Source organism: Zingiber officinale, chromosome 2B (assembly GCF_018446385.1).
Source record: "Zingiber officinale cultivar Zhangliang chromosome 2B, Zo_v1.1, whole genome shotgun sequence".
Classification (NCBI taxonomy): domain Eukaryota; kingdom Viridiplantae; phylum Streptophyta; class Magnoliopsida; order Zingiberales; family Zingiberaceae; genus Zingiber; species Zingiber officinale.
The window spans coordinates 1317877-1389965 of record NC_055989.1 but is presented as its reverse complement, the minus strand read 5'-3'; the positions used below and the strand labels follow the sequence as shown (position 1 = coordinate 1389965).

The 72089-nt window shown below is 37.2% G+C and overlaps 4 protein-coding genes across 4 annotated transcripts; 1 reads left to right on the top strand and 3 right to left on the bottom strand.

Moving 5' to 3' along the window:
- Nucleotides 1-41269: 41269 nt before the first annotated feature.
- LOC122048923 (protein argonaute 4B-like) lies at nucleotides 41270-59359 on the bottom strand. Its single transcript, XM_042610435.1, has 4 exons — nucleotides 59214-59359; nucleotides 41755-41809; nucleotides 41623-41654; nucleotides 41270-41537 (listed from the first exon to the last, which is right to left on the bottom strand). Exons 1-4 carry the CDS (start codon nucleotides 59230-59232, stop codon nucleotides 41386-41388), a joined length of 258 nt encoding a protein of 85 aa, XP_042466369.1. The 5' UTR covers nucleotides 59233-59359; the 3' UTR covers nucleotides 41270-41385.
- Nucleotides 50811-53239, bottom strand: LOC122048922 (subtilisin-like protease 4). Its single transcript, XM_042610434.1, has one exon. It carries the CDS (start codon nucleotides 53216-53218, stop codon nucleotides 51626-51628), a length of 1593 nt encoding a protein of 530 aa, XP_042466368.1. The 5' UTR covers nucleotides 53219-53239; the 3' UTR covers nucleotides 50811-51625.
- Nucleotides 59360-67665: 8306 nt separating the features above from the next.
- On the top strand, nucleotides 67666-68487 carry LOC122044987 (chaperone protein dnaJ 20, chloroplastic-like). The gene has a single exon (XM_042605027.1). It carries the CDS (start codon nucleotides 67679-67681, stop codon nucleotides 68225-68227), a length of 549 nt encoding a protein of 182 aa, XP_042460961.1. The 5' UTR covers nucleotides 67666-67678; the 3' UTR covers nucleotides 68228-68487.
- On the bottom strand, nucleotides 68324-71830 carry LOC122044988. Its single transcript, XM_042605028.1, has 2 exons — nucleotides 71176-71830; nucleotides 68324-68450 (listed from the first exon to the last, which is right to left on the bottom strand). Exons 1-2 carry the CDS (start codon nucleotides 71568-71570, stop codon nucleotides 68423-68425), a joined length of 423 nt encoding a protein of 140 aa, XP_042460962.1. The 5' UTR covers nucleotides 71571-71830; the 3' UTR covers nucleotides 68324-68422.
- Between the last annotated feature and the right edge of the window lie 259 nt (nucleotides 71831-72089).

Sequence of the window (72089 nt, the reverse complement as noted above, 5' to 3'; positions counted from 1 at the left end):
TGCTGATACAATTTGATAGTCGTCTCTGGTATATTTTGGGTGATTTTTTTTTACTTTTGGAATGGTTTCATCCTGCTATAAATTAAAAAGCATTTTATTTTGTGTTTGTTATAAGGAAATTTTCTTGGATAAGAAATAATACTTCTTTTTGTAATCAATACTTTAATTATTGTTAATGATAGATCGTATTTTTAAAATATTATTGTTTGTTGTCAATTTATTAATGCTTTGTATTATGAACGGGAGTATTGTGAGACTTATGAATTGATTATATTTCTTAGTGTCAAAGTGATTTCGGTATGTCAAAATTTTCGGTATAACAAAATCTTCGATACGTTCAGTATGCAATTTATAATATACCGAAAATTCAGTATATTGAAGTTTCCGCATACCAAATTTTTGATACGGTATTAAATTTTTTTATACTAAAATTTTCAGTACGGTATACTATATCATATACAAAATTTGGTTTATTGTACCGAAGCAACTCTACATAACTCTAACTACACTAGGTGAAATTGCCCCCTCCCCCTCTCCGCTTCCCCTCCTTAACTCTTTTCAACTACACTGTTCCCCTCCTCTTTTAAAACTCAGCTAGCCTCAACTCTTTTTCGAACTACACGATCAATCAAGATGAAGCTTATCTTCTTCTTCTTCCTCCTCTTCTTTTTGGTGTTAGTTTCTGTGACACTGCCTCCTCTTGTAGCCGCTGAAGCCGCGGGTCAATTTGCTGCTGCAAGAGACGCCACGACTCCTCCGCCTCCTGAGAAACATCCGCGGGTTTGTTGTAGCGGCTCACTCCACTTAGGGTGCTACGATTGCTCGGCGTCACCCAGACGCTGGGTGCCAGCACCACTGCCGCCAGTGAAGAAGTGAACAATTGTTTCAAGTTCCAAGTTCTCTTGCTGATGCAATTTGACAGTCGTCTCTGGTATATTTTGGGTTATTTTTTTTACTTTTGGAATGGTTTCAACCTGTTATAAATTAAAAAGCATTTTATTTTGTGTTTTTTATAAGGAAATTTTCTTGGATAAGAAATAATACTTCTTTTTGTAATCAATACTTTAATTATTGTTAATGATAGATCGTATTTTTCAAATATTATTGTTTGTTGTCAATTTATTAATGCTTTGTATTATGAACGGGAATATTGTGAGACTTATGAATTGATTATATTTCTTAGTGTCAAAGTGATTTCGGTATGTCAAAATTTTCGGTATAACAAAATCTTCGATACGTTCAGTATGCAATTTATAATATACCGAAAATTCAGTATATTGAAGTTTCAGCATACCAAATTTTTGATACGGTATTAAATTATTTTATACTAAAATTTTCGGTACAGTATACGATATCATATACAAAATTTGGTTTACTATACCGAAGCAACCCTACTTAACTCTAACTACACCATGTGAAATTGCTCCCCCCCCCCCCCCCCCCCCCCCTTTAATTCTTTTCAACCAAAGTGTTCCCCTCCTCTTTTAAAACTCAGCTAGCATCAACTCTTCTTCGAACTACACGATCAATCTAGATGAAACTTATCTTCTTCTTCTTCTTCCTCTTATTTTTGGTGTTAGCTTCTGTGACACTGCCTCCTTTTGTAGCCGCTGAAGCCGCAGGTCAATCTGCTACTGCAAGAGACGCCACAACTCCTCCGCCTCCTGAGAAACATCTGCAAGTTTGTTGTAGCGCTCACTCCACTTCGGGTGCTACGATTGCTCGGCGTCACCCAGACGCTGGGTGCTAACACCACCGCCACCAGTGAAGAAGTGAACAATTGTTTCAAGTTCCAAGTTCTCCTGCTGATGCAATCTGATAGTCGTCTTTGGTATATTTTGAGTGATTTTTTTCTCTTATGGAATAGTTTCATCCTACTATAAATTAAAAAATATTTTATTTTGTGTTTTTTATAAGAATATTTTCTTGGATAAGAAATAATATTTCTTTTGTAATCAATATATATACTTTAATTGTAATCAATACTTTAATTATTGTTAACGATAGATCGTATTTTTTAAATTTTATTATATGTTGTCAATTTATTAATGCTTTGTATTATGAACGAGAGTATTGTGAGATTTATGAATTGATTATATTTCTTAGTGTCAAAGTGATTTCGGTATATCAAAATTTTCGGTATAACAAAATTTTCGGTACGATCAGTATGCAATTTATACTATACCCAATATTCAGTATATTGAATTTCAATATACCGAATTTTTGATACGGTATCAGTAGAAATTTTTTTATACTAAAATTTTTGGTACGATATACGATATTATATACAAAATTTGGTTTACTTTTACTGAAGCAACCCTACTTAACTCTGATTACACCACGTGAAATTGCCCCCCCCCCCCCCCCCCTCTTACCCTCCTTAACTCTTTTCAACCACACTGTCCCCCTCCTCTTTTAAAACTCAGTTAGCATCAACTCTTCTTCGAACTACACGATCAATTTAGATGAAGCTTATCTTCTTCTTCTTCCTCTTCTTTTTGGTGTTAGCTTCTGTGACACTGCCTCCTCTTGCAGCCGCTGAAGTCGCGGATCAATCTGCTGTTGCAAGAGACGCCACGACTCCTCCGCCTCCTGAGAAACATCCGCAGGTTTGTTGTAGCGGCTCACTCCACTTCGGGTGCTACGATTGCTCGGCGTCACCCAGACGCTGGGTGCCAGCACTACCGTCGCCAGTGAAGAAGTGAACAATTGTTTCGAGTTTCAAGTTCTCCTGCTGATGCAATCTGATAGTCGTCTCTGGTATATTTTGAGTGATTTTTTTGTCTTATGGAATAGTTTCATCCTACTATAAATTAAAAAACATTTTATTTTGTGTTTTTTATAAGGAAATTTTCTTGGATAAGAAATAATACTTCTTTTGTAATCAATATATACTTTAATTGTAGTCAATACTTTAATTATTGTTAATGATAGATCGTATTTTTCAAATTTTATTATTTGTTGTCAATTTATTAATGCTTTGTATTATGAACGAGAGTATTGTGAGACTTATGAATTGATTATATTTCTTAGTGTCAAAGTGATTTCAGTATATCAAAATTTTTGGTATAACAAAATCTTCGGAACGATCTGTATGCAATTTATACTATACCGAAAATTCAGTATATTGAAGTTTCAGCATATCGAATTTTTGATACGGTATCAGTATAAATTTTTTTATACTAAACTTTTCAATACGGTATAAGATATTATATATAAAATTTGGTTTACTATACCGAAGCAACCCTACTTAACTCTGACTACACCACGTGAAATTGCCCCCCCCCCTTCACCTGCCCCTCCTTAACTCTTTTCAACCACACTGTTCCCCTCCTCTTTTAAAACTCAGCTAGCATCAACTCTTATTCGAACTACACGATCAATCAAGATGAAGCTTATCTTCTTCTTCTGATTTCTCTTCTTTTTGGTGTTAGCTTCTGTGACACTGCCTCCTCTTGCAGCCGCAGAAGCCACGGGTCAATCTGCTGCTGCAAGAGACGTCACTACTCCTCCGCCTCTTGAGAAACATATGTAGGTTTGTTGTAGCGGCTCACTCCACTTCGGGTGCTACGATTGCTCGGCGTCACCCAGACGCTGGGTGCCAGCACCACCGCCGCCAATGAAGAAGTGAACAATTGTTTTGAGTTCCAAGTTCTCCTGCTGATGCAATCTGATAGTCGTCTCTGGTATATTTTGGGTGATTTTTTTTATCTTATGGAATGGTTTCATCCTACTATAAATTAAAAAGCATTTTATTTTGTGTTTTTAATAAGGAATTTTTCTTGGATAAGAAATAATACTTCTTTTTGTAATCAATACTTTAATTATTTTTAATGATAGATCATATTTTTCAAATTTTATTGTTTGTTGTCAATTTATTAATGCTTTGTATTATGAACGGGAGTATTGTGATGTAACGACCCGCCTTCTACTAACTAAGCTATAAGGTCGATCGTCACATTATGCTGTGCTAACTATTCCAAGACCATCCTTATATCTAAGTGCGGAAGTTGTACTAATTAAAATTTTGCTAAGCTGTTAACATTTCTTGGTTCTACATGTACTAAGGGGTGTAATCTAAAGTATACCTAACATATACTACATCCCCTATGGCCAAGGAACTGAAATAAATGTTTTTCCACTATTGTCAGACCTCCCAATCGATCCACAGATCGATTGGAATGGCCGAATCGATCCAGTGATCGATTCAGCACGCTACTGAGTTCGGCCAATATTCTGGATCGATCAGCTGATCGATCCAGACTGGCCAATCGATCCAGTGATCGATCCCAGAGCCTTCTGTTCGCGACAGAATCTGCTGGATCGATCGGATGATCGATCCAGAGGCCTACTGTTCGCGGGGCGAATTGCCCAGTCGATCCTTCGATCGATTGGAAACCCTTGAATCGATCGGCTGATCGATTGGGGTTTCTGATTTCGTGCCAATGGTCTGATTTCAGCACTGTCTCGTGCCAAATCACATACAACAAGCTCTAAAACAATTGGAAAACATTCTAACATCACAAAATGGTGTTCTAAACATGATAGGGTGCATAATTAACTAATTCATAGCAGTTAACATACTAAAGTGCGAAATAATAAAGTACTAAAAGGTTCTAATGCTTAAACAACTTGCTGAAATTCCCTAAGATCCTTATTCCAAGTTCCATCCACACACATCTTCATCATTGCATTGACCTCCAGCCTCCGTTAGTCCATTTTTCCTTTACCTTTATCTGCAGTATAAGGAAAAAGTATCTGTAAGCTTGAGAGCTTAGTAAGAAACCATCTACCTCACTAAAACATGCATATGATGAGTTCATGCTTTTGAAAGATGCTGATTGAAAACATGATGGAGAATGCTAGGCATGGCATACTATCTTACAAAACATAGAAACCAAGAGCTAATCATGGCAATAACTGAAGTATCAACAAGAAAGGACTAAACTGAAACATAACTGAGTTAAACTAAAGCTGAACTAGAACTGATTTTAAAATATAATCACATGACTGATTGTGAGTTTAGAAAGCTATTATCATAATAGATTAAAATACATAATCATGCTGCTAATGGGCCCGGCAACTGTACATGCTATGCGCGCATTCTTAACTAGACCCGGGGTTGTAAATCCCGAATTTAGTAAGGTTTACTAGGTTATCTAAACCTAGGGACCGACTATGGGAGCCCAGCCCAAGGACATCTAGTCCCGTACAGTGCCCCTACTGAAAGTAAAATACTGGATCATAGCTGATTAATTTATCTTGCATTTACTAAGTTATCTGAACCTAGAGGCGACTTTGGGTGCCCACCCATTGGACCGTAGTCCCATGTATGCTGTACCAAGACTAACTAAGCTATCTTAAATATTTCTATTGCATTTACTGCTATTAAAAATGCCTACTGTAGCATTTTACTGAGCTGAGCATTTTTATCAAACACTTAGTGTAATCCAACTCTCCTCTCTATTAGGGAGACCACCTCTAGGCACCGACAACGTCTAGAATCTCCAACTGAAAGGGGAAAACGTGTCTGGCCCATCTAGAGGTGCTCAACTAAATCCCTAAACCTGCGAAGAGGGTTAAATACACCCTATGCGTCGAAAAATCTACATATAGCCAATTTAAAAGCACACTATCGTACGAAAAGCTACTTATACTGCAGGTAAAGGTTTTCTTACCTACTGTTCGGATTTTCTTACGATTCTAATCGCTAGATTTCCGGAGGAGACGATCCTTTCGACGATCTTCTCGCGTCTAAGCGTTCCTCTCGCGGAGGGGAGCGTCCTTGTGTCGAAGTCGTCGCCGGAAAGTGCTCCTACGGCCCTTGGCTTGGTGCGCCGAGAGAGAGAGAAAGAAGAGGTGGGCGGCGGTGAGGGTTTGAGGAGAAGAAAATCCCGATCAAAAACATAAACCTCACTTAATAATTTCCTATTTATATTAAGTGGTAATTTCGGCCCCACTTGAATATAAATTTAATTGTTTCCCTTTCCTTTTAGCACGGCCCTGCTGGGTTCACCTGGTTACCATAATTCACCATAAGTTATAGGACCCCATAGATCTCAGGTTCAATTCCCGCGTAGGTTATTTTACGGTCCTATTTATTTTTGTTACTTCCGCTACTCTAAAAATCCCATAAAAATATTCTAAAATTCTAGAAAAATCATAGAATATTTCTAAAATTATTTTGAGAATTTTCGAGCGTTACATGTGAGACTTATGAATTTATTATATTTCTTAGTATCAAAGTGATTTCAGTATACCAAAATTTTCGGTATAACAAAATCTTCGGTACGATCAGTATGCAATTTATACTATATCGAAAATTTAGTATATTGAAGTTTCAGCATATCGAATTTTTGATACGGTATCAGTACAAATTTTTTTATACTAAAATTTTTAGCATGGTATATGATATCATATACAAAATTGGTTTATTGTATCGAAGCAACCCTACTTTGGAGTCCGACAGCCTGCCGATGGAACTTCCTAAATAATAATTATTATTATTATAATTATTTTTCTAAATTATTAATATAGCTGAGTAGTAGTATTGTTTATCTTATAAATTAGGTAATATTAATATAGTTGGACACCTCCTGAGAGATATCTGCAGGTTTATTGTTGCGGTGCACTTTACTTCGGATGCTAGATTGCTTGGCGTCATCCAAACGTTGGGTGCCAGCTCCACCGCCATCCGAGCCGTTAGTCATCAAGTTTGGAGGAGTAACCGTGAGTCGTGATCCCTAAATAAAAATCAGTAGTAGGATGCTTTGAAGTATCAATGTAATGGGGGCAATATGTATTAAGGATTATCTATTTAATGCTTCGTTAATATCTATCTCATAAAAATTAGCTACATGCAAGAAAATGAAAACGGAAAAAACACCAAGGTTTATATTTGAGAGAAATGATACCCATATAATCAAAAATAATTTCCATATATTTTTGATGAAGTATCTATAAGCCTAACAGGCGGGGCCTATATTTCAGATGAAGTATTTCTAAGACTTTTATATATATATATATATATATATATATATATATATATAGTAAACAGAAGAGAAATATAAATAAGTGCCCTAATAAGACCTGTGTCTTGAGCTCATTATATTTCAATCCTTGTCGATTTTTTCTAGCAATCAGTGTGCATGTAGCACTGCCCTATAACATATTGACATATACACTAAAAAAATTGAAACCGAATTTCAGCCACGCAGCTTGTTGAAGTATAACCGATCTATCGGAAAAGGAATTACCGACAGAATTATCGAATTCCGTCGAAAATATTATACCGACGGATCATAATTCTGTCGGTGGCAACGCCGGAACAGCATTTTTTGGCAGTCGATAGGGTATCGACTGAAACCCCTTTTCTGTCGGTAATTACTTATGGAAAATCCCTTTCTGTCTGTGGTTACCGACAGAATCATTGATTTCCGTCGGTACCCTATCGACATACCGATGAAAATCAATGATTCAATCGGTAGCTTTTTCGATATTTACCGACAAAACGTGATTTCCGTCGGTATTCCGTCGGTAAACCAAAAAAAAATCCACAGGTTCAGCCTGCTTTCGCGCTTTCCATATGTACAATTTTCAAATATCCAAACTATCACAGACGATGACATTATAATCCATTACATACTTTCCACGCATACATCATATATATAACAATCACATATAAACAATCACATTTACACAATCCACACTTAAACAATCATAACATCCTAACAATTCATTTATACTTCTTCATACAAACATATAATCCACACATACATCATATATATAACAATCACATATAAATAATCACATTTACACAATCCACACTTAAACAATCACAACATCCTAACAATTCATTCATACTTCTTGATACAAACATATAATAAACTAACATTTATACTATTAGAAACAATCAAAATCATCTAAAATAAACTAAACAAAACAATTCTGCAGAATATAAATATAAATAGTCATATATAAATCCAAGTTTGCAAAATACATATCATAGTGCAACGTACTCTAAATAATACAAGAATACAAGAAAATGCTGGAAATCCTGTCAAAAGACAAATATCAAATGATCATCTTGACGCATAAATAAACATTTTTGTATATATGTATTAAGAATTTTTTTATAATAAACTGATACCTAAACAAAAAATAAGCATATGATGATACGAAGAGCCAATATTTAAATAGAACCGAACGTGACTCCTGAAACATATATTAATAAAACATTTAGAAATTAAATGAGCATACTATAATATCAAAATAGAATAAATATATTAACACGGTCTATATATGATAAATAAAAAACTAAAGTGTAATTAAACATACCTCAGAAAATGCTAATCATCACCATCTGATGGATTTTGAGTCTCATGTGACTCAAAACCATGTGATGCCTGACTGAAATTAGCCACGATCTCTTGCATCTGGGCCATTAGAGCTTCAATACTCAATCTCCTCTTCAATAGAATCGTCATTCGGCACATTAGGATAGACCTCCATCAGTACAAATTTATAGCATTCAGCAGTTAGGATAATATCCAGGTTTCATTTCCAATCTCTGTAATTGAGACCACTAAGTTTGTTCTCTTTCAGTATAATAGCCAGTAGGTTGAAAGTCATCTTAAGAATCACAAAATAAGTTTTGGTCAAGACTCTAAATTTAGAATAATACTGATTTCTCAAACAATACTATTTAAATTTACCAACACCTAAAAACACCGTGAATTTTGCATGCCACGTTAGTGTGGACGTATACAAATTCAAATATTTGTAAGAGGAGATTTTACCCATTAATTTTATTATCTTATCATCCTAACTTTATGACAAATAAAATTAATAGTTGGTTTTCCTTTGGTTACGCAAAAAATAGCAGTGACTCCGTTGGGGAGGATATTATTGAATGTGTCTAAGTGTATACCATTACTTGATATTTAGTCCATTAAAAAGGATTTTGCACCTTCAGTTGGAGAAGATCACACGATTCTAAATAATTTCCTATAATCATCAATAAAAGGAAGTTTGATCTAGTGACCCGCAAACAAATTCATCCATTGTGGAGGAAGACACTCAGAGCCAACACGCAAGTTTGTTTGCATCACTTTCAAACCAGTAATGGAGACCGTGAAATTTATTTAAAATCCCTCTCCCACTTAGTTATTTAAGGTGAGGAATTTTATCATGCAAGCACACATCGCATGCACACACACACATCACAGTAAATAAAAGCAATAAATATGGAAATTAATTTTCCAACTATTATGACTTCTTCCATCACTGTCCTCCGTGTATTGCCAGCCCTAGGGTTCATGTCGTCGGGTCCATCGAGCTTCCTTTTCTACTGCGCCTCTGGTCCTCCAATAGTACCACACCTTACAAGGATACGATCCGCGATAAAAATAGAATTTTACATATATCGATCCTATATTCCACAAGGGAATGTACATGATGTCTAGATCGAACAAAAATGTAAAATTGTAGGGTTAATACAACTCCTGCTGTATTTAATAAATACAATCATGCACACACATAAAATGCCCTTGACATGTCCAAGGGTCCAATCACACACAATCATAATAAGTCATAATAGTTGGAGCCTGCAACCACAGAGTTAGCATATCCTATTATTATTCTGCCTAAATTATGTATGACATGTGCATAATTAAACTGAAAAACCAAACACACAGAGACAAACCCTAGCTCTGATATTAATTGTTGGTTGCTACTCGGAATATCGTATTGGTTTCCCTGTATAAAAATTTTGTACAAGTCCCAAACCTTTCCTAACAACCTATTGTGTTCTTTAGAAATTAAATTTGGAATCGCAAATAGAACTTAACATTATTGATTCCAAATTCAACTTATCTGTTCTTAGAGGTTTAGACTTGGATCGCAAATGATGCTTAACATTATTAATCCAAATCCACCCATGTTACAAATTTGATTAAATATTTATTTCAGAGATCGACTTCCAAGTTAAACATAATGAGGCACTAGGCCTTCTGGGGTATGGGATCATGCACCACTTCCTAGATAAAGCCTTTCAACAAAATTCAATATTTAATCCCCTTATAGTAACCCTAGGTTTAACCACTAAGAACAATCGAATCACAAGATCGTAAAACAAAAGAAACACAAAATCGAAACATAAATTCGATAGCCTAGAATCGTTAGCCTCTTGTGTTTGGTATTTCAAGATCTAAACAAAAGAATGAACTAGTTATGATGCGGAAACTAATAACTAGTTATACCTTTTGTTGCTTATATACCTCACGATCTTCTATCGTATTCCTCTTCTTATCTCGGACGTCGTGTGGGCGACGATCTATTGAGATGAGAATCCACCCAAGCCTCCTTCTTCTCCTTGCAAGTTTCGGCCACCAACTATTCTTCAAAGGAAGCATTCTTTCCATTCTTCTTCTCCACAAGCAACCGGCCACCAAGATGAAATAAGATCTCCAAGTGTTGTCGGCCTCAACAAAAGGAGAACAGAGAAAGAAGAGAGGAGAGGGCTGACCACCACCAGGGAAAAGAGAGGAGAGAAATAATAGATATCTTGTTTCATGGGCAACCCCTCCCTCTCTTTTATAATCCTTGGTCATGACAAATAAGGAAAGTTTTAGACATAAATAAAACTTCCTTATTTTCCTTGCCAATGAATTAAAAGGAAAATTTAATTAAAATTTTCTTTTATTGTTTCTATGGCCGACCACCTCATTGAGCTCCAAATAAGGAAAGTTTTAAACATAAAATTAAAACTTCCTTATTTGTTTCCGAAAATTTTTAAAATAAAAATTTCTCTTTTAAAATTCCCTTTATAGTTGGTTATAAAAGAAAACTTTTATAAATTAAAATTCCTCTTTTAAAACATGTGAATGGTTACAAAAAAGGAAATTTTTTTTCAAAATTAAAATCTTCCTTTTCAACTACAAATAAAGAAAGATATCAAAATTTTCTTTTAATCTTTTGTAGAAAGCTATAAAAAGAAAGATTAAATTTTAAACTGTATTTTAAAACCATTGCTTCCACATAAGGATTGATTTTAAAATTAAAATCCCCTTTTAATTTATTGTGGCCGACCACCTACTTGGACTCCACGTTAGAGTCGACCACCACTTGAACCCATCTAGCCTTGGTTTGGCCGGCCCTAGTTTGGGTTCCAAGCTTGGCTTGGCAGGCCACCTTAAGGTGGGTAAGAAGTTGAGTTTAGGTGGATATAAGACTTTATTAATAAGAGGCTACAACAGAGACCGAGAGGAGGAATTGATTTTGGTCTTTTGATGAACTTGAGCTTCCCGTGTTTGCCCCGAACACCCAACTCGAGTTCATTAATAATAACTCATATCACTAAAGAGTTATTATTGAACTACCGCACCAATCCTATATTACTATATGGGCTCATTCTTATCATGAGCGTGTTAATCTCCTTGTGTTTAAGATACCGAATGTTCACTAATTAAATGATTTACTGACAACTCACTTAATTAATATCTAGCTCCAAGAGTAGTACCACTCAACCTTATTGTCATGTCCGACTAAGTCTACCTGCAGCGTTTACATGACAATCCTTATGAGCTCCTCAAGAGGACATCATCAACCTAGATTACTAGGACACAGTTTTATTCTATATAATCAACAACACACCATATAAATAATATCATTTTCCAACTTATCGGGCCTATTGATTTATCAAACTAAATCACACTCTTTGATAAATTAAAGAAATAAATATTAAGTATACGTGCTTATTATTATATCATGATTAAAAATACATACTTTCATAATAATAGAGATCTTGTTCTTTTAAAGAGTTAGTATAAAAAGAAACTATCTCAAATGGTCCTACTCATTACACTCAGAGTGTACTAGTGTAATTTTATAGTTAAGATAAATTAATACCAAATTACACTACGACTATTTCAATGGTTTGTTCCTATCCATCTTAGTCGTGAGCTACTATTTATAACTTATAAAGAACTGATAACATGATCTTCTGTATATGACACCACACACCATGTTATCTACAATATAAATTAATTGAACAACTACACTTAGCATATAAATGTAGACATTTGACCAATGTAATTCTTTTTTTCAAAATAATATTTACAAAAAGCTAGACTTTTAGTATACACTCTAATAATTTTTAGACGTCAAATTTTCTACCAAATAGAATTATATTTTTCACGACACACATCTCACGCTGTCACTATGCTTAATCTATTACTAATTAGTTGACGGATTTAATATAAAAAGTCTTGTCTATTTTTTGCATTTAATTCCTTGGTTGAATCTGGAAGTTTTATGAACAAACCAAATAGAAAAATTGTACACAAGCTCTGGATGTATCATTTTAGACATTAGAAGGTAATTGTTATTGATTGAAGAACTCTAGAACAGCGATTCCAAAAAAATCTGCACTTATAACAGATTAAGCATCTTCTTGTGCAATCTTTGAGAAGCAATTGTTCAAGATCTATAAGGAGTGAAACTCAAGAGGAGAAAATAGGTTGCAACAGGGAACAAAATTTCAAATGCTATAAAGTCGGAAACTCCCTCTTTTAATATTACATATAGGATTTAATTATGAAGTTAGCATTTCATAATTCATCAACGGATCAAAAGATCGAGTTGTCCTTTAGATCTATTTACTATTTCCTTTAGATCGAATATCCATTTTGTTGCATGTAGATAATTTTTGTGAAATAGATATTAACGAAGCATGAAATAGATAATCCTTAATACATACTGCCCCCGTTACATTGATACTTCAAAGCATGAAATAGATCCTACTACTATTTTTTATTTAGGGATGACGACTCACGTTTACTCGTCCAAACTTGACGACTCACGGCTCCTTCACTTTATTGGTGGCGGTGGAGTTGGCACCCAACGGTTGGGTGACGCCCAGCAATCGTAGCAGGCAAAGCGAAGTGCGTCGCCACAACAAACCTGCGGATGTATCTCACGAGACGGAGGAGCCCTCTTGTAGTAGCAAACTGACCCGCGGTTTCAACGGCTACAAGAGGAGGCAGTGTCACGGCAACCAAAAGAACCAATTGAGGTAATTGTTTATGATTATTTTGTGAGACATCATAGAATGCAATTGAGTTACTCTGCTGCTTTTCCTTGCTTAAATGTTGGAAAACCAAAAAGACCAACATATTGTTGGGCGTTATACTTGGCAGACGAAAGGGTTCGTCCCTTTCGCTGCTGCAAATGGAAGTTTGCTGGAAACGCCAAGGAGACGAAGGGGCGTCCTTTCCCCTTCGTCTTTCTCAGCCTTCTTATAAAAGGCGTCCAAGGCAATCAGAGGAGAGGTAGAGGTTGATGCAAAGGTGTTCAGAGAAGAGAGCTGTGAGGTGATTTGGTCGAGCAAAGGAAGAACATCCAGAGCGGGATTTGGTTTGTGGAAGAGTCCGAGAAGGTTCTGTGTGGTGATCTTCTCGGCGACAGCAGCAGCGACGTCTCCGGCGGTTCATCGACGACTTCATCAACCGGCGTCTTTGATTGCGGTTCTTCGGGAGATCAATGTGAGTGTTTATGATTTCCGCATTATTATTTTAATTACTTCGTTTAAGTTTTCATGCTTTCAAAACTACTGACAATGGTATCAGAGCGTGCTTAGATTTAAAAGCATGAAAATCGACGCGGAAAAAACTCGCGTTTTTCTTCTTCTGTCGCGAAGAAAATAATGAACAGTGTGTATTTTGTTTGTTTTAATCGATTGTTCAATCGATTCAAATATTTGAATCGATTGATAAAGAATTGAATCGATTCAATTGATGACACAGTGCCTTGCTGAATTGATTCATGAATCGATTGAAAAAAAATTGCTCACAGAATCGATTATACAATCGATTGAAGAGAAATTAAAATCACGAACAGTGTTTTTTGACAAAGAGAAAAATATGTACTGAATCGATTAAAGGTACAGTTTGTTTTTCTCTCGAAGCACAGCAAAGCATGAAGGAAAAAAAAAAACATGAACAGTGTTTTTAATGAAACACTGTAGAAAAAAAACAAAAAACGTGAAGAAAAAAACATGCATAAATTTTAAAAAAAAATTCTTTCTTCTTCACGACATGAACAGTAGGTAAATTTAATTAAATATTTTTATTAATTAATTAAATACATATAGGAATGTATTATTAATTAATAAATAAATATTTAATTAAATTATGGTTCAATTTACCGAAAATAGAACCCTACCAACTTGATCGATCAAACCCCGGTCTGGTTTAAATTATTAGTTAATTTAAGCAGACCAATTTGATTCAATAATATCTAAAGCTGGTTCAAATTATTTGTTGGTTTAACCAGCCCAGTTTATTATTGAATTAATAAGGGTGATCTTAACTAAAGAAGTTGGGTATTCTTGATTACAGAAGTTGGACTGATTAAATGCGACCGGATTAGTTCCGTTGTGTCAGATTTGATCAAAAACATTAGATTTGTTCTAATGACTTAGACTTAATCCAATGGGCATTGGATAAATCAAACAGATCTGAGTTTGATTAATAAGTCTGTGATTGACTCAAATGGGCTTAAACGAAAACAGAACATAGGTCCAATTAGATTAGTTCTAATGAGGATAGTAGATTAAGATTAAGATTCGGATTCATGATCGACCAATCCAATGTGTCAGTCACATGAGACTCCCAAAAAAAAAATAAGGAAATTTGTTTTTCTTAATTGCTTGTGTATACTGTATATTTTGTTCTATATGTGGGAATTGAATTTGACCGGTTTTGTACTGGTCAGTCGGTTTTGTACTGACATCATGTTTTTCAATTCCAGATACAAAGAACGATATACACGATGACTGGTCGCTATGAACGACAACATGAGCTGTGGGAGGAGATCAAGAAGCTGGAATATGACCCGGATCACGGAGTCGGTAGGCTTATTGGTCGGCTCGATTGGTTGTTCTGGAATCTTGAGCAAGAAGGGTATCCCGTTCAGGAAACAGAAAGAAGATTTTCTCTGGTTTATTCATTATCGGAACATCTGAGGCAGATAGCATTCCAACTTTGGGATGATTCTGATGGGCACATCTCATACTCAGAGATGTGCAGACAGCTACTTCATCTGCAATGGGGTCCTGATGAATCTGAAGAGGATCCAGAAATGGAGTCTGAAGATTTAGAGGAGGATCCAAATCCTGTAGAATCTGAAGATGATCCTGAAATGAACCTTGAAGAATTTGAAGAGGATCCAGAAATGGATCCTGAAGATTTTGAGGAAGATCCAGAGCTGGATTCCAAGGACGATCCAGAGATGGATCCTGAGGAGGATCTAGAGATGGATCCCGAAGGATCAGAGGAGGATCCTCAGGAGTGTGTAGAAGATCCAGAGATGGATCTAATGGATACATCTGAGGCTGATCCACCTATCATAGAATCTGGGATAAACGGGATGCAATTACCCACTGCTCTAGCATTTATCCTAGTGGGAGTAGTGCTAGCTTATCTAGTTTATTACTGTTCTGTTACTGTCGTTATGTACGAACAGTGTTAGCTCATCTAGTTTTTGAGTCATGTAATAATTTCTGTTGTTTTGTACGAACATAATTATGTAATAAAAGTTATGTTATATGTTAACTAACTTGGAAATGATTAGTTCATTTCATGATATGATTAGTTCATATAAATATGATTTGTTCATATAAAATGATTTGTTCATTAGTTGGGATATGTGTAATATAATTGAGTAGTGTTGATTAGATTAGAACATACAAATGATGAGTGGAAACAATGTTATCACTTGATTTTGTAAACTAACTCTAATTTACACTGAGTCAATAAATAGTTGCACATATATGAATTACACTGAAATAATAAATAATTTATTTATTTATGTAGATCATGGCAACTAAAAACATCATAGCTGAACTCAATAAGGGTGAGAAATTATATGGGGATAACTACAAAATCTGGCACCTCAAGATACAATATGTCCTTGAGGAACAAGAAGTTCTGGAGGCTGTAAACCAAATTATAGAGGAACCGGTTGATGGTTCTTCAGCACAGCACAGACGTGACCTTGATGCCTATAAGGCATGGAAAAGGAAGGACTCCATTGCTAAGGGCATATTGATTAGTTCAATGGTAGATGACCTAGTATTTGAGTATGAGCCATTACTGGGTAGCCCTTAGAGAGAAATACAGTGGAGTCGAGCCGAGTAAGCTCACGACTAACTATCAAGTTTGATAGTTGTAAGAAGCGCTCGAATGTTACCATGGCCCAACATCTCAGGGAGATGGGTAACATGATTCGAGAGCTGAAGACTGCAAGTTATACGTTGATCGATGAACAACAGGTTCAGGCAGTTATCCGTTCCCTTCCTGATTCTTGGGAAACGATGAAACAGAACCTGACCCATAGTGAGAGTATCAAGACTTTCACTGATGTCTCACGCCATGTGGAACTTGAGGCGGAGAGGATTGAATCCGCAAGGATTTCGGGTCAAGCTTTTGTAGCTGAAGGTTCTGGTTCTAAGAATAAGAACAAGTGGTTCAAGAAAGGAAAGGGGAAAGGAAAGGAGGTTCATGCTGTTGCTGCGAAAAACCAAATCAAGAAGAAAGGAAAGAAAAATGGACAAAAACCTAGGAGCAAGTTGACCTGCTTCAACTGTGGCAAGAAGGGCCATTTTGCTCGGGATTGTACTGAGCCTGAAAAGGTAAAAACAATTTTTTCTTCTTTCCACGAGCAATATGTTGCAAGTACAGTGTTGTTAGCTGATTCGTATCCTTTGTGGATTGTAAATTTAGGAGCAACGAACCACGTAGCTCGTGATCGAGCTACATATGTGGATTACCGTCGGGTACCAGCTGACAACAAATGGATATATGTAGGAAATAATGCAAGAATAGAAGTCAAAGGAATTGGCACTTGCAAGCTCAACCTACGTGGTGGAGGCACCTTGTTTCTACATGATGTCTTGTACGCTCCTGAGATTCGACGGAATCTGGTTTCCGTTATTTGTTTTCTTGATTTAGGTTACAATGTAAATTTTTATAGCCATTGTGTGGAACTTCAAATTAACTCTGTGTTAATTGGATATGGTTATGTAACAAATGGTTTTATGGTTCTTGATGTAGAACCAAATAATAATAGTTATTTTTCAAACATTGCTCTTACTAGGTAATGCTGATGTTAATGATGAAATTTGGCATGCTAGATTGGGACATATAGGACAAGAACGAATGAATAGACTAGCTAAGGAGGGCCTATTAGGCACTCATGCTAAGATTAACTTGTCTGTATGTGAGCATTGTCTTGCTGGAAAGACGACTAGGAAACCGTTTGGTAAGGCTATTAGGGCTGAATCACCATTGCAATTAATTCATTCGGATATTTGTGGTCCAATGAATGTGAAGGCTAGAAATGGGAGTTCTTATTTCATTACATTTATTGATGACTTCACACGTTTTGGTCATGTGTATTTGATTTCTCACAAATCTGAAGCATGGGATTGCTTTATTCGTTACTTGAATGAAGTTGAGAATCAATTGGAACGTAAGGTTAAAACCTTGCGCACTGACCGTGGAGGAGAATATTTGTCTGATCAGTTCAAGACAATGTGTAATGAGAAAGGGATTATTAGACAGCTTACTATCCCTGGAACTCCACAGCAAAATGGGGTTGCTGAAAGAAGAAATAGGACTCTTCTTGAAATGGTTAGGTCTATGATGGTGCAGGCTAATTTGCCAATCTCCTATTGGGGAGATACATTATTAGTAGCGACCTACATACTTAACAAAGTGCCTTCAAAGTCAGTTCCATCTACCCCACATAAACGTTGGACAGGCAGAAAGCCGGATCTGAGTAATCTGAGACCTTGGGGGTCAGCTGCCTACGTTCATGATAAGACTCACGAATATGGAAAACTAGGACCCAGAGGTAAGAAGTGTATCTTTATAAGGTACTCTGAGACCTCTAAGGGTTATGTTTTTATTGGTGAGCGACAAGATGGAACCATCTCTGAGATAGAGTCAAGAGATGCTACTTTTCTAGAAATTGAGTTCCCAACACGAGGTGAAGTTGATAAGACAATTCCTCTATATGAGATAGAGGAGGAGGATAATGTTCCTTTATCAACAAATCAGGAGATGCCTGAATCTAGTCAACCGAGTGGGAGTAATTTGCCACTGAATGAGTCAGTTTCTCAACAGTCAAACCTTCGAAGAAGTAGTCGTCAGATTATTCCTCGGAGAAGGTTTGATATTGAGAATGAGGCATTAATGGTTCTCCCAGTTGACGATGAGGAACCTCGAACAGTTGAGGAAGCTATGAGCAGCTCAGTTAGAAAAGAATGGAAAGTTGCAATGGATGAGGAAATGGAGTCAATGAGAAAGAATCAAGTTTGGGATTTAGTCGATCTTCCTCCGGGCTGAAGGGCTATTGGGAATAAGTGGATTCTCAAAGTAAAGAGGAAAGCAGATGGATCGATTAATCGATACAAAGCTCGATTGGTTGCAAAAGGATATACCCAAATGGAGGGTATTGACTTTGAAGAGACATTCTCCCCAGTTGTGAAGTTTGTGTCAATACGTGTCATCCTAGCTATTGTAGCACACTATGACATGGAATTACATCGGATGGATGTAAAAACGGCTTTCCTTAATGGTAATCTTGACGAAGAAATCTATATAGTACAACCAGAAGGTTATGTTGCTGAAGGCCAAGAGAAAAGAGTATGTAGACTTCGGAAGTCTATATATGGGCTAAAGCAAGCGTCAAGACAATGAAACATAAGATTTAATGAAGTAATATTATCTTATGGTTTCGAAATGATCAATGAAGATCATTGTGTTTACCTAAGAAAGGAAAAAGGAAAGCTTGTCATTTTATCATTATATGTTGATGATATGCTAATAGTTGGAAGTGACATAAAGAGTGTGATAGAAGTTAAAAGTTGGCTTTCATCACAATTTGACATAATAGATATGGGAGAAGCAGAGTACATCTTAGGAGTGAAGATCGTTAGAGACCGATCAAAGAGGCTTTTGGGTTTGTCTCAAGAAGCTTATATCACTAAGATGCTGCAACACTTCAATATGTCATATTATAATATTGAACAGATGCCTATTGCAAAAGGTACTATCTTGAGCAAAAGTATGTATCCCAAGACTCCTGATGAAATAGCCGAAATGAAGAAGAAACCATATGCCAGTGCTATTGGTAGTTTGATGTACACTATGTTGTGTACTCGTCCCGATATAAGCTATGCTGTTGGCTTAGTTAGTCGTTTCCAGTCAAACTCAGGATCGAGACACTGGAAAGCGGTGAAGAGGATATTCAGATATCTTAAAGGAACAGCTGATTATTGCCTCTGTTTCCAAGGATCAGATATGAACCTAAGTGGCTACTCAGATGCAGATTGGGCAGGGGACCTTGATGACAGAAAATCCACATCTGGCTATGTCTTCTTGCTGAATGATGGCGCCATCTCATGGAATAGCAAGAAGCAGGCTTGTGTAGCCTTATCGACAATGGAAGCTGAGTATGTGGCTTGTGCAGCGGCTGTGCAAGAGGCTGTCTGGTTAAGACGGTTCCTGAAGCATTTGAGGATTACTGAGGATAGTGGAAGTCCTGTTACTGTGTATTGTGACAGTCAAGCTGCAATAGCTTTTTCCAAGGATCCCAAATATCACAGCAAAGGCAAGCATATAGAAATTAAGTATAATTTTGTAAGGGATATTGTTGACAAGAAAAAAGTGATTCTTGAGTACATCCCTACACGGAATATGCTTGCTGATCCTTTTACTAAGCCATTGACTAAAGAGTCATTTCATGGGCATATGAAGTCTTTGGGACTTCGGAGAATGTAACAATTGTAAAGACATTTTTGATAAAAGAAAAATTCCATGATCTATTCAGTGTATATGTCTTATATATGTCTTGGTTACATTCGAATAAAAGTCTCGATAAGCATGTTGGCAGATTGGGATTGGTCCACTCACATGGACAATCATCTCTATTTGTTAAGTACGAATAGAGGTAAGACCGTTACTTATGGGACAGCTTTTGTAGCTGTGAATAGAGACATACCCATAAGTTAAGGTCGCCTTGATATTAGTGTCAAGATGAGATCATTTGTGTAATGATTGGAGTAAATGAACCCACCATTTACTGAATCTGCTTGAAGCCAGGTTAGAATTCATATGTTGAATTCAGGATTAGACATTGGGAATGTCTAGATCGAAATCTGTACGATGTTAAATTTGGGAAAAACATGCACTCTTTTTGGTAAAGAGAATAACATCGTAGCATGTGATTCATACCACATGTGCTATGGCGACAAGAAGGGTTGTAGGAGAATGGATCCCTGCTTCTCTACTATGTGAGACCCTTGAGATTATAAGTTAATCTCGATTTTACCCTAAGTGACTATTTAGCTGTCTACTTGAAGTTCTGATCAGTGTCTGCTACTTTAGCATGTTTCCTATTGGCTATGGATGATTCGGTCTATGGAGCATAACTAGGAAAGCAACTGATTAGAATGAATGGATTCTAGCTAAAAAGGAAGATAAAGATTGATTGGTTCCGTGTGGTGATCTTCTCGGTGACAGCAGCAGCGACGTCTCCGGCGGTTCATCGCCGACTTCATAAACCTGCGTCTTTGATTGCGGTTCTTCGGGAGATCAATGTGAGTGTTTATGATTTCCGCATTATTATTTTAATTACTTCGTTTAAGTTTTCATGCTCTCAAAACTACCGACAATATGTGCCCCTTGAGGTTTGCAAGCTGATTCCATTTCACTTTGATCTTTATTTTAAGCTGATAAATTTGGCAAACTATTCAGCTCCCTTAGTAGCATTGCAAAGATATACCAAATCTCTATAAACATTTCAAAGAGCTTCCCTTTGGAAAAGTCAAGACAGACGCCTCTAGAACGAATGATGTCCTCAGTGAGGTATGTGCTGATATGTAAGATTGATTTTGTTGGTATGACACTGCTATTTCATGCTTATCCTTGGATGATAGGTTTTGAGGAGCAATAATTATCATTGTTTTTAAATAGTAGGACACATTTTTACATTCAAATTTATTTTAATATTAATATTAATTATTTATAAATTCTATTATTTATTTTTTATTATATTTAAATTTTATTTTCTTAATTTTTTATTATAAAATATGTTAATTAACCATGTTAAAAAATTAAATACGGTTAATGTACGAATATTACAACACTCATTCATATTATTTTGTAACACCATAAAAATATTTTAAAAAATAAAAGTTTAAGATTAAGTACAATTTCTAAAGTAAAAAAAACCTTTAAATTATACATCAATAATAAGTGTCAGTATAATTGATGAAACTAGTCAATTATTTAAATCAACTATTATTTTTTTTTTCTTCACATTTCTGGAACTGTAAAACTATATGACAAATCTATCTTCTTTAAAAAAAACACAAAATTCCAAATAATTTTTTATTCATTAATTGCTAGTAGAAGACCGGTTGATCAACGTATGATCTAATCCTAAATAATAGTCCACGTCCTCCTTTTCCATTTTTTTTTCTAAATGCATTTACCACCTCCTCGTAGCTTCGCCTTCGTTATTTCAATAACAGAAGTAGTTAGTGGGCATTATCAAAGCAAGAAGGTTTTTTTTAGAAAATAAATGCATTTAACCCCTTTTCATTCTTCAAATGTTTAAAAAAATATCCTTATAGTTTCATCCATGTTAATTTACTACAACCGATCGTTTATAAAAGATATTGTAAACATTCTAGGGAGCATTTGGAAACAAATAAAGCACGAGTTTTAAAATAAATCCTGTTTTTTTTATATATATATTTTAAAAAAACAATTCCTGCCTTTTCCGCTCTGTAAATTCTCCGCTGTTTCTTGAAGCTTAACCACAACAAAGCTAATTAATGGCGATCTTGGCCGTCCCTTCTCCTTCCCTCGCCTTCAGATCCACCGTCTCCACTCCAAGAACTCCCCGGCCAGTAAGGATTTCTGCCGCCGCGGCGCCGCCTCCGCCCCGACTGTCGTCGCGCGGACCATGTACGACCTCCTCTCCGTGTCCCGGACCGCCGGCCCGGACGAGATCCGCGCCGCGTACAGCAGCCAAGTGAGCATAACAGGTGTAAACATGTTAATTTGTGCATCCATGTTAATTTGTGCAGCAGCCAAGTGAGCATAACAGGTGGGTGCAACTGCATCACAAAAGAGAAATCTAACATAGCGAGGAACAGCACAAAAAACAACACAAATCACAAATGAACTGCTTAACTTACCAACAGATATTGCAGTTGCGCTCTTATGATATCTGAACATTTGAACAATGAATGGGAAAAAAATTTTCAGTTCCGATATTAAACATTTACATTGGAGAACTAAAGTATTTGCTACGTGTAAACATGTACATTTACACATAAGAAAGGGAATGAATAAGCTCCTGCAGGGAATCAGCTGGTAATGAGTGGGCTGAGTTGTGCCATGTGGAATTGCAAATACCAATATAAGAAAAACTTGAATTGCTCATATAGCTCTAATATATGAAATTTATTTAATTAGATAAATGGCTAAATACAAAGTACAACGGTTGAAAATTGAGCGAACATACAAAATCCATAGTGCATTGGATGACAAATTGTTAATGCATCTCCTAGAGGACAACTGTTGAAAACTGAGCGCACATGTAGAAACACAGAAGTTACACTCCACATGACTACACGACATGAAATTGTCTCCCCTCCTCCTCCGCTTCCCCTCCTTAACTCTTTTCAACCACACTCTGACTACACCACGTGCGCTTCCTCTCATTAACTCCTTAACTCTCTTCAACCACACTCTGACTACACCACGTGCGCTTCCCATCCTTAACTCTCTTCAACCACACTCTGACTATACCATGTTAAATCCCCCCCCCCCCCACTCCACTTCCCGGTCTTAACTCCTTTCAACCACAGTGTTACCCTCCTCTTATAAAACTCAACCCTAGCTTCAACTCTTCTTCGAACTACACGATCAATCAAGATGAAGATTACCTTCTTCTTCTTCCTCTTCTTTTTGGTGTTAGCTTCTGTGACACTGCCTACTCTTGTAGTTGTTGAACCTGCGGATCAATCTGTTGCTACAAGAGATGCCACGACTCCTCTACCTCGTGAGAAGCATCCGCATATTTATCGTACTGATATTTACCATTTATATTTAAATTTTCGGTATACCAAAAAGTTCAGTATATCAAAAAGTTCAGTATATAGAAAAATTCAGTACAGTATTATACGTACTAAAATTTTTGGTATCGGTATAATATTTATCATTTTTGATATATTGATATATACCAAAATATCCAATATATTTTTTTATAAATTATTTATTATTTTATTTAGACTTAAAAGTTGTATGGGGGCTAATAAAAATTCTTCCTTTGAATTCTATCCCAACTCCTCCTCCACGACTTAAACAAAAAAACACGCCACTCTTGATTTCTCCTCTCTACCTTAAGCTCGTGAAATTGCTGATGCACATACAGAAGTCATAGTGCATTGGATGATAAATTGCTGATGCATCTCATAGAGGACAACTGTTGAAAACTGAGCGCACATGTAGAAACAAAGAAGTTACACTCCACATGACTACACGACATGAAATTGTCTCCCCTCCTCCTCCGCTTCCCCTCCTTAACTCTTTTCAACCACACTCTAACTACACAACGTGCGCTTCCTCTCATTAACTCTTTAACTCCCTTCAACCACACTCTAACTACACCACGTGTGCTTCCCCTCCTTAACTCTCTTCAACCACACTCTGACTACACCATGTTAAATCCCCCCCCCCCACTCCACTTCCCGTTTTTAACTCTTTTCGACCACAGTGTTCCCCTCCTCTTATAAAACTCAACCCTAGCTTCAACTCTTCTTCGAACTACACGATCAATCAAAATGAAGGTTACCTTCTTCTTCTTCCTCTTCTTTTTGGTGCTAGCTTTTGTGACACTGCCTCCTCTTGTAGCCGTTGAAGCCGCGGGTCAATCTGTTGCTGCAAGAGATGCCACAGCTCCTCTACCTCATGAGAAACATCCGCATATATATCGTACTGATATTTACCATTTATATTAAAATTTTTGATATATCGAAAAGTTCAGTATATCAAAAAGTTCAGTATATCAAAAAGTTCGGTACGGTATTACACGTACTAAAATTTTTGGTATCGGTATAATATTTATCATTTTTGATATTTTGGTATATACCAAAATATCCAATATATTTTTTTTAAAAAAATTATTTATTATTTTATTTAGACTTAAAAGTTGTATGGGGGCTAATAAAAATTCTTCCTTTGAATTCTATCCCAACTCCTCCTCCACGACTTAAACAAAAAAACACGCCACTCTTGATTTCTCCTCTCCACCTTAAGCTCGTGAAATTGCTGATGAACATACAGAAGCCATAGTGCATTGGATGACAATGCTGATGCATCTCATAGAGGACAACTGTTGAAAACTGAGCACACATGTAGAAACACAGAAGTTACACTCCACATGACTACACGACATGAAATTGTCTCCCCTCCTCCTCCGCTTCTCCTCCTTAACTCTTTTCAACCACACTCTGACTACACCACGTGTGCTTCCTCTCATTAACTCCTTAACTCTCTTCAACCACACTCTGACTACACCACGTGCGCTTCCCCTCCTTAACTCTCTTCAACCACACTCTGACTACACCATGTTAAATCCCCCCCCCCCACTCCACTTCCCGTTCTTAACTCTTTTCAACCACAGTTTTCCACTCCTCTTATAAAACTAAACCCTAGCTTCAACTCTTCTTCGAACTACACGATCAATCAAGATGAAGGTTACCTTCTTCTTCTTCCTCTTCTTTTTGGTGTTAGCTTCTGTGACACTGCCTCCTCTTGTAGTCGTTGAAGTCGCGGGTCAATCTGCTGCTGCAAGAGATGCCACGACTCCTCTACCTCGTGAGAAGTATCCGTATATTTATCGTACTGATATTTACCATTTATATTAAAATTTTCGGTATACCGAAAAGTTCAGTATATCAAAAAGTTCTGTATATAGAAAAGTTCGGTACGATATTATAAGTACTAAAATTTTTGGTATCGGTATAATATTTATCATTTTTAATATTTTGGTATATACCAAAATATCCAATATATTTTTTTATAAATTATTTATTATTTTATTTAGACTTAAAAGTTGTATGGGGGCTAATAAAAATTCTTCCTTTGAATTCTATCCCAACTCCTCCTCCACGACCTAAACAAAAAAACACGCCACTCTTGATTTCTCCTCTCCACCTTAAGCTCGTGAAATTGCTGATGAACATACAGAAGCCATAGTGCATTGGATGACAAATTGCTGATGCATCTCATAGAGGACAACTGTTGAAAATTGAGCACACATGTAGAAACATAGAGTTACACTCCACATGACTACACGACATGAAATTGTCTCCCCTCCTCCTCCGCTTCTCCTCCTTAACTCTTTTCAACCACACTCTGACTACACCACGTGCGCTTCCTCTCATTAACTCCTTAACTCTCTTCAACCACACTCTGACTACACCACGTGTGCTTCCCCTCCTTAACTCTCTTCAACCACACTCTGACTACACCATGTTAAATCCCCCCCCCCCCCTCACTCCACTTCCCGTTCTTAACTCTTTTCAACCACAGTTTTCCCCTCCTCTTATAAAACTCAACCCTAGCTTCAACTCTTCTTCGAATTACACGATCAATCAAGATAAAGGTTACCTTCTTCTTCTTCCTCTTCTTTTTGGTGTTAGCTTCTGTGACACTGCCTCCTCTTGTAGTCGTTGAAGCCGCGGGTCAATCTGCTGCTGCAAGAGATGCCACGACTCCTCTACCTCATGAGAAGTATCCGCATATTTATCGTACTGATATTTACCATTTATATTTAAATTTTCGGTATACCGAAAATTTCAGTATATCAAAAAGTTCAGTATATAGAAAAGTTCGGTACGATATTATACGTACTAAAATATTTGGTATCGGTATAATATTTATCATTTTTGATATTTTGGAATATACCAAAATATCCAATATATTTTTTTATAAATTATTTATTATTTTATTTAGACTTAAAAGTTGTATGGGGGCTAATAAAAATTCTTCTTTTGAATTCTATCCCAACTCCTCCTCCACGACTTAAACAAAAAAACACGCCACTCTTGATTTCTCCTCTCCACCTTAAGCTCGTGAAATTGCTGATGAACATACAGAAGCCATAGTGCATTGGATGACAATGCTGATGCATCTCATAGAGGACAACTGTTGAAAACTGAGCACACATGTAGAAACACAGAAGTTACACTCCACATGACTACACGACATGAAATTGTCTCCCCTCCTTAACTCTTTTCAACCACACTGTGACTACACCACGTGCGCTTCCTCTCATTAACTCCTTAACTCTCTTCAACCACACTCTGACTACACCACGTGCGCTTCCCCTCCTTAACTCTCTTCAACCACACTCTAACTACACCATGTTAAATCCCCCCTCCCCTCCCCCCACTCCACTTCCCATTCATAACTCTTTTCAACCACAGTGTTCCCCTCCTCTTATAAAACTCAACCCTAGCTTCAACTCTTCTTCGAACTACATGATCAATCAAGATGAAGGTTACCTTTTTCTTCTTTTTGTTCTTTTTGGTGCTAGCTTCTGTGACACTGCCTCCTCTTGTAGTCGTTGAAGTCGCGGGTTAATCTGCTGCTGCAAGAGATGCCACGGCTCCTCTACCTCGTGAGAAACATCCGCATATTTATCGTACTGATATTTACCATTTATATTAAAATTTTCGGTATACCGAAAAGTTCAGTATATCAAAAAGTTTAGTATATAGAAAAGTTCGGTACAGTATAATACGTACTAAAATTTTTGGTATCGGTATAATATTTATCATTTTTGATATTTTGGTATATACCAAAATATCCAATATATTTTTTTATAAATTATTTATTATTTTATTTAGACTTAAAAGTTGTATGGAGGCTACAGTTATATTAAAAAATGATAATAATCTCAACTATATTGAATTAAGATTAAATATAAATTATTTATTATTCTTAAAGTTGCTTTGGAATATTAGCGAGATAAAAATTCTTCCTTTGAATTCTATCCAACTCCTCCTCCACGACTTAAACAAAAAAACACGCGACTCTTGATTTCTCCTCTCCACCTTAAGCTCGTGAAATTGGCCCCCCTCCCTTAACTCTTTTCAGCCACACTGTTCCCTCCCCCCCCCCCCCTTTTAAAACTCAGCTAGCATCAACTTTTCTTCGAACTACACGATCAATCAAGATGAAGCTTACCTTCTTCTTCTTCCTCTTCTTTTTGGTGTTAGTTTCTGTGACACTGCCTCCTCCTGTAGCCGCTGAAACTGCGGGTCAATCTGCTTCTGCAAGAGACACCACGGCTCCTCTACCTCGTGAGAAACATCCGCAGATTTATCGTACTGATATTTACCATTTATATTGAAATTTTCGGTATATCGAAAAGTTCAATATACAAAAAAGTTCGGTACGGTATTATACGTACTAAAATTTTTGGTATCGGTATAATATTTATCATTTTTGATATTTCGGTATATACTAAAATATCTAATATATTTTTTTTATAAATTATTTATTATTTTATTTAGGCTTCAAAGTTGTATGGGGGCTACAGTTATATTAAAAAATGATAATAATCTCAACTATATTGAATTAAGATTAAATATAAATTATTTATTATTTTTAAAGTTGCTTTGGAATATTAGCGTGATAAAAATTCTTCCTTTGAATTCTATCCTAACTCCTCCTCCACGACTTAAACAAAAAAACAAGTCACTCTTGATTTCTCCTCTCCACCTTAAGCTCGTGAAATTGCCCCCCCCCCCCCTCCGCTTCCCCTCCTTAACTCTTTTTAGCCACACTGCTCCCCTCCTCCTTTAAAACTCAGCTAGCATCAACTCTTCTTCGAACTACACGATCAATCAAGATGAAACTTACCTTCTTTTTCTTCCTCTTCTTTTTTGTGTTAGCTTCTGTGACACTACCTCCTCCTGCAATCGCTGAAGCCGCGGGTCAATCTGCTGCTGCAAGAGATGCCATGGCTCCTCTACCTCATGAGAAGCATCCGTAGATTTATCGTACTGATATTTACCATTTATATTGAAATTTTCTGAATACCGAAAAGTTCAGTTTATCAAAAAGTTCAGTATACAGAAAAGTTCGGTACGGTATTATGCATACTAAAATTTTTGGTATCAGTATAATATTTATCATTTTTGATATTTCGGTATATACCAAAATATCTAATATAATTTTTTTTATAAATTATTTATTATTTTATTTAGGCTTAAAAGTTGTTGTTGGATTTTTCGGGCCGCGAAAATCGCTTTTCCTCGTCGTGGAAACCCCGAAACCCCGCCACCGGATCCGTGCGAAGATAAAACTTTCGAAAACATTACGAGTACGAGTTTCTAAACCTCGATCTACAGTAGATCTACAAAGGAAAAGGAATATACCCTTGATGTGCGCCCTTCGCGAATCCCGCTCGTCCAAGGTGCCGGATCTCGAGAGTGTCAAAGTAGACACTCCTCTAGAAGTATCCACACGAACAAGTAGGTGGAGAAAAACCACACAAAAGGTGTGCTAGCACCTTTGGATGGTTCGGCCAAGATAGGAGGAGAGGGAGAGAAGGAAGAGCTTGAAGAGGAAGAAGAAAAGAGAGATACACACAAAAAAATGAAAAATTCCTCCTCTTTTGCCTTGATGTGGCCAGCCACATTAGGAGGTGTAACCCCCTTCACATTAATCACAATTAATGTGGAGGCCATTAAAGTGAAGAATTGTAACCTCCATGAGGTGGCATCTCACTTAAGTAACTATGATGATGTGGAGCATCATCATTGGTCCACATCTTGCCAACTCACTAATGATGTGGCATAAAGTCAAGTCAAACTTGACTCTTCCTCTTCCTCTTAAGTCAAGTCAAACTTGACTTAATCTCTCTCATGGTTGATCTAATCCAACCATTTAATTCAAGCCAATTTAATATAATGAATCTAATTCATTTAATTAAATTGATTCAATGAGTCATAATCTAAATTAGACTCATTGAACACATGAATCAACTTGAGTCCAACTCAATTAGCCCAATTAGGGTTACTCTTAATCCAATTTGATTCATCAAATGAATCTAATCCTCTTGGTTCATCATATGAACCTAATCTCCATCTAATTGTCCTTAGTATGTGATCCTATAGGTTCTTGTAACGTTGGCAATGCCCCTAAACCCATTTAGGAGCATAAGTAATGAGCGGTATCTAGCAACACATCATTACTACCCAAGTTACAAGAATGTTGAGATCCAACATCACCTTGTGACTACTAACTGTGACTCCTCACAATATATGACAAGTGTCCTTCTATCCTAGACATCTAGATCGGTCAATGTGAGGCATAGACCGTGTCATCCTCTGACCAATTTAAATCTTGAACTCCAAGTAGACTCACTCGATCAAATGAGCTCAATATTTCATATTGACTCATTTGGGCATGGCCATGCACTTCATGGTCTCACTCTATCAAGAATATCGATGTCCCTCCCGTCATATAGGAGGGATAGATCCCATCTACATCACTTACATCTCTCTGCATAATTCGTTACATACCCAGTAATCGCCTTTATAGTCTACCCAGTTACAGGTGACGTTTGACGAAACCAAAGTACATAACTCCTTATGTAGGGATCCATGGTGACTTCAGGTCCAAGGACTAGTTGTCATACTAATAGCCACATGAGAAAGTATATGACACTCATATAACGATCCATGATACTTTCTCATGGCAGGTCAATCAGTATACATTCTCTAATATATACCCATGTGTCAACTTGATATCTCTATATCCATGACTTGTGAGATCAAGTCATCGAGTTGACCTACATGCTAGTCTTATTGCATTAACATTGTCCCTGAATGTTAATACTCGACTAGGAATGATTAAGAGTAGTGTTCTCTATATCATCTCACTATCGGTTCAACTAACCGATTGATATAGGTGAGAACCTTCTACTCAAGGACGCTATTATACTTAGTTTATTTGGCACTAATACAAGTAAGTATAATAACAAAAAATAAATGCCTTTATTTATATAAGAATATGATACAACAAGTCCATAATACAATCATCAAATGATTGGCTCTAGGGCTCTAACTAACAGTTGTATGGGGGCTACAGTTATAATAAAAAATGATAATAATCTCAACTATATTAAATTAAGATTAAATATAAATTATTTATTATTCTTAAGTTGCTTTGGAGTATTATCGAGATAAAAATTCTTCCTTTGAATTCTATCCCAACTCCTCCTCCACGACTTAAACAAAAAAACACGCCACTCTTGATTTCTCCTCTCCACCTTAAGCTCGTCAATGCCCCCTCTCACTATGGTCTGCTCCCTTTTTTGTTCTCTTTCTCCTTTCCTCTCCTCGAAAATTCTATAGACCCAATTATCTTAAAATTCTAACCCTAACCCAAAATCATCTTCTCATCTCCCTTCTTATTTCTCTTCACAATCCCTAACTCGAAGTTCATATACACTTCTTGATTTACTTGAAGTATTTGTTGAAGTATTCATCATCTTCACAAAGTTTATTCTCAGATTTCAACAAGAAAGCCAAATGTTTGATTTCTCTTATCCAACTTTTTCCTCTCTTTTTTTAGATTTAGTATTGTATTTATTCATTATATTTTGGATCACGAATTCTCTATTTCCACGTATAGCGAATCATAAAAACATTACCTTTTCCCAAGATGGAATCTAATGTACTGCCAAGTTCATCCCAAACATCAAACACAATAGAATCCGAAACATAGATATCTACGGGTCTAAAAGGATTAAGAAAATCTTTGAAATCAAAGTCTCTTATAGCTCCTAAGCAATCTAGGAGTATATTTTGGGAGCATTGTTAAACAGGAAGTTCTGTGATGGGAACGAATTGAACAACAAGTAGGGATATGTAAATATTGTATAGTTGAGATCCCAATAGTCTATTTAAGTACTAGTAGATTAAAAAACCACTTGATAAAGAGGTGTAAGTCAAGTCCGCTCTACAAAGCAAGTGAGAATAATGAAAGTCAAACTACATTGACGAATAAGACTACGAGACAAGGAAGTGCCTTGGTTGCTTATACTTTTAATCAAAAAAGATTTGAATTGAAATTGACAAGGTATGTGATTGTCGATGAAGTACCTTTTAGGGTTGTCGAATGGAAGGGATTTGTAGAGTTATTGCTTGAATTACAACTGAGATTTAAATTCCTGATCGAAAGAAAGTTGCAAGTATGGTTTATGATCTATTCTTAGTTGAGAAAGCTAATAGACTTATAGCTGCTACAGCGTAATTAAATAAATTATGACTAAGTTGTTGCTGCTACAGTTCCATAGTTACTATAATAGTTAACACAAAGTCAACATTTGTTACTGCTATAGTAGAAAAATAATTAAAAAAATCTTCTACAGTGAAAATCGGGCACAGTCGTGCAATGGGAGTCAAGTAGGATATTATTTCTATTAATTTTAAAGTTCTCATCCATGCATATCTTAAAATAATTAACAGTATATTATCTTCATCTTGCATTTACTTCTACAAGCATGTTATGTCCCTACTAGGTTTGAATTTCGATAAAGTCGAGGTAAATATCTCCCTTATGTGCTAGTCATTATTCCAAAGGCTAGTAGCCGTCCGTGATTTACCTCTTCCGTGTTAGCCCTGGGACAGGTTTGGGGGGGGGCGCTGGGGGCGAGCGTATTCGCCTTTTGCCACAATGTTATGTGCCCACTATAGTGAAGGAGCAAATGTGAAATATCACTTCGCATTCGTTTAGAAAGTGGTTTCATCCTAATATAAATTACAAAGTATTTTATTTTGTGTTTCTTTGTAAGGAAATTTTCTTGGATAAGAAAAAATACTTCTTTTGTAATCAATATATACTTTAATTGTAATCAATACTTAGTTATTGTTAATGATTGATCGTATTTTTCAAATTTTATTGTTTGTTGTCAATTTATTAATGCTTTATATTATGAACGGGAGTATTGTGAGACTTATGAATTGATTATAATTTTTTAGTGTCAAAGTGATTTCGGTATACCAAAATTTTCGATATAACAAAATCTTCGGTACGATCAGTATACAATTTATACTATATCGAAAATTCAGTATACTGAAGTTTCAGCATACTGAATTTTTGATACGGTATCAGTAAAAAAAAATTTATACTAAAATTTTCGGTACGGTATACGATATCGTATATAAAATTTGGTATATTGTACCGAAGCAATCCTACTTTGGAGTCCAACAGCTCACCGATGGAACTTCCTAAATAATAATTATTATTATTATAAGTTTTTTCTAAATTATTAATGTAGCTGAGCCTGAGTAGTAGTATTATTTATCTTATAAATTATGTAATGCTAATGTAGTTGGACACCTCCTGAGAGACATCTATAGATTTGTTGTAGCGGCGCACTTGACTTCGGATGCTACGTTTGCTCGGCGTCACCCAAACGTTGGGTGCTAGCTCCACTGCCACCCGAGCCGTGAGTCATCAAGTTTTGAGGAGTAGCCGTGAGTTGTCATCCCTGAATAAAAATTAGTAGTAGGATCTATTTCATACTTTGAAGTATCAATGTAATGGGGGCAGTATGTATTAAGGACTGTCTATTTAATGCTTCGTTAATATCTATTTTATAAAAATTATCTACATGCAACAAAATGAAAACGGAAAAAACACCAAGGTTTATATTTGAGAGAAATGATATCCATTTAATCAAAAAGAATTTCCATATATTTTTGATGAAGTATCTCTAAGCCTAACAACCAGGATCTATATTTCTGATGAAGTATTTCTAGGCCTAACTTGCATGTCTCTATTTAATCAGAATCAGTGTCAGTCTCTAGTTTATATATATATATATATAATTAAGTTTAAAGTACACCGAACTATCTAATTTCAATGTAAATCATGGAGGAAAAAGACATGCTTAAAACTGTTTAATGCCAACCTACATACGAAAAATATTATATCACTCAAAATGTTATTATTATTTTGAGAAGGGAAGAGCAGACAAAACAGGGAAAATAAAGAAAATAATAATAATAATAATAATAATAATAATAATAATAATAATAATAATAAAGAAAAACATGGTACATTACTGTGAATTAAGGAAAACGTTTTGTGATATATCAAACAATTTGTTAACTGCACTTAATCTGTTATAAGTGCAGATTTTTTGGAATCGCTGTTCTAGAGTTCTTCAATCAACTTCAATTACCTTTTAATGTCTAAAATGCTACATCCAGAGCTTGTGTACAAATTTTCTATTTGGTTTGTTCATAAAACTTCTGGGCTTCAACCAAGGAATTAAATGCAGAAAATAGGCAAGACTTTTTATATTAAATCAGTCAACTAATTATTTATAGATTAAACATAATGACGACGTGAGATCCACAACATGAAAAATATGATTCTATTTGATGGGAAATATAGCGCCTAAAAATAATACTCAATTATGAGGGAAATTATCTTGTATTTCAAATAATGGCGAGATTTGTTATCTATAGTTATGGAATTAAGAATTAGTCACTAATAATTATGAGGAGGAGAGGGAGTATGTTGCACTCCACGAGACAATACTCCCTCTCCTCTTCTTACCTCTGACCACTCCACGTGAAATTGTTCCCTCCTCCGCTTACCTCCGATCACCGCACATAACATTACCCCTCCCCTCCTCCACGTGAAATTGTTCCCTCGACGAAGACTCGTCATGGATAGCTCGAGTCCAGCAACTCGATCGCCTAAAGTGTGAGGAACGACGGGACGAGGTGCTCGGCCTGGAGGTGGAGGTGGTACAGGGGTCGGAGCATCATCGCCGAATAATGCGACCATAAACTCGTCCTGCTCTGCCTCCTCCTAGGCATCTGGGTCTGGCCGGTGTTGTGCCCCCCCCCTCCCCTCCGCCAAGATAGGACACCCTCATCATCTATATGGACACCTCCTAGAGAGAGGTTCCTAGGTCCTAAGATGTCGAACTCAGTCAAGACTCGGACATCACCTCGGATGACGTCAATACGTAGGTGGGCGAAATATGTCGTCAAAATATGACAATACGGCATATGAACTCGAGCGCTGGTGGTGATTCCAGCTGAGTGGATAATGGTCTGAAAAATGTGTAAACTAATATCTATGTCAAATCTATGGCAAAGGACATACAATAGAAAGGAATGAAATGGACGCATCATCGCTATGTCACGAGTGGACAATGGTAAGATGCAGAAGACTAAAACCCTATAGAGTACATAATTAATCATAAACTTGAAGGCCTATTGACCTAAACATGGTCACAGTGGGTACTCACTCCCCTCCAAAAAAATATGAGTAAATCGTATTCAAAGTAATGTGTGAGTAAGGATCACCAAATGGTAGATCCCTAGGAAGGTAACACTGAAAGGGGCACGTAGATGGTCGTAACTCTAAGAAGTCCTGAATAATGATAGGAGATAATGTGATATCCGTACCAGCTACCCTATAAAATTCAGCACACAAACTTATGTTTACTGAACTAGTACAGTAAACAAGGTTCTGTAAGTTATAGTGGTTAATGACCTCTACAGCTGGAACACAGGAACGTAAGAAAAACTCTCTATCTAAGCACCTAATCCTAATAGGCATATAGATGGTCAACTCAAATCTAACCCTATGTTCGTCAGTAGGAAACCTAGGGTCAACACTATCAGTAGAGGGCCCAACACCAGATCTAGAACATTTTCTACATTATGAAGGAAAACTATACTAAGCATAAAAAATAAGTGAAATATTTAAAGCAAACTTAGGGGGAAAAAGGATTTACCGAGGCATCGTAAATAATATTTTTAAAATTGACGACCTCGGTTGATCCTCAGCAACGTAATAACCGCAAAATGATACAAAATTTTAATTTTGATCACTCTCGCGGTAAAGCTCGGAAAAAGCCTTAACAAGAGTGAAGAAGATATGGTGCAAAGGGAGAGGGCGCGCCTGCCCCCCTATTTATAGGGGGCTTCGGGCGCCCAGAACCTTTTCGGACGCCCGGGATTGGCTCAGGCGGGGCGCCCGGAGTCCCTTCCGGACGCCCCGGAAGGGAATACCAGGGGCGTCCGTCCCTGGTTTTTTACTTCATTTTTTTTTTTTGGAAAATTTAAAAGAATTTTTAAAGTTTTTAAAGAAATTTTTAAAATAATTTTTAAAGTTTTTAAAAGAACTTTTTTGAAAATAGTTTTTAAAGATTTTAAAAGAATTTTTTAAAGTTTTTAAAAGAATTTTTAAAGTTTTAAAAATAATTTTAAAAATATTTTTAAAGTTTTAAAATAATTTTTAAAGTTTTAAAAATAATTTTTAAAGTTTTTTTAAAAATAATTTTCAAAGTTTTAAAAGAATTTTTAAAATAATTTTTAAAAATTTTAAAAGAATTTTTAAAATTTTTAAAAGAATTTTTAAAATGAGCTTTAAAGTTTTTAAAAGAATGGTTTTTAAAGTTTTTAAATGATTTTTAAAGTTTTTAAAAGAATTTTTAAAAATAATTTATAAAGTTTTTAAAAAAGTTTTTAAAATGATTTTTTAAGTTTTTACAATATTTTTAAATATTTTTTTAAAATAATTTTAAAAATAGTTTTTCAGGTAAATTTAATTTAATTTGATTTTAATTTAATTTGATTTAATTTAATTTGATTTGATTTAACTTTAATTTAATTTGATTTAATTTTAATTTAATTTTAATTTAATTTAATTTAATTTTAATAATTAAATTTTATTTAATTACGTCCTTATTAATCTCACCCGATCTACGTTTTCAATCGTGCAATCCTATAATTTTGTGAGATGAATTTGGTTCAGATTTAGAGTTTGATTTAACTTTGTATTAGATTCATGTTTAGTTTTGGGCTCAACAAATAAACATTCTTTGGATAAACTTCTGGGCGATGGTGAGTCACTTGAATATCATTAGAGTAACCATGCCTTCGAGTAGAGCTGTCAGACGGGCCAACCCATGGCGGGTGGGTCGACCCGTGGAGGGTCAACCATTTAACGGGGCGAGGTGGGTCGACCCGTCAACATGGCGAGTTGGGAAATTTCTAACTCAACCTAATCCAAGGCGGGTTGCGGGGTTGGCGGACCAACCCGCGAGTTCATCAAAATTTTAAAAAAAATAAAAAATATTTTATATCTTCAATGTTTTTCTTAGGAAAGTTTTTATAAATTAAATGTATCCACAAATATGTATTTTAAATATAAATAGACATAAACAAATACTTATGTTGGATGAAAAGTACCATTTTTATTTCAAAATTATATATAAAAATAAAATAAAATGACATAAAACTTAGTTTACATGTGTTTCTCAACCCGCGGACCAACCCAAGCCCGTCGCGGGTCGACTCGCACGGGTCACGGGCCTAGGGTGTTGGCCCACGGCGGACTTGGGTTGATAAAATTCCTACCCAACCCATTTAAATTGTTTGGTGAGGCGGGCTAACCCAACGGATCCAACCCAAATTGACGACTCTACCTTCGAAGTTTTCCAAATAGTTATATCCACTGAACTTAATACAAAACCTTGGTCTAACTAGTTAGGATCCATAAAGGGTAGTTTCGGTTAGTTTCACTTAGCCAAATGCACCAAGTCGAAGTCATATCTTCCTATACATGCATAGACTAAGCTTCCCTAACGTACTATCATCCAAAACTTCACCAGTACCATATGTCAAGTTAAACTTGATCCCTTTCTAATTAGTCCTAATTACCCTACCGGGTAGGATAGTTTGGATTACCCTGTCGGATAGGTTAGTTTTGGAGGTGCCAGCTATTCTGGAGTCTCCCCCTGAATTGTTGACCTTTATTTTTGAGTTTTAATTCTTAGTTTATGTCTGTTCTTTTTATAGTTATAATTTAGTTGATGATATTCAAAGTCTTGGTGGAGTTTAAAATATTTGGATTTTGAATTTGTTGGTTTGTATTTTGGTTTTTGAGTTGATTTATTTGATTTTACATAATATATTTTTTCTTTGGGTATGTAATATTGGTTAAGTCCTACTTGCATGGTTAAGCAAGCTTTCGGAACGCAAACTTTACTTGATTGTTTGTGTTGGATTATTAATGATTTAAATGTTTTATTCGAACTTGACTTATAACCAAGCCCGATTTTATTGTAGATTACCTTTTGATTATTTAAACAGAGTTCTTCAATCAACTTCAATTAGTCACTAATAATTTAACTCTTTAACAATATTTTTTTTTACCTTCATAAAAACTTCAAAAACTTATGCTTTTACTAATCATTTTTCCATACCCTCATTAAATTTTTGTGATGCAAAAGCAGAATATGAAATGTGATGGTTACTAGCAAAAACAAAGAAATGTGTAAGACAATCATCAAGTTAACTCAACAGCAATCTAACATGGATGTCATGAATACAGTTACCTGAAGCTTTTCTAGAGTTTTTGAATAATTTATACCCTGCGATCTTTCTAGCATAACATGGATGTCATGAATAATTTAATGACGGTCTTTCCTGCGATCCAATGACTTGGACCAACTCCACGTTCCTCTTTCTCATCCCATTCTTATATATACCCTTGTCGGTCAAATCCCGACCCAATCCCAACCTAATTCGGATCCTCTGTCTCGAAATTTTTCTATCTCCATGTCCCACTGTCGATCGGACGGTCCAGATTACATCTCAAGGATGCTTTGCACATCACAAAGATACTGCACACATCTTAAAGATGTCATGATGCCTTGAGATGTAATCTGGATCGTCCGATCGACAGTGAGACATGGGGACAGAAAAGTTTCGGGACAGAAGATCTGAACTAATCCCAACCGGTCGATTAGAATAGATCAGATCTTTATCGAAATCCTCGACGCGTGCGGTTTGGACTGCTCCCTCCACCTCCCCGCCACTGCTGTGACCTGACCGAAATCCTTACCTTATTTTAAAATGCCCTAGAATCTATCTGGACAAAAATTAATTTTTTCTCATGGCTAGTGAGATGTTGCCATAATAAAAATTTAAGTTTCGAATCTCGGTAAAATCGAGATAAATATATATCTTTTTTATGTGTTAATCATTATTCCAAAGACTAATAATCATCCATGATTATCTCCTCCGTGTTAATTTTGAGACGGATTAACGGGGGCGTTGAGGATTAACGTATTCACCTTTTTACCATATGTTAATAGTCTTGATTAAAATTATTCTTCAAACAAAATTATCATGATAAATTCTGCCGGAAATGAAACGCCAATTCGTTAAATTTCGTTGACTCGGAAAACAAATGGCCAAAGTGTTAGACTAATCAGACGAGTCAACGAAACCCATGGGCTGGCGGCACACGTGGCGGAAGTATGGCCAAAAGGACATCCCCAATTCGAGATTTCCTAGGTTTCTAAGTTTATTTAGTTTTTAAAATTTTAGTTTTTAGTAATTAAATATGATAATAATTGCTTTTAATTTTTTTAATAAAAATAAATAAATTTATAATTTTGGCAGGAGTTATTACCGTTGCACTCCCACTCACAAGAGCTTCTACGGTTGCGCGGCGAAGAAGCGAGTGCAGCCGCTCGATGATGACCCCTTCACCTTCGAGGTCGCCTACTACGGCATGCACACGTGTCATGCCTTTCTTTCCCCGCTCCTCTTCGCCGTCATCGACGTTCGCTCCGACAAAGTCATGGAGCTGGCATCGACGACGGCAGCATCCTCGTCGCATCACGCGGAGATGGGGCGGGTCCATGATTGGCTGCAGGGGATCATCGGCGGCCCCCCGGGCCCCACAGCACGGAATGGGCTCGCCGGCACAGGGTGGCCGCAGAGACGTGGTTGGTCTTACAAAACTGACCTATCAAGCTTGGGTTGGTTGGAATTATCAGTCCAGTCAAGTCGATGCATTAATTTGTACGCATTCGGATTTAGTACAAGCCAATTGAGCCAAACAGCTAGGATGGATTGGTTGAGCCCTCCAAGCCTAGTTCACTGCAGGAGCCAATTGGATTGAGTTGAATGAGTTAGTTGGGTTGGGCATTCACAATCATAAACCTTCCAGGTTTAAAATATAGATCGCATGCTATAAATCTCATTCTAGATGTCACAAATTTATATTCTTTTTAAAAAAATATAAAAATCCAAAAGAATTTTTTTATCGGTAAGTAGAGAAAAATTCCCAATCATAACTTAAATTTTGCATGCAATTCTTACTCATAAAAAATTTTGTTTCCACTCCTTGCATGCAAATTTTTGTTTGCTTCAACTCCCTCGTGCAAATATTGCCCCTCAAATTTTTTAGGTACAAAAGGTCCAAAAATGAGTATAATTCCTCTTAAATTCAGCACTTTATATTAGAATCGAGTATATTTTCTATTAAATTGAACATATTTTTTTCTTCCTATTTTAATATAATTCCTCCTAAATTCAGTACCATGTAAAAAAGAAAATCTAGTATATATTCTATCCAATTAAGTATCATTTAAAAAAATTAGTATATTCGAGTATATTTTCTATTAAAATTGTCCTTCATATTTTTTAGGTATAAATAGTCTAAAAATGAGTATAATTCCTATTAAATTCAGCATTTAAAATTAGAATCGAGTATATTTTCTATTAAATTAAGTACAACATTTTTCCTATTTAATATAATTTCTCTTAAATTCAGTACCATTTGAAAAAAAATCTAGTATATTTTTCATCCAATTGAGTATCATTTAAAGAAAAATCTAGTATATTTTCCATGCAATTGAGTACCATTTAAAAAAAAATTAGTATATTTTCCATCTAATTGAGGTGGAAAAAGAATCGTACTCAATTTGATAGAAAATATACTAAATTCTAGTTTAATGTACTAAATTTAAGAGGATTTATACTCATTTTTAGACTTTTTATACTTAAAATATCAATGACAATTAGGTAAGTATATTAGACTAGGAAGTAAAAATAAATTTTTTTTCTAATGAGGAGTGCATGTAGAGTTAAATTTACCAATGTGGACTGTATGTAAATTTATCTTTTTTTTATTGCTTGTAACATACTGTTTGATGAAAGCGAACTATGAACTAATCCTAAATAATAAAAAAATTACATTTAACACCTCTTCGCAATTATTTTTTTTCAAGATACCCTTTATAGTTTCACCATTTTATTTTACACACCAAACTTTTATAGGAATATTTCAATAACAGGAGTTAATCGACAAAGCAAGAAGGGATTTTTTTTTAAAAGAAATGCATTTAACACCTTTTCATACTTCAAATGTTTAAAAATATCCTTATACTTTCATCAATGTTAATTTACTACCAAGGATGAGTTATAAAAGTGGGAAACGGGTGTAAAATGATAATGTAAAAAATCACAGGGAGCATTGGAAACAAATAAAGTATGAGTTTTAAAACAAATCATGTTTTTTTTATATTAAAAAAAACACAATTCCTGCCTTTTCTGCTCTAGAAAATCACTACTCTGTTTCTTGAAGCTTCACAAGAAGTTTCCTCTTCCTTTCCAAGCTAAAATGGCCGTCCATGACACGTGCCGATTGCCGGGCGGCGAGGAGCGCTTTATGGCGGCGCGAGAAGCCTACGAAGTGCTGTCCAACCCCACCCGCCGCCGCAGCTATGACCTCGCCATCGCCGGCTGCTGCCCATCTTGAAGCTTCACAACAACAAGAGGTTTCCTCTTCCTTTCCAAGCTAATTAATGGTCGTCCCTGACACGTGCCGATCGCCGGGAGGTGAGGAGCGCTTTATGGCAGTGCAAGAAGCCTACGAGGTGCTGTCCGACCCCACCCGCCGCCGCAGCTATGACCTCGCCATCGTCGGCGACCGCTGGGCAGCAGCCATCGACGCGGCCGCAGCCTTCCGGCCGGAGGGCCGCGCGGGGCGGCGCAGAGGGGAGTCAGCGTCGTCCGGCGGCAACTGGAGACGCAGCTGGCCGTGGCGGATGCTGGCGGCGAGGAAACGTGGGGGACCCGCCTTCGCCGCACCGCACCGACGCGGCGAGTTGATGACTCGGACGGCGCTTGGATCTGGCGAATTTAGAAATAAATTTGGGTCTCCAAATATCTCGGAACGCCAATTACAAGGACGCATCTTGAAAATTGAAAATTGAAAATTAAAAATTAAAAATTGAAAATTGAATCTTGAAGACATCACACCTAAATTGAAGATGAAGACAAGTGAACCTAGTTGAGTCAGTCTTGTGATAGTCTTTCCGCACGACCACAAAGGTCAAACCAGACAAAATAAATCATCAAAATATACTAGAGACGACTATCAGATTGTCCACAGATCAGCAGAACAGCATGGAACTCGAAACATTCTCATGTAAACGTGGAAGTTCTGGCACTGGAATTGTTCCAGTTGCAGTATGCTGCCGTCCACCTTGGCTGGATGAAGGATTAGATAAATCATCAAATTTCACAAATGGCCCAATTTGTGCAACTGCATCACAAAAGAGATATCATATATAGATATAACATACCGAGGAACAACACAAAAAACTACACAAATGAACTGCTTAACTTACCAACAGATATTGCAGTTGTCCTCTTCTGATATCTGAACATTAGGACAACGAATGGGAAAATTTTCAGTTCCGATATCAAACATTTACATTGGAGAACTAAAGTATTTGCTACGTGTAAACATGTACACTTACACATAAGAAAGTGAATGAACAAGCTCCTGCAGGGAATCAGCTGGTAATGAGTGGGCTGAGTTGTGCCATGTGGAATTGCAAATACCAATATAAGAAAAACTTGAATTACTCATATAGCTCTAATATATGAAATTTAATTAATTAGACGAATGGCTAAAAATAAAGTACAATCGTTGAAAACTGAGCGCACATGTAGAAGTCATAGTTCCTTTAAAGCTCTCCAGCACTCCACGTGAAAATACTCCCTCTCCTCTTCTTACCTCCGACCACTTCACATGAAATTGTTGCCGTCTCGACATACCTCCGACCGCTTCATATGAAATTGTTCCCGTCTCCGCTTACCTCCAACCACCCCACATCACATTGCTTCCCCCCTTACCTCAACTCTTTTCAACAACGCACATGGCACTGGTCCCCTCCTCCTTAAAGTAAATCAGGTAGCTTCAACTCTTCAAACTACACGATTAAGATGAAGGTACTTACCTTCTTCTTCTTCCTCTTCGTTTTTATCTTGGCTGCTGTGACGCTGCCTCCTCCTGCAGCCGCGATGCCGCGGGTCAGTCTGCTGCTGCAAGAGACGCCGCGGCTCTTCTACCTCGTGAGAAGCATCCGCAGATTTATCGTACTGATATTTACCATTTATATTGAAATTTTAGGTATACCGAAAAGTTCAGTAATCAAAAAGTTCAGCTTACAGAAAAGTTCGGTACGATATTATATGTACTAAAATTTTTGGTATCGCATAATATGTACCATTTTTAATATTTCGGTATATACCAAAATATCCAATATATTTTTTTTATAAATTATTTATTATTTTATATACGCTTAAAAGTTGTTTGGGCCCAGCACCACCGCCGTCAGTGAAGAAGTGAAGGAGCGTATTTACCACAGCCGGTGAAGAAGAGAAAGAGCCTATATATCGCCGTCAGTGAAGAAGTGAAGGAGCCTATTTTCTCCTCTTATAATAATCTATCACCAATCTTGTCGCTATCTTGGATTTCAACTAATATATCATCTGTAAATACAGTCTTTTGCTGCATATATTGCTATAATAGAAACATATTTTAAAAATCTTTTACAGTGAAAATCGGGCACAGTCATGCAACCAGAGTCAAGTAGGATATTATTTCTATTAATTTTAAAGTTCTTATCAATGCATATCTTAAAATAATTAATAGTATATTATCTTCATCCCTCATTTACTTCTACAAGCTTGTTATGTGCCTACTATGGTGAAAATACTCCCGCACCTTCTCTTACCTCCGACCACTTCTCATGAAATTGTTCCCGTCTCCGCTTACCTCCGACCACTTCATATGAAATTGTTCCCGTCTCCGTTTATCTCCGACCACCCCACATAACATTGCTTCCCTCCTTGCCCGGACTCTTTTCAACAACCCACATGACACTGTTCCCCTCCTCCTTATAAAAAATCAAGTAGCTTCAACTCTTCAAACTACACGATGAAGATGAAGCTACTTACCTTCTTCTTCTTCCTCTTCGTTTTTGTCTTGGCTGCTGTGACACTGCCTCCTCTTGCAGCCGCTGAAGCCGTGGGTCAGTCTGCTGCTACAAGAGACGCCGCGGCTCTTCTACCTCGTGAGAAGCATCCGCAGATTTATCGTACTGATATTTACCATTTATATTGAAATTTTTGGTATACCAAAAAGTTCAGTAAACAGAAAAGTTCGGTACGATATTATACATACTAAAATTTTTGGTATCGGTATTATATGTACCATTTTTGATATTTTGGTATATACCAAAATATTCAATATAATTTTTTTATAAATTATTTATTATTTTATTTAGGCTTAAAAGTTGTATGGGCCAGCACTACCGCCGCCAGTGAAGAAGTGAAGGAGCTTATTTACTGCCGCCAGTGAAGATGTGAAGGAGCCTATTTATCATGGTTAGTGAAGAAGTGAAGGAGCCAATTTTCTCCTCTTATAATAATCTACCACCAATCTTGTCGCTATCTTGGATTTCAACTAGTATATCTTCCGTAAATAGAGTCTTTTGCTGCATATACTGCTATAATAGAAAAATATTTAAAAAATCTTCTATAGTGAAAATCGGGCACAGTCGTGCAACGGGAGTCAAGTAGGATATTATTTCTATTAATTTTAAAGTTCTCATCCATGCATATCTTAAAATAAATAACAGTATATTATCTTCATCTTACATTTACTTCTACAAGCTTGTTATGTGCCTACTATAGTGAAAATGCTCCTGCTCCTTCTCTTACCTCCGATCACTTCACATGAAATTGTTCCCGTCACCACTTACCTCCGACCACTTCATATGAAATTATTCCCGTCTCCGCTTACCTCCGACCACCCCACATCACATTCCTTCCCTCCTTACCTCGACTCTTTTCAACAACCCACATGGCACTGTTCCCCTCCTCCTTATAAAAAATCAAGCAGCTTCAACTCTTCAAACTATACGATGAAGATGAAGCTACTTTCCATCTTTTTCTTCCACTTCATTTTTGTCTTGGCTGTTGTGACGCTGCCTCCCCCTGCAGCCGCTGAAGTTGCGGGTCAGTCTGCTACTGCAAGAGACGCTGCGACTCTTCTACCTCGTGAGAAGCATCCACAGATTTATCGTACTGATATTTACCATTTATATTGAAATTTTCGGTATACCGAAAAGTTCAGTAATAAAAAAGTTCAGTATACAAAAAAGTTCAATACGATATTATACGTACTAAAACTTTTAGTATCGGTATAATATGTACCATTTTTGATATTTCGGTATAGACCAAAACATCCAATATATTTTTTTATAAATTATTTATTATTTTATTTAGGCTTAAAAGTTGTATGGTGCCAGCACCACCGCCGCCAGTGAAGAAGTGAAGGAGCCTATTTACCACCGCCAGAGAAGAAGTGAAGAAGCCTATTTATCACCGCCGGTGAAGAAGTGAAGGAGCCTATTTTCTCCTCTTATAATAATCTACCACCGATCTTGTCGCTATCTTGGATTTCAACTAGTATATCTTCTGTTAATACAGTCTTTTGCTGCATATACTGCTATAATAGAAAAATATTTAAAAAATCTTCTACAATGAAAATCGGGTACAATCGTGCAACGGGAGTCAAGTAGGATATTATTTCTGTTAACTTTAAAGTTCTCATCCATGCATATCTTAAAATAATTAACAGTATATTATCTTCATCTTGCATTTACTTCTACAAGCTTGCTATGTGTCTACTATAGTGAAAATACTCCCGCACCTCCTCTAACCTCCGACCACTTCACATGAAATTGTTCCCGTCTCCGCTTACCTCCGTTCACTTCATATGAAATTGTTCCCGTCTCCGCTTACCTCTGACCACCCCACATCACATTGCTTCCCTCCTTACCTCGACTCTTTTCAACAACCCACATGGCGTTGTTCCCCTCCTCCTTATAAAAAATCAGGTAGCTTCAACTCTCCAAACTACACGATGAAGATGAAGGTACTTACCTTTTTCTTCTTCCTCTTCGTTTTTGTCTTGGCTGCTGTGATGCTGCCTCCTCTTACAGCCGTTGAAGCCGTGGGTTAGTCTGTTGCTACAAGAGACGTCGCGACTCTTCTACCTCGTGAGAAGCATCCGCAGATTTATCGTACTGATATTTACCATTTATATTGAAATTTTCGGTATACCGAAAAGTTCAGTAATAAAAAAGTTCAGTATACAGAAAAGTTCAGTACGATATTATACGTACTAAAATTTTTGGTATCGGTATAATATGTACCATTTTTGATATTTTGGTATATACCAAAATATTCAATATAATTTTTTTATAAATTATTTATTATTTTATTTAGGCTTAAATGCTGTATGGGGTCAGCACCGCTGCCGCAAGTGAAGAAGTGAAGGAGCCTATTTACCGCCGCCAGTGAAGAAGTGAAAGAGCCTATTTATCGCTGCCAGTGAAGAAGTGAAGGAGCCTATTTTCTCCTTTTATAATAATCTACCACCAATCTTGTCGCTGTCTTGCATTTCAACTAGTATATCTTCTGTTAATACAGTCTTTTGTTGCATATACTGTTATAATAGAAAAATATTTAAAAAATCTTCTACAGTGAAAATCAAGCATAGTCATGCAACGAGAGTCAAGTAGGATATTATTTCTGTTAATTTTAAATTTCTTATCCATGCATATCTTAAAATAATTAACAATATATTATCTTCATCTTGCATTTACTTCTACAAGTTTGTTATGTGCCTACTATAGTGAAAATACTTCCGCTCCTCCTCTTACCTCCGACCACTTCACATGAAATTGTTCCCGTCTCCACTTACCTCCGACCACTTTATATGAAATTGTTCTCGTCTCCGCTTATCTCCGACCACCCCACATCACATTGCTTCCCTCCTAACCTCGACTCTTTTCAACAACCCACATGGCACTGTTCCCTTCCTCCTTATAAAAAAGCAGGTAGCTTCAACTCTTCAAACTACACGATGAAGATGAAGGTACTTACCTTCTTCTTCTTCCTCTTCGTTTTTGTCTTGGCTGCTGTGACGCTGCCTCCTCCTGCAGCCGCTGAAGCCGCGGGTCAGTCTGCTGCTGCAAGAGACGCCGTGGCTCTTCTACCTCGTGAGAAGCGTCCATAGATTTAGCGTAATGATATTTACCATTTATATTGAAATTTTCGGTATACCGAAAAGTTCAGTAATCAAAAAGTTCAGTATACAGAAAAGTTCGGTACGATATTGTACATACTAAAATTTTTGATATCGGTATAATATGTACCATTTTTGATATTTCTGTATATACCAAAATATCCAAAATAATTTTTTTATAAATTATTTATTATTTTATTTAGGCTTAAAAGTTGTATGGGGGCAGCACCGCTGCCGCCAGTGAAGAAGTGAAGGAGCCTATTTACCGCCGCCAGTGAAGAAGTGAAGAAGCCTATTTTCTCCTTTTATAATAATCTACCACCAATCTTGTCGCTATCTTGAATTTCAACTAGTATATCTTCTGTTAATACAGTCTTTTGCTGCATATATTGCTATAATAGAAAAATATTTAAAAAAATCTTCTACAGTGAAAATCGGGCACAGTCATGCAACGAGAGTCAAGTAGGATATTATTTCTATTAATTTTAAAGTTCTTATCCATGCATATCTTAAAATAATTAACAATATATTATCTTCATCTTGCATTTACTTCTACAAGCTTGTTATGTGCCTACTATAGTGAAAATACTCCCGCTCCTCCTCTTACCTCCGACCACTTCACATGAAATTGTTCCCGTCTCCGCTTGCCTCCGATGCGGAGCCATCTGTGTCTCATGGAGACAGGATAGAGGTGAGACAAATAGGGTGCGGAGACTTTTGCAACTCCTGGATACAAGATGGAGGTTAGACAATGATGATGATAGTTTGGATAGAGATGGGTCACACAACATGATGGGCAGTGCTAATCGATACCTCAGTTTTGATATATCATATGGAGGATGAGTAGGTGGTCAGCGTGCGTTACAAAGAGAGCAAGAGATGGTACTTGAGTGAGTATATGTATGTTTAGGGGTGTCAATTCGGGTGGGTCGGGTCGGGTTGGGTCGGGTTGAGTTTTTTTTTTAACCCAACCCGAACCCGACCCGAACCCGAGTTCAACCCAAAACACCTCAACCCGAACCTGAACCCGACGAACCCGATCAACCCGAACCCGACCCATATAACCCGAAAATCCGATTCAAAATGACTTTTTTGGGCTATTTTCCCTATAATTCTTCACTTTTATCTCAATACTCTATCATTATCATACAAACATGATATTAATATACATAAAAACATCTAAAATTTTAAAATAAAATTTGATTTAACTCCAAAAAAACCCACAAAACCCTATATTTAAGTCAACCCGAACCCAACCCGACCCAACCCGAAATTTTTTTACTCTCCAACCCTCCAACCCGAACTCGACCCGAACCCGAAAATGCCCAACCCGAACTTGATTTTTTTCGAGTCGACTCGGGTTGGGTCGTCGGGTCGGGTTCATTTTTGACACCCCTATTTATGTTGCCATGGTTTCCCTTTCAGATCTCGCAGTTCGTCAGATATGACATAAGGGACTCCATGGTTACTTTTGTATTGTTGTGCACATTTTGATGATATATATATTTACCTTGTTGGTGCAATATCCCTCTGGTTAAGGTTGACTAGGTTGACTAAGCTTGAGTTGGCTCAAGCTTGAGTATTGATATTTTGGTTTCGATATTTGACAATATATAGAGACTACTGGTGCAATCGTTAGTTTGGAGAGATTGGTGATACAATCTCCCTTTGGTCAATGTTTGACCAAGTTGAGAAGAAGAAGAGTCAAGTAGATCGAAGTTGACCGGATACTTGACTAAAAAAGTCCTAACTAGAGGTTAGGCAAGGGCAAGTCTAGTAGGAAGGTTGGAAAAAGAGGGAAATCCAAGTTGGTCAACGTTAACTGGTCACTTAGTGTTGAAAGTCCTAGTGAGTAAAGCCAGACAAAAGGAAAATCCTAATGAGTAATGATAGGTGAAAGTCCTAGTGAGTGAAGCCCGACAGAAGGAAACTCCTGGTAAATGAAGTCAGGCAGAAGGAAAATTCTGATGAGTGAAGATAGGTGAAAGTCCGTGTGAGTGAAGTCAGGCAGAAGGAAAATCCTAGTGAGTGAAGCTAGGTGAAAGTCCTGGTGAGTGAAACCAGACAGTTGGAAATCCTGGTGAGTGAAGTCAGGTGATGTGAAAGTCCTAGTGAGTGAAGCCAAGTAGCAGAAAAGTTCAAGTGGGTTAAGGATGATCGGGCATCTGGTGATTGGAATTCCAAGTAGGTCAAAGGATTGACCGGATACTTGGCACAAAGAAAAAAGTCCAAGTAGGTCAAAGGATTAACCGGATACTTGGTACAAGGAGAAAATTCCAAGTGGGTCAAGGGATTGACTGGACACTTGGTAAAGAAGTCTAAATAGGTCAAGATTGACCGGATGCTGGGCAATTAGGAGTTCCAACAGGTCAAGTTGACCAGATGTTAAGTTTTGGATCCAAGACTTGAGTTAGGCAAGTTAGAGTTAGTCAATCAATCAAGTGATCAAGTAAACCAGAGCCTGATCGATCAGCCGATTAATTGGGAGAGTGTGTGTGAGTAGAAGCGGCCCAATCAATCAGCCGATCGATTGAGAATCTGAATCGTGAGCACAAAGGGGTGCCCAATCGATCGCGAGCACATAGGGCTGGATTTCTCACAAGGATGTGAGGAGGCCTGAATCAATTGGTCAATCGATTCAGGGTTTTTCTAGCGAGAGATCAGAGGCACTCTGAATCGATCGACCGATCAATTCAAGTCTCCTCAGTCGATTGGTCAATCGATTGGGATATGACTGTTACTCAAGTAATGAGCTTTGGACGTTTGTGATTGCATTGATATGACATGGCAATCGATTGGGAGGAAGGTCAATCGATTGGGAGCCCTAGAAACACAAAGTATAAAGCCTTGGCAAGCTTTCTTCTCTACAGTTCTTGCACTAGACTTGGCACAATCTTCTTCATCGAGCTCACGGTTCTTCCGCTAGTTCTTGAAACATCTTGGGGACAAGTGTTGTTGCACTTTCAAGAGTCAAGAGGCATTCACAATCAATAAGAGATCAAGCAAGAAGAAGTTTTAATTTTGTATCTTTGTATTTTCTTCTTATGTGAGTTGTATCTTGTTATGTGAGCTTGTACAAGGCTTCTCCACCTCCCAAGTATTTCCGAGAAGGAGGTATTTGTTAGTGGAGTGAGTGCTTGCATGTGTAGATCCTTGGATTAGTCACCTCTTCTTGAGGTGAACACCAAGTAAATCTACGTGTTAGCATTGTGAGAATGTTTCGAGTTTTATTCCACTGCAAAATCATCAACACGAAGTAAGCCAACAAGCGCGAGAAGCTATTTCCCCCCCCCCCCCCCCCCCCCAGCTCTGAAGTGTCCCAACATACCTTTTCATCAAAAAATATATATCCAATCGGATAGAGACATGCCAAACCCCTAGAAGGGGTATGGGGCGTAGCTCCTCAAAGTCCAATCGAAAAAAGCTGATAGGACATTAGCAGAGACCATGAAGCCCGGTTTGAATAGCCAGGTGCCCTAACTTTTCTAATGAGCACAAAAGAGATTTCTCTATACATCGTCGATTGGATGGTTCATATCAGACACTCTAGGGGTCCAATGAACCTAACCTCTCTCTAAGGCTAAGACCTTCAAAGGACACATCCCCCTTGGTTCGTTCAAACGTTGCGTGAAATAGATTCCCTAAGCCTATGAGTGGCGAAGGTTTACAGGATAACTAAATTATTAAACACCGCTCTAAGTCTACTAAAGTCCAAGCTCCCCACGAAGATGAACAAAGACCGCATGAAGACTTAGTTCCCCAGGTCCAATCGGACATCGTTTGACACCAGGTCCAATCGGACATCATTTGACACCAGGTCTAATCTGACATCAACAATGCTAAGTCTACTAAATGAACCTCATTGGGGCCATTAAGGCCCCAAACCTCTTGGAGACCCATCCAAGCTCAATTCTTCATTTATGGGCGCGTGAGGCCTCCTCTTAAGTAACACGTGCTCACTACTAAAGGATATCAACTAAAGACTCATTAAGTCATTTGGTCCATCAACCCACTGTCTCATTTAATGCTATGCAGGGGTTTGCCAAGAAACTCCTGAGACATATCTTTGCAACCAATAAGGGATACATCTCTACCATCCCTATGATGAGACTTTCAGATACCATTTAGGTATGGTGATAAGATGAGTTATATTATTATAATAAGATATCTCATTACATGTGGGAAGGAAAAAAATACTATATAAAGGGAGCTCCAAGATTTTTTTATTATTTATGACCATCATCCCTACTGAACTTAGACTCAAAACTAACTTGAGCGTCGGTCGGAATAACTGTGTAGGTCGGGATCCATCCTTGCCTCATCTATTGGTGTTTTCTTCTCTTGGCCACTCAGCCCTACCTACTTGAGCGTCGGTCGGAATAACTGTCCACTCAGCCCTACCTAGTCCGCTCTGTCATACCGAGTCCACTCTGTCAAACCTGGCCAGCTCAGCCGCCTTGGACACCTCACTTGACTCTACTCTTTCTTACTTTGACCTATGTTTAATAGGATCCCTCTACGTTACCGGATCACATTTCATCTTTTGCTATAAGCAAAAGTTCATCTAAAAAGGATTAAATTCAACCATAATATTCTTATGTTCTCTTCCCTTCCATCATCTCTCCTACACTATCTCATTCTTTATTTGGTAAGGTCCCCTTTTCTGTCTTTTCCAGGGCGAAGACAATAAATGGGCTCGTCACCACATACTTACCATCATCGGAGGTCCAAGTCAACTTTCCCTCCACGAATTGATTGTCGGAAGTGGGAGATCCGCCGGAGCTCCATTTCGTGCTCACGGTGAACGACTTCTGCTCGTTCGGCTCATTGAATGTCAGTGTCTTGGGGGTGACAATAGCTGACACAGCAGTCTTCAATATGGTCACAGACACCTTGTAGCTCGATCTCGCCGGTCCGACATTCGTGACCGTCCGGGTCACTTTGGCCGCCGCCCGGCCTTTGGGGGTCAGCATAATCGACGGGTAGTTGAGCTCCTCTTCCGTCATGCTCTTCGAGCAGTTCACAACTCTACGCGCTATATTTCTTACGCCTTCTTCACCGAATTTGCCGCAGATGTAGGAGACGTAGTCATCGTCAGTGATGTCGTAAATAAGTCCGGGATTGACAGCTTTGTTAGGGTTGACGTTTCCTGCGCCCTTGGCGAAATAGAGTGCCGGATCAAGTAACTCGTCAGAGACGTCGACGTCTGCCGTGGTGATGATCGCCGACCTAATAGCTGCAGGCGACTAAGTAGGATGTGTAGCCTTTAAGAGCGCGGCGACACCGCTGAGGTGAGGCGTCGCCACGGATGTGCCGGATGCAATCATGTACTTCGGAGTGTCACCGGAAGGAATCCAGGCCGCTAAGATGTTAAGGCCAGGGCCAGAGATGTCTGGTTTGAGAATTCCCGGCGTTGCTTGAGATGGCCCCCGGGAGGAGAACCAAGGCACGGCAGGGGTGGAGGATACGTCGAAAACCGTCCCGTTGAAGACGATCGACGCAGAGGGGTCAGAAGCAGAGATCAAATACGATATGAGGTCGGAGCCTTCTTTGTTGGTGAGCACTACTCTGGGAAAGTCCATCTTGCTTAGCATGACGTTGGCGCCTATTATCTTCGGGGAAATGAAGATCAACGCCTTGGCGCCATGGGACTTGGCGGACGCCACCACATCACGGCTACCACCGGCCTCGCAAACCCAGACACTGCCCCTGTGGCTATCATCGAGAGGATCCATGTCGCAGGTCGGCGACTCAGTGGAGTAGTACAGGGGAAGAGAGCTTTCTGGAAAGTTGCTAGGCTGGTCGAGAGACTCTCCGAGGATCACCTTCCCACTGGGAAGCTTCACAGAGGCCCTGAACCTTCGATCGATGCTGCTTGCCGCCACAGTGAGCATCCACGGCGCCTCATTGTTGAGGGTGAAGTTGTTTGGTCCAAAGTTTCCGGCGGAGCAACTGACGAAGATCCCCTTACTGGCTGCCACGAACGAGCCGATGGCAATGGGATCCTGGTCGAGAGGCATGGAACCTGCGCCCATCGAGATAGAGAGGATGTCAACACCGTCCTTTACAGCTGCATCCAACCCAGCGAGGATGTCGGCAGAACTGCAGTCTGAGAGAGGGCAGACCTGGTAGATGGCGAGGTGAGCCCGAGGGGCCATCCCAGCGGCTGTGCCTTTGGCAAAGCCAAAGTAGCTCGCGTTGCGGATGAAATTACCAGCGGCGGTGGCGGAAGTGTGGGTCCCATGGCCGTTCTCGTCGACGGGAGGACTCCCACCCCGACCGGCGATCATCGACCTGGCGCCGATGAGCTTGTTGTTGCAACCGGTCTCGAGCTCGCACGAGCCCTTCCACGTCGAGGGCGGAGGCGGGACACCCTCGTCGTCGTAGGAAGGGTGTCCGGGAGTCACGCCAGTGTCGAGGACTCCGATGATGACTCCACTCCCGAGCTTCGAGTCATTCCACAACCCTTTACTCCCGACCTTGAGCCCAAGGAAATCCGGCGTGTGGGTGGTCATCAGGCGCAGCACCCGGTCCGGGAACGCGCGGACGAAGCCACTCTTCTTCCCCATCGCCTGCAACTCTTCCTCCGTCAGCAAGGCCGCGAATCCGCTGAATACGTCGCTGTAAGAGTGCAGCAGCCGCCGATCGACGCCAGACGCCTCGACGGCTGGTGGCAGGAAAGATTCGTGCCACCTCTTCAGGCTCCCTTCCGTCGTCAGTGACTCAATCGGCTCTTTCACTTGAATAATGTAACGGCTCGTAGATGAAGAAGAGGCGACGGAGGGATTCAAGAAGAAGGCGAGGAGGAGAAAGAATAATAGCCATGGCGTAAGAGTCATGTCAAAAGATCCTCTCTACTACATAGAGAGAGAGAGTTGTCCGCTACTAAATATAGACAAACATATACCATTAAAATATAATAATTCGCCGTTGTAGAATTTTCTAAATATATAACATATTCAGATGATAATTTATGGAAATTTTAAATTTCGTGTCTGTCAAATAGTAATTGCATTCACGTTTGGTGAGCGATTCTCAAACGTTGGCTTGCTTAATTTCGAGAAATTTTACTTGTAAAGCATTCAAAATTACAGGCATATTTTCTAATAAAAGTAAGGCCACGCCTCATCACTTGGCTAGTAAATGTTTATTTATGGATGATTATGTTTTTAAAGGGAAAAAGGAAATAAATTCACATTAAAAATAATAATTAAATAAAATGAATTGAAGTTAGATTTAAGGAAGGTTTAATATCAGCTTATTTGTAATGAATTAAAGATTTGATTTTTTTTTTTTATTGTTGTTGTTTAGTAAATAATAATTTGTATTGGTTATTGCCCGGGTAAGTGCATAAAAATAAGTACAATGATAAGGATTATGGAAAGAAGATCATGGTGATCGAAGTCTAGGTGAAATGGATGACATGACAATCAAAGTCAAAGTGATTTGGCAGTCTCATCTGACTGTGCCCTTCATCCCGCCTTAACGCTTGCGAGCCCAAGAGACATAACGAACTCGTTATAGGGTATAAGGAATCCAACAATGAAAAGTTCTATCATTGTCTAATTGTTTGGGGCAATCAAAAACAAAGACCATAGATAAAAAATAGATCCCCAAGGAATATTTGGTTAACTCAATTAGAAAAAATATCTATTGGGTGTCAAAATCAATTCTCAAGAGTTAGAGGATTTTTGAGTTAGTCAACCATTGAAGTCATATTTAAATTTTTATAAAAATGGTTGACTTAAGACCTTAAGGGGAAGACTTAGCCTTGATAGAAATTTATGATAAGAAGGGCTAAGTAGAGATTACCTTCATTTCATCTCACAATGACTTACATTATATTTCTAAACATAGATATAAGATGATAGGATGATACTCTTAATTCACTTATGCTGATGGCATATTGTTGAATCATGAAATGTGTCAAAATAAGGATAATATACTAACTATGGGAAAAACAAATGTCTAATTAATGGGCATCTTTCCCATAGATCATAGTTGGACATTTTAAATGTTTTAAAAATAATTCTATGTTGTATTTACAGTGGTGTAGTTATTTTGGTACATATGATTTCAAAACTAAGTTTCAAATTGATACACAATTGAATGATTTTTAAAGTATTTGAGTTTGTCAAAACTTTAAAAACATATTGACTTTTCATGGAAAAATATTTTTCCAGAGGACATTAAAAGAAATATATTTTTAAAATTTCATGATTTTCTGAATTTTCTAGAAATTTTTATACATGTTTGAAGTTGACTTCAGAAATTAGAAATTAGACTGCATTTTCACTAGTCGACCGGTGCCTATTTTCCAGCATGTTGTTTACATTTTTAGAAGTTAATCTTTATCAAAATTTGGTTAAAATTGATATCATAATATATATGATTATTGTTGGTTACAATCTTTTTGATAGTATCAAAGGGAGAGAAATTGGAAGGTTTAAGTTAGAAACTTATATTTCTCCATATTTGTGTAAGTAACTTGAAAATTAAATTGATAGAGCATGTGTTAAGGGGGAGCTTGGATTGATGCTTCATGTTTACAATTTGCTTGTAAATTTTAAAGTTGTTATTTATGTCTAACTTCGCAGATCAAAAATAGGAAGATTGTGGGTGCAATCGATCTAAGTTTGATTAGGTACGATCATGGTTTTGATGTATGTGTCAAAGAGTTTAAGTTAGGTTTCATATTAGTTTGATATGTGTTTAAGTCATGCAGGACTTGGTGAAACACATGAGAAACTTGGTGCAGCCAAGTTTGGGAAAATCTCATCCTATAGCTTGGATCCTTAATACGGTGAAGGATGGTGTGCAAGACATCCGAGGGACCGCCGGACAAGGAGCAATGGAGTGAAGCCGAGGGAAGCAAACTTCAATGCAACATGAAGGGTGCATGAGAGGAGTCGCGGGCTCAAGTGCATCTGAGGGATGAAGGTCAAGGAAGAGAGCTTCAAGGGTGACTCTGGAGAGGATGAGTGTAAGTGTGTAAGCGCGGTCAGTCGACTAATGGAAGTGCCACTCGGCTAGGAGCGAACAAAGACTCTCTGTTCGCTTAGCCAACAGTGACCAGTCGACTGTACTTTTACCAATAGACTGGTACAAAGCCATTGACGACCGCTGGCACAATCCCGGATTTTGCGGAGTGACGTTGACGATGCTCAACGGTTACATCAGTCGACTAGTGCATGGACCAGTCAACTGGTGTGCAGGAAATGAGTTGATGTGTGATCAACTCTTTCCACTCTATTTAAAGGAAGCTTTGAGATATGTTGGAGGTTACTCATGCTTGTTGAATAACTCCTTAGTCTTTGTCCAAAAGTTTCCAAGCCTTTCTCCTCCTCCTAAACATAAGTTCTATCTTATAAAGAGGAAGAGAGCTTTGTGAGAGGTTTGCTCCACCAAGAAGGAAAAAGCTTTAGCCAGAGATTACCGGGGACTAATCCACCGAAGGATTAAGCGTTCATCCACCTCAAGGACAAGTCGTGGAGTAGGAGCAAGCAATCTCTGAATCATGTAAAATGAAATGTGTTAGAGTTTGTGTTCTTTCTTAGTTGTTTTCATTAGTTAAGTTTCATTTCCGCTTGCGCAACTAATTATTTATAGAGAAGAATGATTTAGGGGTGACCAAGTTATTCAACCCCTCTTCTAGCCAGCCATCGATCCTCAACAGTTACTAGAGCTAGGTGGTATAAAAAGGGGGGCCCTCTTCATTGGCAAAGTATGCTCTCTGAATATCTGAAGCTCTTTTTCGCGCATGTTCTCTACTATTTTTCATCCATTCATCCTGCAGCGTATTGACTTAAGCATCGGAGGACCATTGCCAGGGACCCCTTCCCTGATTTCTTGCTGCTAATGTTTGTTTGCTCGTCTGAGTGTGTGCAGGAAAGCTTCTTGGAGGAGCAAAAAGTCTTCCACCAATCAACAATTTAACCATTGTACCCAATACTTCATCTTTACAATTTTCAGACAGGATCATACAATAACAAAAAGAAAGGACATTCAAAATGATATTCTATTAAAAAAATCAGAAAAGTACTATAACATATTTCTCATATAGAAATTTCACATATCAAAAATATTCTTTTTTTGGACATTGTTGACACAGGTAGGTCGGCAAGAGGAGGATGAATTGCCTGTTAAAAAAAATAAATGACCCTTCTTAGTCTTTCGATTTGATTAATAGCACATTTAAAATAATACTAATAAAGGAAATAACGACTTAAAAATAGTAGGTAAAAGGCTGGAGTTTTAGTTGGTTACAACCTAGGTAGTTGTTAATTCAAGGCATTAAAAAGCACTAGAATATCTCATTTGTTGAAGTCGAAGAAGCCTTTTACACACTTTGACAGCTCAAGAATGACTAGGAAGATTGGTACTGAAGTTTTTGATTATTTCCTAACTCCAGGGGCCTTTTTATAGCTCCTGGAAAATCCTATCCGTGGGTGGAAGACGCCTTCAAAAGGATTCAAGGCGTCTTTAAGTGGATAAAGTTTTATCCACAACTCAACGGCAACAAACGGCTAATTTTGCCTAGTTGAAGGCGCCTTCAACTTGAAGGTACCTTCCACCAGAAAGGCGAGAGGGCGCCTCCAGCATGTTAGAGGCGCCTCCAGTAGCTCCAGCAGCTCCGTTTGCTCTTCTACTGCTCTGATCGCTTGGGTGGTTTCGGCCATCCGGAATAGGGCTCACCCGAACCCAATTTCCGGCCTTCTCCTCGAGCAAACTTCCGCTCCGGCTTCTCGTCCCTCGAAATGTCGCACATGTCTTTCTCATCCACCGGTGTACTCTTCTGTAGCATCTCATCCCTCAGATGCACTGAGCTAGTCGACTCCCTTCTCGTGCCATACTTCTCGCTAACTGCATCTTCCACTCGACTTCCTATGTTCCTAAGCTCCTGCACACTTAGACACAAGGATCAAATACAACAGGACCTAAATGAACTTGGTTGACCACATTAAAACTACCCCGCGGTACTTACAATATCTCCTTTTTTTATGTGCATCAACTCAAGTTTAAGTTAGGGTAAAAACAAACAAAATTCAATAACATAGGTATTGTAAAGAAGTTGCAAAACTAAATTAAGCAAGTTAATAAAATGTAAACTTCTTAAAAATGTATCCGTACTCCCCCATAATCCCCCTAAACTTTTACTTATCTCCCCCTTTGATCACATTAAACAAAATTGGGAAAAAAACAAAATAAATTTGAACAAATTTCTGTGAAGCATTTTACAAATATTACCAGTAGGCTAATATTAAAAAATTTGACACAAACAATTAACAAAAGAAATTTATCAGCTAACTGTCTTAACAGTTAGTCAATTAAACATTACTTTCAATAATTAGCTTTCAGGATGTGGTGAGGCACTAGGCTTTTCTTGGATATTTGAACAACAACCACTTCTAGACAAAGCCTTTTAAGGAAAATAAATATTTAATTTTCTTACTGAGACTAGCAATTTAATCTAAGTATTATCTTGGAACCCAGTACAAGTTCCTACCTACTGGATTTACTAAAAATTTACTTCTATGGATTTTTCTAATTTGTCCCTGATATTTTATAATGTACTAGTTTATGCTACCATACTTTCTAAATTTTTATTTTTTAAAGTTATTCAAATTCAAACATGCATGGTCATTTTTCAAACTTTCTATTTGTATTTTTAATTTATCATTTTCTAATTTTAAATTATCAAACAAATCTAAGCGGTATGCATTGACTAATTGTCTTTTCAAGTCTATATTTTCGTTTTCTAATTTTACTAAATCCTTGGAAAGAATCTTAAAAAATTGAAATGACTTTTTAGGAAATAAGACGCGTACCTGACTTACCTTGTATTCTGATGCTTCCTCTTTATCACAGCTTTCCTCTGATGATCCTCCCCCTTCATTGATGCTCATCTCTGAGCTACTTTCGTCTTGATGGTCTGCCATTAGGGCTAGTACGACATAGGCTTCGATCTTGGACTCGAAGGACGACGATTCATCCCATGTGGCTTTCAAGTTCTTGTGCTTTGGTCTGTTGCCCTTGTCTTTCTCCTTCTTCTTTAGATTAGGGTAGTCATCCTTAATGTGTCCTTCTTCATTGCTGTTGTAGCATCGGACCTTCCTTTTATTCCGATAATGTTTTCTCATCTGTGATTTAAATTTATTAGATCGAATAAATTTGCTAAATTTCCTTGCCAATAGTGTTCCTTCATTTGCATCGATGGATGTTTCAGAGTCTGAATCTGGTCCACCCATATGGGCTTGCAGTGTAAGGTTCTGACTTGGTCCCTTTCTTTGTCTTGCACACCGAGATTCGTGTAATTCAAAAGTGGAGAAAAGATTTTCTAATATACTGACCTCGAGATCTTTGGAGATATAGTAGAAGTCTACTATAGATGTCCATTCCAGTGTTCTTGGGAACACATTTAAAACATACATTTGAGAATCCCGATTAGTTACCGTTTATCCGAGATTTGTTAATGCGGTGATTAGCTCCTTGATTCTTCCATGTAGATGTGCTACTGACTATCCTTTTTCCAGCCAGAGGTTGGTTAGTTGGTTTCAAAGTATATCTCATTTTGCCAGCTTCGGATGTACCTTCATGTAGCTCCAGGAACTTCTCCCAAAGTTCCTTTGTTGATCCATAATCTCCGATCCGATTTACTTCCTGGGGTGGAAGTACGCTGAGTAGGTGGAATTCAGCTCGTCCGTTCGCTACGAAGTCTATTTGCTCCTTCTTGGTCCATTGGTATTCTTCCTTTTCATTCCCTTGTGAATCTTTAGTAGCTACAAAATCATATTTAATAATGAACAGTAATTCAAAATCTATTTTGAAAAATACCTCCATGCGTTTTTTCCATGTAGCGAAATTTTCCTTGAACTTTGGCGGGTAGATTGTTGGTCTGACCATCGTCTTGGTGCTTCAGTTGGTGGTTAGTCCTTCTGGGGCAGTTGGGATCTGATACCACTTCTTTGCGCAGGTAGACCGACAAAAGGGGGTGAATTGCCTGTTAAAAAAATAAACGACCCTTCTCAATCTTTCGATTTGATTAGTAGCACATTTAAAATAATACTAATAAAGGAAATAACAACTTAAAAAAGAGTAGATAAAAGGTCAGAGTTTTACTTGGTTACAATTTAGGTGATTGTTAATCCAAGGCGTTGAAAAGCATCAGAATATCTCCTTCGTTGAAGGCGAAGAAGCCTTTTGCACACTTTGACAGCTCAAGAATGACTAAGAAGATTAGTACTGAAGTTGTTGATTATTTCCTACCTCCATGGGTCTTTTTATACCTCCAGACACCTTTATATAGCTCCTGGAAAATCCTATCTATGGGTGGAAGGCGCCCTCAAAAGGGTTCAAGGCGCCTTTAAGTGGATAAAGTTTTATCCACAACTCAACGACAAGAAACGACTAATTTTGCCTTGTCGAAGGCGCCTTCAACTCCATAAAATCTCGAAGGCGCCTTCAACTCCATAAAATCTCGAAGGCGCCTTCAAAGTGTTGAAGGCGCTTTCCACCATAAAGGCTCAAGGGCACCTCCAACACGTTGGAGGCGCCTCCAGCAGCTTCATTTGCTCTTCTACTGTTTCGATTGCCTGGGTGATTTTGGTCATCCAGAATAGAATTCACCTGCACTCAATTTCCAGCCTTCTCCTCGAGCAGGCTTCCGCTCTGGCTTCTCGTCCCTCGGAACATCGCCCACGTCTTTCTCGTCCACCAGTGTACGTCCGTAGCATCTCGTCCCTCAGATGCACCGAGCCCATCGGTTCCCTTCCCATGTCATCCTTCTCACTAGCTGCATCTTCCGCTCGACTTCTTTTATTCCTAAGCTTCTGCACACTTAGACACAAGGATCAAACACAACAAGACCTAACTGAACTTGGTTAACTACATCAAAACTACTCCGGGGTACTTACAGATACGACGTAGCTAACTGCATCTATTAAAAATATAAATGACCATTATCTTGTTAGAGATTGATGTGGTTCTTCACGAGAGTGCCATGCAGAGTCAAGGAGTAAATATAGAAAAGAAGGTGGCGGTCAAAGTCAAGATTAGGAAGAGACGAAGGTCCACTAGGATGATTAACAAACCGAGCGGTACGGTTCAACTTACGCATCCGCCAGAGCCAGCCCCACAAGTTCCTAACTAGCCAAGCGGGATGTGGCAACTTACTCACCGCTCTTATTAACTCGTTGCTGAGTCACCGATCGGGATGCTTATGGTCAAATACATTAAATGATCAAGACCGCTTTCATTAAATATTTATCATTAGCTCATAAATGTGCAAAGAATAGGAATAGGTAGAAGGGTTAAAGTAAACATTGTACACATTTACTGTGGTTTCATTAAATAATCTCATATATTTACTAAGTTACTAATTGATCTTACAACTCCTTGCAATAAATGTAAATGATGGAGTACTAATTTCTACGGGGAGTTTTGATGAAATCTACAAAGTATGGCAGGATTGTATTAGTAGCGATCATTGATTGGCCCACTGTTCATGATATTTGCTTATTTGAGTCATTTCTGATAATGCTGAAGTTTAATTTTTGTTTTGGTTTGATTAAAGATTTGAATGATCTTAATACCAACAGGTATCTGTATAACAATTATTTAATTCCTATATCATCTCAACTCAAATGTATCTAATTAATCAAGCTACATAGGATTCTTTTATGGGAAAATTTGCATGCAACCCTTATTGGTAAACAAATTTTTACATGCAGACCCTATCCATGAAAATCTTTGTTTTCACTTCCCAATCAAACATATTTACCTAATTGCTCATGATATTTTTACGTACAAAAAGTCTAAAAATCAGTATAAATTCTCTTAAATTCAGTATATTTTCTATCAAATTGAGTACACTTCTTTTGTCACCTCAAAATATACTCAATTTTAATTTAATGTGCTGAATTTAATAGGAATTATACTCATTTTAGACTATTATACCGAAAAATATGAGGATTAATTTTGATAGAAAATATACTAGATTCTAGTATAGAATACTAGATTATAGTGTAAAGTGCTGAATTTAACAAGAATTATATTTATTTTTAGACTTTTTATACCTAAAAAATAAGAGGGACAATTTTGATAGAAAATATACTCGATTTTTAATATAAAATACTGACTTTAAGAAGAATTATACTCGTCTTTGAACTTTTTGTACTCAATTTTGGACTTTTTGTATCTAAAAAATCTGAGGGACAATTTAGGTATCAATATTTGCATGAAGGAGTTGAAACAAGTAATACTTTGGATGGAGGGAGTGAAAACAAAGTTTTTTGGATATGGGGATTGCATGTAAAGTTAACATTGTGATTGAGGATTTTTCTCTAATTTACCGTTCTTTTATTTGGTTAAATTGATTTAGCAAATTGGGTTCATTTGTCTGCGTGAATTTTCATGATGACTTCTATTTATAGTTGCATACATTTTCCTTTATCAGATTATTGAAGCTACTAATCTTATCTGTTGCATTTCGTCATCTGTTCCTGATTTAATTATTCAAAGAATTAGTACAACACTTGATATTGCATTTTAAACTTTATTATGCTGGCAGATGAATCGTGAGAAGTTCATCAAGATGGCTGGTGCAATAAGGAATACTTTAAAAACTCAAAGTATGATCCCGAGGTTATATCCTTCTGGCCATAAGCAATACTCCAACAGAGGAATACTTTAAAACCTTAGAGTACCCCTTTTGATTTTGTTTTTCTGGCTATCTTGTTCAAGGGTTTACAAGTTAGCATTCTTTTGTTCAAGGGTTTCTTCTTGAATCTAAATCTAGAAAGAAGAGCTCAACTACAGATGACAAAAAGTTTCAGAGCACATTGAGAAGAATTGGAGTAAATAGTATGTCTCCTATAGAAGAAGTCAACCTTTTTAAGATAATGTTGTCATCCAATTTCTCTGAATTTCAAAGATAAACAAAGATGGAAATTGATTAAACAAGTTAATGATTTTATGGATCATATAACAAAATTGTATTATGATATTCAACTCTTTTTGTTTTGTTTTTAGGGTAAGCTTCGAATGGTTCTCCTAAGACTAAGGCTCCATTTAGTATGCATGATAGAATAAGATTATATTTTCAAAAAGTTTTTAATCAAGTGTTTGATAGAGTTGATTGGATAGGATTATGGATGATTAAGAGTAGGATTCATAATACCTTGGCCTCAAGAGGGATTATTTATCCTACCTTTAATCCTATCCTAATCAACTCAATCCTATCCTATCATGCATACCAAACAAACCTTAGGAGATGACTACATTTATAGATTAAGGATAAATAGAAGAAGAAACTTGATTAAGTAGATTATTAATAAGTAGCCAGTAATTTATATACATTTGACTTGACAATATGTTTAGACATCAGTTTTTAACTCAATACGATGTCCTATAATTTTTCTTGTGAAAGTTTTCTGAAAGTGTAACCTTATAATTTTTCTGATCTTAGAACTTCATGACTTACTCCCTACAATCATCAATCAGTTAGATAAGTCTTCTCATTATAAAAAGATTACATGGCTAATTTTTGTGAAATGCATCAATTGTACTTCAGAATTATATATGTCACTAGTTATGATCTTCTTTAGGTTACTTTTGTAATCTTTCAATATGCTTCATGAAATTACTTTTATAATTTCTATGAACAATACTAAGGCATCTTCCAATGCTTGAATGCGCCTTTCATGAGGGCGCCTTCCAATGCTTGAAGGCGCCTTCCATGAGGGTGCCTTCCATCTCTTGGAAGGTGTCTCGGGTACTGTTCACCCGAGATTTTTTGTGCTCATCTTACCCTAAAAAACATGTTAGTCCATCAAACCAAGTAATAACCTGCAAGATAAGTATTAGCATAATAATACTGAGGAGTAATTAGACTCTATCTTTCCTGAGACTAGGATCTAGTCAAGGTCTCAGTTTAAGGATCTGAAATGGACCTAAATTGGATTGATGTATATTATCCCCTCAAACTGGATGCGTCCTCACCGAGTCACTCTCCTCCAATGTCTTACCTTTAATTTACTTACCAACTTGCAGTCAGTTGATTAGCCTCATGACCCACTAGGTCTTCATGCCAGTTGTTAGGTATGCATATCCAACTGGACTTCTTGCCAGATATTAGGTTGGCACGTTGACCTATCTGAACTTTGCATTAGTTCTGCAGACCTAACTGGATTTTAGCCTGGTATCAGGTCCTCTAGACTCGTCAATTCCACACTTGGCAAAGCAATTTAAATCACAAAGACACCTAACTTAACTCACTTGTCATTGATCAAAATCTGAGCTAGACCATTAGTACAAATTGCACTAACGCCTCTTACTTAGTCTCTTATTATTTTATGCATTTCTTTTATTTCATTTAATAGTTTGTTCTTGCTAGATTAGAAAGCAAGAGAAATTGCATTTTACCTTTCAGATCATCTATTCCAACATTATCCAGCGCTAAAGCTGAATTTCGAGGTATGACAAAAGGGGTGTGTGAACTCCTCTGACTAAGGAGTCTATTAACCGAAGTGGGCTTTGTGCCTTATCACGAGATTGATTAATTTTGTGATAATAAAACAGTGATTCTTATTACTCATAATCCAGTTCAACATGATTGCATAAAGCATGTGAAAGTTGATCGTCACATTATTAAAGGAAATTTTGAAGCAACGATAATTTGGTTTCCTTTTGTCAAATCTGAAGATCAGTTGGCAAATATACTTACAAAAACAGTATGTAGCAGGAGTTTCTTGACTCACTCTACTAGTTGGGGTTGCGAGAGATCTACATACCAACTTGAGGGAGAGTGTTGGAGTGAGTTAAGAAATATAATCGTTGAGTTCTGGTAGGATTATAACATGATAGGAATGTAATCTCTAAATTATGGTAGGATAGGTATGTAAAAGGCAACATTTGATTCCTACTGTGATTACCATATCACTATATAATGTATGTTGATGTATTGATGAAAAATGAAGGGAAAAAAAATACTTTTCCTCTACCTTACGATTTGACACAGTTATGAGATTATCATATTTGACATCCTAGATGTCTTCCTACTGACACATGATGCTAAATGGATATGAAGCAATCAACTGTTGTCAAATTTGGTTCCCTCATCAGCTTCTACGATGATGATGATGTTTCGAGCAACGAGCAGGGACGGATCCGGAAATTAAAGATGTACTGGGCTTAAACTTGGGAAGACTCAAATTTAATATATTATATTATATATATTATTAAAAAATAATAAAAATTATATATATATATATACATATAACAGAAAAAAAAATATTATTTATTCAACAAAATGTGACTACCAAATTTTGAAATATAAAAATCATTTATAATAAAATTTACATCTATATCCTTAACTAACTTACTCTCGTTCAATAAGTTAGGTATATATAATTAAACTCATTATATTAAGTAAAATTCTTGTTTGATATTGGTACTGAAACATAGGATGGACCGACTAGCACACACGTAAGTGTTTCCGATTGCGTCCACTCATACTTTGACATATCACATCAATATCGTGTCAAATTCGACAAACATAATTAATTAATTAGAAAGCTCATTATTCTATATGGTTGGATACTTATCCACAAAAATCAATCATCCAAATTGTATATGTTTTATTATATTATTCATGTAATAAAATTATTATATGATTTGATCATTTAGATCGTTAATAAATTATTTTAAAGTATGATTTAAAAGGATAGTTAAAAAATCAATAATGAAAATATCATATATCTTATTGATTTATTTGTTTTTTCAGAATTTATTATGCAACATGATTTATTTCCATTTGATGTTTAATGTGCAAGCTACGTATGGAAATGAATCAAGCTCATTTCAATGCCTCGGTGTAGCAAGAAAAATTCAATAGAAAAAGGGTACTTACTTGACTTTGGGGTGGGCTACAGCCCAGTACTGCCCTAATATAAATCTGTCCCTACCAACGAGGAAATATTATCCTAACAATTATATAATCTCTCATAAAAGGTAATGAGTAGGGATTCCGAATTCTCTTTAATGGCATCAAGTTCTACCTCTTTTCTCCATCTTCGTCCTTCAACATGCCACCACAAATAAATCTAACTTGAGAATTGGAGTGGCCTTGGAGTTCATTCCCAGACTAGTGTAACTCTTGTTTTTTAAGTGTGCCTTAGGTTTTTTCATATCCCCGGCTCCTTACTCCTTAGAAATTTTGTTGACTAATAACTTGATCATTTATGATATTTGACCGAACCTATTGCAAAATGGGTAAAAAAAAAAGGTGGCTCAATGAATTCAACATTTTATGTATTTTAACTAGATTTATCACCGTTATAACTTTATGAATTAAAGAATTACAATAAAACAAATGAAATTTTTTTTAAAAAAAATACACAAATATTTTATGCTAACTCCATATTATTAATTTTAATAGCTTGATAAAGATGATATATTATTTTGTTAGATTATTAGATCTAATCAAGTTTGAGAAGATAACAACTTTGTTTGAACTTCGTTAGAATATTAATTTTGAATATTTTTACCCTTCAATTCCAAGTGACGAATTCTTTGGCGTTATATCCCCATCAAAGAACCTTCTAACCATTTAAAAAACTTATAAAAAAACATAGATCAATTATGTCTGTTCACTATCACTCCGATTTCTCGGCCGTTGGATTACTTTTCAAGGTAGTTGAAAATTAATCCGTAGTGACTAATACGTCCGGTAGCATAAGCACTAGTGATGTAAATGAATTGAGTCGAATTTGAACTTAGTTGGGTCGAGTTCGAGAAAATTAAAACGGTTCAACTAGAGCTTAGCTCGGCTCGGCTATTTAATTATGGACTCGAGCTTAATTTGAAATAATGAATTTAAACGAAAAAACAAACTGTGTATGTTGGGATTCGAATCTTCATTTTTAATTTTAATATTAATTATTTATAAATTCTATTATTTATTTTTATTTTTTATTTAAAATTTATTTTCTTAATTATTAATTATAAAATCGGCTAATTAACCAAAATGAAATACGTTTAATGTGTGAATATTATAACACTCATTCATATTATTTTGTAACACCATAAAAATTAATGTGATCGTGCACACGTTGCGTGTGTAATATAATAATATATAAATTATCTGGGTCTTTGAAAATTTGAATTATTTGGATTTTCTAGTGTCACCCTTATAAACCAAAAATTAATTATTTGGGTAATATTCATCTAGAGAATCCCAGCAACAAACTACTGTAACGGGTTTCCCTATACAAAAAATTATTTTAATTTAATATTATACTTGTCTTAGTAAAAAAACTAAGAAAAGTATATTTTTTAACATAAATCATAGTGTTGTCAATTCTAAAATATGAGACTAAAGAGAACTATATTTTTTTATATAAAACAATCAGAAAAAAATAATGATAAGAAAAATTCATAATAATACGCTGTAGCTGAGTCTCGAACGCTAGATCACTGATTGTTTCGCTTGTGGAATTACTAATAAACTTTGAAATTATTTTTAGTGTAAATGGAAAAAAGGACATTAACGTAAATATATTTTAGGCTTCATCAAAGTTAGTTAGTAAAGGAGGAAGAATTTTAATAAAATAGTAAGAAGTAAGATAGTAAGATATTTTAAAAAAATAAAGTTTAAGATTAAGTACAATTTCTAAAGTAAAAAAAAAACCTTTAAATTATACATTAATAATAGGTGTCAGTATAATTGATGAAACTAGGCAATTATTTAAATAAACTATTATTTTTTTTCTTCACATTTCTAGAACTGTAAAGCCATACGACAAATCTATCTTCTTTAAAAAAAACACAAAAATCCAAATAGTTTTTTATTCTTTAATTGCTAGTAGAAGACTGGTTGATGAAAGCAAAGTATGAACTAATCCTAAATAATAGTCCCCATCCTCCTTTTTTCCATTTTAGTTTTTAAAATTACATTTACCACCCCCTCGTAGCTTCGCCGTTGTTATTTCAATAACAGAAGGAGTTAATGGACATTACCAAAGCAAGAAGGCTTTAATTAGAAAAGAAATGCATTTAGCCCCTTTTCATAGTTCAAATGTTTAAAAATATCCTTATAGTTTCATCCATGTTAATTTACTACAACCGATCGTTTATAAAAGATATTGTAAAATTATAGGGAGCATTTGGAAACAAATAAAGTATAAGTTTTAAAACAAATCCTGTTTTTTTTTTTATATATTAAAAAAAAACAATTCCTGCCTTTTCCGCTCTATAAAATCTCCACTCTATTTCTTGAAGCTCCACAACAACAGAGCTAATTAATGGCGATCTTGGCCGTCCCTTCTCCTTCCCTCGCCTTCAGATCCACCGTCTCCACTCCAAGAACTCCCCGGCAAGTAAGGATCTCTGCCGCCGCCGCCGTCGCCGTCCCGACTGCCGTCGCGCGGACTATGTACGACCTCCTCTCCGTGTCCCGAACCGCCGGCCCGGAGGAGATCCGCGCCGCGTACCGCCGGCTCGCACTCCGGTGGCACCCAGACACGTGCCGATCGCCGGCCGGCGAGGAGCGCCGCCGCCAGGCGGAGCGCTTCATGGCGGCGCGAGAAGCCTGCGAGGTGCTTTCCGACCCCTCCCGCCGCCGCAGCTACGACCTCGCCATCGCCGGCGACCGCTGGGCCGCCGCTGTCGACGCGGCGGCCGCCTTCCGGCCGGAGGGCCGCGCGCGGCGGCGCGGAGGGGCGGCGTCCGGTGGCAACTGGAAGACGCAGCTGGACGGGCTCGGGCGGCGGTCCGCCGTGGCGGAGGCTGGCGGCGAGGAAACGTGGGGTGCCCGCCTGCGCCGCACTCGCCGCGCCGACTCGGTGAGTTGATGACTCGGACGGCGCTTGGATCTGGCGAATTTAGAAATAGATTTGGGTCTCCAAATATCTCGGAACACCGAATCCAACAATCCATCGGAGAATCTTTCAAATTTTCCATGGATTATGGACTCTTTTTTTTGTTGGTGTTTGTGTCACCAAACTAGATCGCCGTTAACTCTTTTTAGATTGTGAATTAGTTAAATTCTACTCCTCGATGAGCATAACTTTTGAGCTGTGCAAGAAAAAAAAAAGGATTATAAACTTTTATAATTCATCTTTTTCAAGTATATATTGCAAAAAGAAACAAAAAGTGACTTGATGAAGATGATATATTAACAACTTTGTGTGAACTTCGTTGGATTAATTTTGAATATTTTTTTACCCTTCAATTCCAAGTGACGAACTCTCTGGCGTCATATCCCTGATCAAAGAACCTTCTGATAATTTAAAAAACTTATAAAAAAAGTATTATAATAAATAAATGAATAAATAAAATTTCCATAGACCAATTAAGTCTGTTAGTAGTTAGCATCACTCCGACTTCTCGGTCATTGGGTTGCTTTTAATTTTAATTATTCAAGTGGTTGAAAAGTGAGTTGTTTAATTGACAAGGTCATTAATCCGTTCACACATACAATCTCATTATCTTACTATTTTATTAAAAAACTTCTCCCTCTACTAATTAACTTTGGTGAAGTCTAAAATAAATTTACGTTAATATTTTTTTTTCTATTCACACTAAAAATAATTCAAAGATTTATTAGTAATTCCACAAGCGCAACAATCAGTGATCTAGAGTTCGAGACTCAGCTACGACATATTATTATGAATTTTCTCTGATTGTTTTATATAAAAAAATATAATTTTTTTTAGTCCCACATCTTAGAATTGACAACACTACGATCAAAGAACCTTCTATAAATATTTTAGGCCGACAATGTTAAAAAAAATATATTTTTCTTAATTTTTTTACTAAAATAAGTATAATATTAAATTAAATTAATTTTTTTTCATAGGGAAACCGTAAGGGTGACACTTGAAGATCCAAATAATTCGGATTTTCAAAGACCAAAATAATTCAGATTTTCAAAAGTCAGGTACTTTACCCTAATGACTTTACCAATGATTCTACTTTAGTATTTTAATGTATTATATTACACACGCGACGCGTGTGCACGATCACTAGTTATTAATTAAGAATCTATCCCCATTAATAATTAAATTTTAAATATTTTAAAATTAAATTATATTAATATTTATTTTCACACTAAAATTATATTTAAGATTTGTTATTAATTTTTCTAATTATTTTTATATAAAAAATATGTATTATTATAGTTCTCTTTAGTCTCAAATTGAATACACCATAAATAGAAAATTTTCTATAAATATCTTGGACCAACAACATTAAAAATCATATCTTCCTCAATTTTTTAGCTAAAATTAAATATAATATTTGTCATTATCAGTTTAATATCTGATATAAAAATAATAATATTTTTCTATAAGAGAGAATTTATGTATTTATTTTGGGTAAATCAATTTAGGTTTCAAAGTCAAAGTTTGCTCAAACATAGAGTTTAAACGTGAGTTTTGATTCAAAATTCTTGACTTGAATTTGAGCAAAAGATGACTTATTATCTTCAATTTATTGACTTGTATAATTGAGAAAAGAATTGGTGATTACCTATATGGTCTAATATACCATTTTAAGATAAAAAAATATTGAATAATCAATTTTTAAAAAATACAATTTATTTAATTGAACAAACTCAGTGAGTTTCCACCTTGAATTAGACTTCTATATTCTCACCTAACCTTTAAAAAATGACTAAAAATTAAATAACTAAGGGGGCATTTGGTTCTTTCCTAAGAATAGGAATTGGAATGAGAATCATTGTATTGTGGAATGGGAATGAGTATGAGCATGAATATCACTCTTAAAAGCAATGTTTGGTTAGTTGCATATTTTCTATCGGAATAAATCAAAATTTCTCTTTTTACCCTTAAAGGAAAATAAGAGAAAAAATTAGATGTGAGAGAAAGATGAATGTGAGAGAAAAATATGATGAAAGAGAATGATGAGGGAGAAAGTCTAATGAGAGAGAAAGTATGATGAAATGAAAATGAGAAAATAGAGTGTGATAGGAGAGATTATGATGAGAGAAGATGAGAGAGGAAATATGATGTAAGAGAAAGTATGATGGGAGAGGATGAAGAGAGAGAAAATGTAATGAGAAAAATGAGGGGAGAGAGTGTGATGAGAGAGATTGAGGAGAAAGAAAGTATGATGAGAGGGAAAGTATGATGAGGAAAAAAGAGAGCAGTGAGTGGTGTGATGGGAGAGATTGAGGAAAAAGAAAGTATGATGAGAGAGAAAGTGTGTTGAGGAAAAAAAAGAGGGAGTGTGGCAAGAGAGATTGAGGAGAGAGAATGTGTGATGAGAGCGAAAGTGTGATAAAAAAAAAAAAAAGATAGTGTGATGGGAGAGATTGAGGAGAGAGAAAGTATGATGAGAGAAAAAGAAGGAAGAGTGTGCGATGGAAGAGATGGAGGAGAGAGAAAATATGTTGAGAGAGAAAGTGTATTGAAAAAAAAAAAGGAAAGAGAGTATGATAAGAAAGATTAAGGAGAGAGAAAGTGTGTGATAAAATGATGAGAGAGAAAATATGATGAGAGAGAACAAAGAGAGAGAAGTGATATGAAAGAAAAAATAAATAAATATATTTTGATATTTGGTATTAAGGGAGAAAATTTTAATTTTAGGTCAAGGGTATTTTTGGAATAAGGGAATATTTTGATTGATGAAAATAGGGTAATGACTCATTGAAGGTGAGGTATATGGGAATGAGTTATTACCCAATTTCAAGGATTCATTCCCTTATCTGTATTCCTATTCCTATAATCCAAACATTAACAATGGTAATTGTTCCTGTCTGGAAGCTGAGAAAACGAACCTGCCGGTGTGACGTGTCTGGAATGTGGACCGCATCCTCACGACCCGGGGGTGAGCTGTCCGCTGCGTTGACCAGATCGTCAGAAGTCCTCCTCCGGTCAACTGTACCTGTATCCAGCGACCGGGTTCCCCCCGGTCTCTGGTACCTCGGTGCTCGAGGCGAATCCCACAAATGTATGAGTATCCAGATAATAACAGAATAGTAGTAAAATAAACAGATATCGAGTACGAGAACGTACCCTGGCCCAGGGGGGCGCCCTCGTATGGATCAGTGAGCTGACGGAGTCGTCGCGATCCCGAATAGTAGATAAATGTCCACCAAACGCGTAGCTGGCTCCAGTAGCTCGAAGCCGGACGCGATATAGATCCGCAGGACGGAGCACGGTCCGACTGCATGATAACAATCCGAATAACGAAACACCACACGGCTCGATGGCCGGAAACACAACCGATGTCCGGAAACACTGCACTGGATCAGATCTGTGCCGCACGCGGCAAGGACAGCGGCTGTACCGCCGTCGGAATCGACGGTCGGGAAACCGGAGGTGCTGGCCGCCAAAGACGGCTGCGGCGGTGGCTACAGCATGAGATGCCGGTAACGGCAGCCTCTGGAGGAGGCACATGGCCGGCGGGAGGCGCTGACCGCCGCCGGAAGTCGCGGCCGGCGGAGACATTCGCTGCCGGCAGTATGGGAGAGGCGTCGATACTCGCCGGACGCGGCGGCGGGAGGCGCTGGAAGCCTCTAAAGGAAGCCTTGGCGTCTGCCTGAGGCGGCTTCGCCTGCTGGACTCGAAGTCGGCGACGCCTGCTAACTACGGCGTCCGCCGGAAGTGGCTGTAGCGTGTGGAGATGGCGACAGGAGGCCCGCCGGCGGCGGAGGCGACGTCACATGGAGGTTGTGCGTGAGATGGGAAG

Coding starts and splice junctions, on each gene's coding strand:
- LOC122048922 (XM_042610434.1), bottom strand. CDS start 53,218: ATGACTCTTACGCCATGGCTATTATTCTTTCTCCTCCTCGCCTTCTTC.
- LOC122048923 (XM_042610435.1), bottom strand. Junction 41,655..41,754: donor GTTCATTCACTTTCTTATGT/GTAAGTGTACAT, acceptor CCTAATGTTCAG/ATATCAGAAGAGGACAACTG. Junction 41,538..41,622: donor GACAACTGCAATATCTGTTG/GTAAGTTAAGCA, acceptor TTTGTGATGCAG/TTGCACAAATTGGGCCATTT.
- LOC122044987 (XM_042605027.1), top strand. CDS start 67,679: ATGGCGATCTTGGCCGTCCCTTCTCCTTCCCTCGCCTTCAGATCCACC.
- LOC122044988 (XM_042605028.1), bottom strand. CDS start 71,570: ATGCAGTCGGACCGTGCTCCGTCCTGCGGATCTATATCGCGTCCGGCT. Junction 68,451..71,175: donor CAGACACGTCACACCGGCAG/GTTCGTTTTCTC, acceptor TTTCTTGCACAG/CTCAAAAGTTATGCTCATCG.